Source organism: Gopherus evgoodei, chromosome 4 (assembly GCF_007399415.2).
Source record: "Gopherus evgoodei ecotype Sinaloan lineage chromosome 4, rGopEvg1_v1.p, whole genome shotgun sequence".
Classification (NCBI taxonomy): Eukaryota; Metazoa; Chordata; order Testudines; family Testudinidae; genus Gopherus; species Gopherus evgoodei.
The window spans coordinates 82,318,698-82,390,786 of record NC_044325.1 but is presented as its reverse complement, the minus strand read 5'-3'; the positions used below and the strand labels follow the sequence as shown (position 1 = coordinate 82,390,786).

The window sequence follows — 72,089 nt, the reverse complement described above, 5'->3', positions numbered from 1 at the left end:
GGGGGTTTATTTGCTTTTTAAAAAGCATTCTCAGACAGTTCATGTGCTAACCATTATAGTATCACTTATATTTAGACCGTAAGCTCTTGGAGCAAAAACCATTTTTTTGTTCAGTGTTTGTACAGCACCTAGCTAATGGGATGTTGGTCCATGAGTGGGGGTACTAGGTACTACTGAAATGGTGACAGACCCAGCTGTCAGCGGGCGGGATCGAAACCGGACCTCTGAAGCTTAGTGCATAAGACTCTACTGCATGAACTAAAAGCCACATGGCTTTTAGCTAATGCTGTAGCAGACTCTTAATTCTTAGGTGGTCTAGGGGCCATGAGAGGGGACAAAGGACCACATCCAGCAGGACCTGGGTTGTCTTACATTATATACATGAATATTTTTGTTCTTTGTGGGAGTTGTAGCCTCATCCATAAATGACAGCAGACAGTTTATTCATGATGAAGAGTTGCAAATCTGAAAATTTAACAAATTTTAGCAAAGATGATTATTCAATAGGAAAATTTGTATGAGAAACACATTATTTGCTATTCTTTCATTCTTGTTTTCAATTTTTAAATTACAGTAAATAATCTATGTGCCAGAATAATGAGGTAAAACAACAATAATGTAAAACATAGACTATATGATCTGGAAAACTAAATATTTGGGTTTAGGGAAACATATCAGAATAATTGATGAAATCACTTTAGTAACTAGTCTAGGAAAGAACAAATTTAATCAGAGATTTTTTTGAGAGAGAGGGTTTTTTTTTAATTAAATGTGTATCTAGTAGGTACAATTATAGGAATTGAGCTGTAGCTGGAAAAAACCAGATACTTGGTTTTCCCTGAATCAAATGTTAATTCACACCAACGACATGGTGAATAATATACCCATTACCTGTTACCCTCAGGGACAAAGTCTCTTTCAGCCTTCTGACATGACGCTCTTTTACTCCTCCATTTTCCATCTATGAGTCAGTATCAGACACTTAATCTCTGCTTTTCCTCACAACTGTGTGGGAGTTTGTTTTGATGGGAATTAGACAAGCATCAATACTGTAATGCTCCATGCTTCCAGGCAGAACTTCTAATGCAAGTTTTTTAGTTGTAATTATCTCTCAGACAGTTGTCCTCTTCATGGAAAAGTTTGTTAAGATTCCAAGTTCGTAATGACATTCACAGTGCATGCAGACTTTAATATGACAGGTATATTCTTTTTTGAAAAAGTGAAAAAAAAACCCTAGCTTCTCCATCTTCTGTCTGGGAATACCAGAGTCCATGTTCCCACATATTTCCCTTCATTTCCCCCTACAAGAAACTGAGGAAACCATAAGCACTTTAAACTAGAAATGTACTGTATAAAGGGACAATACTTATCTTAGTTCCAACTTTATCTACTTTCCACATAAATTTGGCCATAATTCTATTTTACCTGAGTGGTTGTGTAACATCAATCTACTCTGTTAAACAACTGCCACATTCCCCTTCAGAGGTGGTTGCAATTCAGTAATGGGTGAAAAGATTGCTAAATATCTACAATAACAGGTACGAGAATAATGGGACTGGTGCTTGCAGAATACTTGTAAACATCTGGTGCTGAGTTTAAATAGCTTGCCCAAAGTCACACATCAGAGTTTGTATTAGAACCCAGAACCTCTGACTCCCATTCTCTTTTTGAAAAGATTTCCTCTTTATAATGACAGAGAAAAGTTCCTCCTACCACACATAAACAATTCATCATGCTACAATAAATATAAGGTATTGTTATTACCCTTATAAAATATATCTTAAGCACAAGCTATTTTACATTATTGGCTCTTTGAAATATGATATATCTATATTTCACCAATGTAACTTCATGGTAGTTCTAGATGCAATGCAAAAAAATATTAGCTATGTCTGTCCTGAGACTCCTGACACAGGTGAGCTGCTGTTGCCTACTTCACCATTCTGGCTGACTCAAGTTCTTTGGAGTATTAATCAGTTTCAGAATATACAATTTTATACAACACCACCACCACCAACAGACACACTGTGGTTTTCAGGAGGAAGATTTTAATAAAATAAATAACAGAAAACAAAACCTGATTCATCTCCCACATTACACAAATCTATTTATGCAGCTCCTTAGAGAGACAGGCAACTGGCTGATAAAACACTCCACAGATTTTTTCTGTCTACCCTTTTCATCACTACTGATTTTCAGCTAGAACATAGCTTTTAGTTTTCTCTGAAGCATAACTCTGCCTATGAAATTAACCCCATCAGTGCTGTACTGGCACCTAATCACCTCTTGTTTAGTTAGAGAAGAATTCAGGATGCAAAGTTCAGATCCAAGCTTCTCCAGTTCAGATCAGGCATTTGAGTTCAGCCCATTACAAGGACATTGACTGTACATGCACAGACTAAGGGCAAGTCTATACTACAGAATTAAGTTGACAAGTTATCTTGATGTATAGCCCACATTAGCTCCTTTTATCGGCAGTGCTCTGCCAGGGGTTGACAGCTGGAACAGCCTGATATAAGCAACGCAAGTGTCTACACTGACACTGTGTTGAGTGAACTACGTCACAATAAGTGCTACACCTCTTGCAGGGGTGGAATAAGTCAGTGTAGTGAGTGACTTACATCAGCAGGAGCAACACTATAGTGTAGACACTTACAGAATAAGGTAAACATAAGTTGGCTTGGATCCAGGTTCAAACTCCAGCCACGGCTGAAGTCATACAGACCCAGCAGTCTAGTTCTGGCATTTACTTAATTCTAGTTAAAATCCCAGTGTAAATGAATATAAGTTCAAGCAAAAATTGCATCCAGTCACACCAGTTGTGACTACTTTGTATATCCTGACTAAGGAATGTGGCAAGTTCTGGAAAGATTGGCGGGAGAGAAAGGAGGTGATTTGCATAACCATTGATTTAAAGAAATTGGACAGTTGTCAAATTCTGTCTGGTAATGACCATATTGCTGAAGAGCTAGACATCATAAGAGAAACTTCCAAAACTGTTTCAATACAGAGTTACTATTATGAGAAAACTTTTGTTTCTATATCAGTGATACACCAAATGATGTCACTAGTTAACAAGATAACAGCTACTAGCAGCAGGATCTGAAATGCCAAGTTCTAGATGCAGGAGCAGATTTACCATGAAACAAACCATGCGGTGGCACGGGGCCCTCAACAACAGGGGGTCCCCAAAATGCAGGACAACTATCTGACATCTGTCCGGTGGCACAGCAGGGCTCAGGCAGGCAGGCAGGGCTGCCTACATGCCGTGGCCAGTGGCCCCACACCACTCCAGAAGTGGCTGGCTGCTGGCTTGTCTCTGCATGCCCCTGGTGTGTGTGTGTGGAGGAAGTGGATCCATGCACTGCCTCACCCTAGGCAGAGCACGGAGACCCGCTTGCCCCGCTCCCCACAAGGGGTGCACAGAGATGTGCCAGCAGCAGGGCTGGGTGACTCCCTGCCCACACTGCCTCCTTTTCTCTGCACCACTTTACTTCCTGAAGTAGACAGTATGTCTCTGTAGCTCCCAGGGGTGGAAGGGGTGTCTCTGTGTGCTGCCCCTACCCCAAGCACCGATTCTGCATCTCCCACTAGCCTGGAACTGTGGCCAGTGAGAGCTGCCGGGATGGTGCCTGCGGGCAGCAGCACACAGAGACTCCCTGTTCCCCCCTCCACCGCCTAAGAGCTGCTGCCAGAGTTGTGTGTGTGTGCTGGTCACTTTGGGAGCCGCGCTGTCTGAGGTAAGCTCCACCTCCCTGACCCCTTCCACACCCCAACCCTCAGTCCAAAGCCTGCACCGTGCACCCAAACTTCCTCCCAGAGCCTGCACCCCTCACCCCCTCCCACACCCTAACCCCTTGCCTAGACTAGAACCCGAACCCAGCACCCAAAGTTCCTCCAGAGCCTGCCCCCACACCCACTCTTGCAATCCAAACCCCTGCCCCAGTCAAGGTACCTCACTTTATTTTCATTTACTTCCCATTACTTTTAATATAGGAGGAGGATGAAGAAATAAATAATGAAAGGAGCAGGGGAGAGATAAAAGAGAATGTTATTTTTCTTGGCTGGGTCCCAAGGGGGGGGCAAAAATGAAACTGTGCACAGGACCCCACTAACTCTAAATCCATCACTGCCTAAATGAATGTGATGATGAAGTGATTGCTAGTAGGAAATGGTTTCTCTTCCCTATACGTCATCAGCTGAAACAAGGCTTACGTGGTTAACAATAGAAATGGCCATTTGTATGATCACTCTGTAGGATGCAAGATACATTGTATGTCGTAGTGAGTTCTTATATGCCATTGTCCTATACTGCACAGATAGCATCCCAGTTGACATTAATAGGCATCTTTTGCTGACAGTCCACAGAAGCCACATGTGGATGGGTATGGATGCTGAAAAGCCTGTGTTGAAGAAAGAGTTCCACTGAACAAGATGGTATCTATTAGTAGGAGTTCATGGTGAGTAGACTTATTCTGCTGCTAAAGGTTCTGTAATGATAACATGAGCAGGCCTTGAGAATTAACCCATGGGTGTTGGGTAATCATTAAAGTCCAGAGATGCTCAGTAGAGTTTATTGTACATATCTCATATCTATGGATCAATGCCTTGACTTAACCATAACATTCCCCAGAGTGTGGCATGTGCCCCATTGGAGGATTAAATGGGATAGAGGACAGTGTAAATTTCCCTACTCCTCAAACTGCCATAAAACAAGGTGGGACCAAAGAGAGGGGCAGAAGATATTGGTTTCCATCATGTTCCTATATGGGGACTGAGCTTACAAAGTATGTCAGATACTCCTAGAAACTAGGAACACACTCCATATTTGTTCTAGGCATGGAGAACTCCACTACTCAGCTTTGTCAATCCATTTTAGCAGCACTAAATTCACTTAATCTCAGGCAGAGCTAAAAAAAAAGAGTCAATTGTATAAAAATGTCATTTGCAAATATGTTTTCCAGTTTGCACTTGATGAAAAATGCTTCTAGTGTGGCAAGTTTCAGAACACAGCACTGAGCAAAGAAGAGGCCCATTTCCTTTTAATATGTGTGTATAACCATATTAGTTTCAGATGGCTAAGCAGATAGTACAATATTTCAGAAAGTCATCTGTGCATTCATTCATATGTTAAATACTGTGTCCAGCATAACATACAGTAGCAGAGACATCCTTGAGCTGTCAGACATCTTGCTTCCTGGTGTTTGCCAATATTCATCTAACAAGAACCGCTGATTAAGGAGGAAAATATTGCTTGCTTATTCATGCTTTTCTGAGGGAATTAGAACATATTCAAGCAGTGGCATTTGCTATTAGCAAGAGGAGACCAGTGTAAATCACAGAAACGTGACAAATATCACAGCTTGTTCATAGTAAAAATATCAAATGTCCTGCTTAGTGATGGACTGAATAGAGATTTTTTTTCCCCCTGTGCTGTGTAATTATTTTTTCAGGAAATTTCAGAGTTTTACAAAGATTATTCATTTGGACATAAGAACATACAAGAAATGTGTGTTGATAGTCATTATGCACACAAATTTTCAAATATTCTGCAATTGGTGCACCTATATTGTATCCATAAAATATTCACATTCAAGAGAGCTACAGCTGGGGCAAATAAGTACTTGTCTGTGCAAACATGCATGTTTTAAAGTGATTAATTCAGGCAACTACAACTGAAAATTTGGCTCTGTGAGTTGATATACTGAGTTTTGCCAATGAAACATGCTTGTCGATGTGTTAGATCTACTTTGTTCAGTGATTGTAATGAACTGTGTAGTTTTCTGGAAACCTGCTGCTGAACACATTTGTTTTGCAATGGTGGTCAGTGCAGTAGGAATTTTTCACCTTCTCACAAAAGCACTGGAAATCACTCAACTCTAGAAAGACTTTTGTTGTGGTGTGGCATTAAGCCCCTGACTTCAATTCTCCCCTTTGCTAGAGGCAAAGCGCAACCCTCACTTAACAAGCTAGAAGAAGAAAATGCTAACATTAGTCATCACCTGCCAGAGTTTTAATGTCACACACAATTAGGGATTTCCCACTATACTTTCAAGGAAGCATAAAGTTGTTGGGCTCCATTACAAGTGGGAGCAGAGGTTGTGCACGCGTATAAGCGCGGGTAAGGGCTGAGTGAAAACCTCTGCACTTAACAGTAGTAAGTCTCCAGCCCTCCATGCAAACTTCCCTGATTCACACATGCAAGGCAAAAAAGTGGGGCATCGAAATGTCTGCTTGTAAAGGAAGTCCTCTTCACCGTCAGTTAGTGGTTGGCTTATTCCCTAAAGCGTGTGAGTTACATATATATTGTATCTTCTCAGCTAATTGTGGACTGTTCTTACTATCCATATAAAGTGACTAATGCCTTGCTGAACTCTGCCAATCTCTTGGACTCAATGATAGCTTGCATCAGAGAGTTCCACAGATTAGTTTTGTGCAGTTTAAAATCATTGTTTAAACTATTCTGGGGACAACCAACACACACAGTACAGAGTCTACATGCTTATAAACAACGTAATATATCAGGTCCTCGACCCTATGTGTGATGTTGATAAGCCAAGGCCAGAGGTGTTAGCTAAGAATTGGCACACTCGTAGCTGGAAACTAAATCATTTCACCTGTATGTTAGTTTTGTTCAAAAGAGGTATTAGTCTCATAAGAATGTATTTAGTGTTTAAAATCTGTGAAATGCTTGTACATTGCTACATGCCTTAATCTCACTTGTAATGTCTGTATTCCATGCTAAAAGGAAATATGTAAGTTTTGCTTTATAATTTTGAAAATGTTTGATCTGAATTTGTGAAGCCAGGCATGGGAATTGTCCCTCCTCCTCTCACCCCACCCAGTAAGGAGGCATACCAAGATTAAACAAGACACTTAAGAACATCACAATACAAAGGATTGCTGAATGGCCCTATCACCCACCTTGGAATTAGTACATGCAAGGGAGCTCCTGGTGGGCTGGAAGAATAAATGTAAAAGATAAAACATGAAACATTTTCTTCTGACCCCCTCTTTGCTGTTTGAACTCTCACAGGGCTAGGGACACTAAACTAAGGGCTTGTCTACATCACAAAGGGCTTGTCTACATCAGAAAGTTGCAGCGCTGGTGAGGGAGTTACAGCGCTGCAACTTTGAAGGTGTACACATCTGCAGGGCATCACCAGCGCTGCAACTCCCTGTTTGCAGCGCTGGCCGTACTCCCGTTTTGTCTCCGGTGTAGAGGATCCAGCGCTGGTGATCCAGCGCTGGTAATCCAATGTAGACACTTACCAGCGCTTTTCTTGACCTCCGTGGAAGGAGGAAGCCTCTGGTAATCAAGCTGGTCTCCTTTCCCGGTTTGCTCTCTCGTTCCCGGAACCCCGAGCAAGCAGGTCTCCTTCCCTGCGGTTTGCTGGGTGGCTCCGGGAACGCGAGAGCAAACCGCGGCGAAGCGGGTCTCCTTTCCCGGTTTGCTCTCTCGTTCCCAGAACCCCGAGCAAGCAGGTCTCCTTCCCTGCGGTTTGTTGGGTGGCTCCGGGAACGCGAGAGCAAACCGCGGCGAAGCGGGTCTCCTTTCCCGGTTTGATCTCTCGTTCCCGGAACCCCGAGCAAGCAGGTCTCCTTCCCTGCGGTTTGCTGGGTGGCTCCGGGAACGCGAGAGCAAACCGCGGCGAAGCGGGTCTCCTTTCCCGGTTTGCTCTCTCGTTCCCGGAACCCCGAGCAAGCAGGTCTCCTTCCCTGCGGTTTGCTGGGTGGTTCCGGGAACGCGAGAGCAAACCGCGGCGAAGCGGGTCTCCTTTCCCGATTTGCTCTCTCGTTCCCGGAACCCCGAGCAAGCAGGTCTCCTTCCCTGCGGTTTGCTGGGTGGCTCCGGGAACGCGAGAGCAAACCGCGGCGAAGCGGGTCTCCTTTCCCGGTTTGCTCTCTCGTTCCCGGAACCCCGAGCAAGCAGGTCTCCTTCCCTGCGGTTTGCTGGGTGGCTCCGGGAACGCGAGAGCAAACCGCGGCGAAGCGGGTCTCCTTTCCCGGTTTGATCTCTCGTTCCCGGAACCCCGAGCAAGCAGGTCTCCTTCCCTGCGGTTTGCTGGGTGGCTCCGGGAACGCGAGAGCAAACCGCGGCGAAGCGGGTCTCCTTTCCCGGTTTGCTCTCTCGTTCCCGGAACCCCGAGCAAGCAGGTCTCCTTCCCTGCGGTTTGCTGGGTGGCTCCGGGAACGCGAGAGCAAACCGCGGCGAAGCGGGTCTCCTTTCCCGGTTTGCTCTCTCGTTCCCGGAACCCCGAGCAAGCAGGTCTCCTTCCCTGCGGTTTGCTGGGTGGCTCCGGGAACGCGAGAGCAAACCGCGGTGAAGCTGGTCTCCTTTCCCGGTTTGCTCTCGCGTTCCCGGAACCCCCCTTGAAGCCGCCCTACAGCGCTGAAGTGTGGCCACATCTAACACCACTTGCAGCGCTGGTTGCTGTAAGTGTGGCCACTCTGCAGCGCTGGCCCTATACAGCTGTACTAATACAGCTGTAACAACCAGCGCTGCAAAATTTTAGATGTAGACATGGCCAAAGTTGCAGCGCTGGTGAGGGGGTTACAGCGCTGCAACTTAGGAGGTGTACACATCTGCAGGGCATCACCAGCGCTGCAACTCCCTGTTTGCAGCACTGGCCGTACTCCCGTTTTGTCTCGGGTGTAGAGGATCCAGCGCTGGTGATCCAGCGCTGGTAATCAAGTGTAGACACTTACCAGCGCTTTTCTTGACCTCCGTGGAATAAGCAGGTATCCCAGCACACCTGAGGAAGCCTCTGGTAATCAAGCTGGTCTCCTTCCTCGGTTTGCTCTCGCGTTCCCCGAACCCCGAGCAAGCAGGTCTCCTTCCCTGCGGTTTGCAGGGGGGTTCGGGGAACGCGAGAGCAAATCGCGGCAAAGCTGGTCTCCTTCCCTGGTTTGCTCTCGCGTTCCCCGAACAAGCAGGTCTCCTTCCCTGCAGTTTGCAGAGTGGTTCGGGGAACGCGAGAGCAAACCGCGGCGAAGCTGGTCTCCTTCCCCGGTTTGCTCTCGCGTTCCCCGAACCCCTGTGCAAGCAGGTCTCCTTTCCTGCGGTTTGCAGGGTGGTTCGGGGAACGCGAGAGCAAACCGCGGCAAAGCTGGTCTCCTTCCCCGGTTTGCTCTCGCGTTCCCCGAACCCCCGAGCAAGCAGGTCTCCTTCCCTGCGGTTTGCAGGGGGGTTCGGGGAACGCGAGAGCAAACCGCAGCGAAGCTGGTCTCCTACCCCGGTTTGCTCTCGCGTTCCCCGAACCCCTGTGCAAGCAGGTCTCCTTCCCTGCGGTTTGCAGGGGGGTTCGGGGAACGCGAGAGCAAACCGCAGCAAAGCTGGTCTCCTTCCCCGGTTTGCTCTCGCGTTCCCCGAACCCCCGAGCAAGCAGGTCTCCTTCCCTGCGGTTTGCAGGGGGGTTCGGGGAACGCGAGAGCAAACCGCGGCGAAGCTGGTCTCCTTCCCCGGTTTGCTCTCGCGTTCCCCAAACCCCCGTTGAAGCCGCCCAACAGCGCTGCAGTATGGCCACATCTAACACCACTTGCAGCGCTGGTTGCTGTAAGTGTGGCCACTCTGCAGCACTGGCCCTATACAGCTGTACTAATACAGCTGTAACAACCAGCGCTGCAAAATTTTAGATGTAGACATACCCTAAGGCAGAGATACGCAGGGGTTAACTCTAAGTCGGCCCTGAAAGACATTTTGAAACCACAGTTTACTGCATCTCTAGCATTTTTAGGAACCAAAGATGGTGACTCAATCCCTCAGACAGAGACAAACAGCTGCAAGATTTCTATCAAGCATTCTTAAAACTACAATACCCACCTGTTGAAGTGAAAAAACAGATTGACAAAGCCAGAAGAATACCCAGAAGTCACTTACTACAGGACAGGTCCAACAAAGAAAGTAACAGAACACCATTAGCCATCACCTTCAGCCCTCAACTAAAAGCTCTCCAGAGCAACATCAAGGATCTATACCCTATCCTGAAGGATGATCTCTCACTCTCACAGATCTTGGGAGACAGGGCAGTCCTTGCTTACAGACAGCCCCCCAACCTTAAGCAAATACCACAACCACACCTTAAGCAAATACCACAACCACACACCACACAACAAAAACACTCATCCAGGAACCTATCCTTGCAACAAGGCCTGTTGCCCACTCTGTCCACATATCTATTCAAGGGACACCATCATAGGACCTAATCACATCAGCCACACCGTCAGAGGCTCGCTCACATGCACATCTACCAATGTGATATTTACCATCATGCGCCAGCAATGCCCCTGCCATGTACACTGGCCAAACTGGACGGTCTCCACGCAAAAGAATAAATGGACACAGATCAGACATCAAGAATTATAACAGTCAAAAACCAGTGGGAGAACACTTCAACCTCGCTGGTCACTTGATTACAGACCTAAAAGTAGCAATTCTTCAACAAAAACACTTCAGACTCCAACGAAAAACTGCAGAACTGGAATTAATTTGCATTTGGATACCATTAAATTGGGCTTGAAAAAAGACTGGGAGTGGATGGGTCATTACACAAACTAAAAACTATCTCCCCTTGCTAATTTTCCCCCTAATGTTACTCACACCTTCTTGCTAACTGTTTGAAATGGGCCATCCTGATTATCTCTACAAAAGTTTTTTTTCTCCTGCTGATAATAGCCCACCTTAATTGATTAGTCTTGTTAGAATTGGTATGACAGTACCCATTTTTTCATGTTCTCTGTGTATATTCATCTTCCTACTGTATTTTCCACTGCATGCATCTGATGAAGTGGATTTTAGCCCATGAAAGCTTATGTCCAAATAAATTTGTTAGTCTCTAAGATTCCACAAGTACTCTTCATTCATTTGTGTGTATGCACTTTTTTGCTTTAACTTGTAAATAACTTTCTTATTTCTTTATCCTAGTTAATAAGCCTTTACTTAATTGAATGGCTACATGCATTGTCTCTGGTGTGAGATCTAATGTACAAATTGATCGGGGGTAAAGAGACTGAGAGACTGGGAGCAACCTGAATATTTTGTGCTGTTTGGTGTAAATGACCATTTATCACTAAATCCAGCCTAGACTGGTGGGGACTGCCAGTGATTCCATGATAAGAGTTCTATAGTCATCTAGGAGTTCACATTTGTTACTGAGTTGGTTAAATCTAATTACAGAACATATCACCACTAGTTTAGAGTGTCTGCCTTGGGTATTTGCAGCAACCATCTAGCCTGTTTATACAGTGGCTATTTTGTTCAACATGCCTGTCTGTTAGGCAGTCTCTTACAATAAGAAACACTGAGACAGACTCAGACTATAATTTATTTCACTACTTCCATTAAACAATGATTAAAGAGCAGATTAAGAGCATTTTAATTATTTTAAATCATGTTATACAAAATGTCACAGGATAGATCTGCAGCCTGTATGAGGCAGCCTACCTCCTTTGGCTGGAATGGAGCTATACTGATTTATGGCAGCTGAGGATTTAATGCAAAGTTTTTTTTATTATTTTCTTCTTTGCAGCGGAATTATGCCTGTCGTCACTCATGCTGTTAGGCACATTGTTATGCAAATGATCCATTGCTTTCATTGGAACTATTGAATGCAGAGATTAAAGATATTGGTAAGAGTAAGAAACTGGATTAACTTTGTTTCCTGATAACCTACCACTGCCTTTTCCAGAAGAACTTCTAGTGGCCTGTCTAAGCATAGGTAGGCACAACAAACACTACCAGTACAACTCATCGTAATGTAATACTTAATATCAGTAAGGGTTCTTTGTCTGATTCATACCAGGCATCTAGTTATGGTCACATTCTACCTTTCAGCAAATAACCTTAATGTATAGGAAAACAGGTTTCAAAATTGTAGAAGACCTAAAAGTCAAAGGGCCCAGTTTTGTCAACCTTACTCCTTTTTTACTTATTACTCCATCAGGTAAATTCCCGCTGAGTCAAGTGGCAGTTTGCACTCATCTCACTTACAAATTAAGCCCCACATGTTTCAGATCTAAGAGCAGCTCAGAACCAACCCACTACTGTCTTGGCTTCATAGATTTTATGATCTGGCTGAAATACTCACCAATGATATTTGGATATGGTGCTGCATCTCCCTCTGGCCTCTTCAGGGTTTGAACCATTGGAAATTCACCCCTGTTCAGAAAACCATCATAAAGGCCTGTGCATCATTCATTCATTTAAGATCTATTGTGAGGATTAACTTCAGTGACACATAGGTCTTGTACTGGTCTCTCCTCAAAGCGGTGATTTTTAGTGTGAGAAATCCCTTCCTACTCTGTTTTTAGGATCATATTTATTTTTCTGTGCTTCATTCTCCCCAACTCCCTTTTCTTTCTACTTCCAACACTCCACTTTTTCTTCCTCTTCACACTGCACCTCTCCCATTTCTATATTTCAAGCCCTTACTCCTATCCTCAGTCCTCCAACTCCACCACGTTATCATTGTTGTTCTTTATCTTTATTTAAAAAAATCAACCTTTAAAACAAGTTGTGTCCCCCCCAATTTTATGACCACTTAAATATGTAGTGAAACACCTAGAGCTTTTCATTTTGTATTCCACCAACCTGGATTCCTTTCTGGAAGTATGTACTTTTAAAGAAAAGCTTCAGGTTCATCATGTCAATAGGTTTTTGACATATGAGATATTGATATTATTTTTAACAACATGCAATGCCATTTAGCTTCAATGAAGTGGGGATGGCAAAGTGACTGAGAATAGTTCTGATAAGAAATTCTTTACAGAGGCTTTAGTGTGCAAGATTACTTGCTCTTAGGGTCACCACCTGTCAAATAAAATTCTGCAAGTACTTTTTATTATTAGTTTTCCCGAAAACTGGGTTTTTACACATCAGTTCCTCAGGCAGTATGATCAATAAAATAAATACAGGGGTTTAGCTATTTCCATCATAAACCTAGGCTTGGTTTCTTTCAGAGAAAGACAACTCCAACTAAGCACTTCATTGTAAACTAATTTATCACGGTGGTGTGTGAGGGGAGAGATTTATCCTTAGAATCAGATTTATTTTTTTTTAAATGGGGAAGTTTAGTGGTTAAATCATAGAACTGGGAGTTAGGACACATGGCTTTTATTGCTGACTGATGCAGAGTAGTGAAACTTGGGTATGAGTTAGTTTCCCGTTTATAAGATGGAGGGTTGCACAGCTTGCTTAACTATTTATGAAGTATTTTGAAATCTTTGGTTGGAAGGCCTTATAGAGATGGAAAAATACTCTAATCTTGACCCCATTTACTGAGCATCTATGATCTGTAGCCAAATGACTGATGACCCTTTTCATTCTTAGTAAAACTACAAAAGCTATTCTCGCTGATGTAGGTTCCTTATGCTTTACAGGGGCTGTTGGTTTTTCTGGTGTAAACTAATTGTTAACACAGCCACTTTTGGGCTGGTATACTGAGAATAAAATGTCTGTCCATATTTGGCCCCATATGGACAATAATACTGGTTCACACTTATTTTGTAAAATGATTGTTAGGTTCCATGATTGTCTGTAATCTGTAACAACCAATAACAAGTATTAGTGTCGTATTGGTTGACCAGAAATAAGAATTTGTGTTTGAGGAGGGAAGAAGGCTCAGTCCCTTCGGTGACATCTGACAGGAAGGTGAAGACAGCTGCTGGCAGAACAAGTTCTGAGAACAGAATTAAAGTATCAAGAAAAATCAGACAATTTGAAGAACATATCTTTACATTCCAAACATAAGCTCCCGAAAAGACAAAGGACCTGATTTTTTTCTAGCAAACTCACTCCAGATTTACAACAGAATACCAGAGAGCAGGATCTAACCTGCTATCTCTACAGATAATAAACAGTTAGCAGAATTAGACTAGAACTGATCTCAGTTACTTTGCTGTAAATATGAAGAAACTCATGTATACGTATGAAATCAGTGGTGTTATTCCAGATTTGCAACAGACCAGAGTTTAACTCTGTGTGTGGAACTGCCTTCAGTTCTCAGCTTTTTCCATGAGTCATCATCTCAAGAACTAGATGTTCACTGTATTTAGAGAAATATAAGCACTCTACTACAAGTAAGCAATAAAATCCACTATACGATGTAGTATTGGGAAATTCGCAAAGTCATTTTAAACTAAGGAAGTATAGGAGTACAATAATCAGGATGCCCTTTACTTTAGTCCCAAATTTCTCTGTCCCAAAAAGAAGCGTGCTTAATTTCTTTAATTATTGTAAATGAGTTCAATCAGGAGTTCTGCACTCTGAAATGTTATGTGAGTTACAGAACTAGATCCCTGCATCATCCAAAGCTTCCATTCTTGTATCATTCATTTGGGGGTTTTGTCTTACATTTTGCCACTCTTTGGTTGAGGGATATCATCCTTCTTGGCAAGCTTGATTATGGTCTAATTTGTACTGGGTGGCATCTTTGCAATTTCTAGTCCAAGTTCTAATGGACTTACTTCTGCTTTATATTTGTATGTGATAAGAATCAGTCCGATCACGTGCATTTTAATGAGGCCAAGAGACTCTTACTAGCTGTGAAGTGCAGTAACAGGAGTTTTAAAATATATTGACATTTGCTTGTGAGAAGTACCTCGTGGGTCACGTGCTTAGCCAAAGCTTCTTTGAACTGCTGGAACTGCTGGTTACAGGAGATTGATGTTTAGATCACACATGCCTAAACTCCTTTGAGATTTCTGGCACTTCCTTTCCTAGCTGGAACGGAACTATCAGAATGGCAGCCTTTCTAATTTTGAATCAATATTTCCGTATCCACAAATAGAATGTACAGAAGTTAAGGGAGGGGGGGAAGCTTGGGAAGCAGTCACCCAAGCATTTTTCCAATCTCCAAAAATGATTGGTTTGGATTTGCTTTTCATTTCAGGAAAAGTTTCAGGCTGGCTATTATTTTATCCAAACCAGTTTGCCCATATGTCCTTTGTAGAACAATTCAACAGGAATTAACCAGTATTGTTTATTAAGCAAAATGTAGAAGCCATTATCATTCTATTGAACTAAGTAAGATTCTATTAAAAAATACTAAGTATTGTGATTACAGAGAATGAGACATTTCTATTACACCAGGCCATGGAATATTGTTCCCCAATTCCAGAATTAAATTAACTTTTTAAAAAAACTAAAACTATATGTAGGATACAATCCTCTACTATGTTTTATGGATTTTTTCCTACATATTATATCTACTCCCTTGATATCTGCAGTAGCTGCAATGGGATGATTAATTGACTATTTATTAAAATATACAGAGAATGGTAATATTCAGAAGTACTCTGGGTATAATATTACTGGCTCTGGCCATTGCCATATGCCAAATCAGAAAGCTCAATTTGGCTTTTTTTAATTTCCAATACTTCATTTAAAACAGTTAATTTTCACGAATAACAAGTTAGAACAGCCATTTCATTTTGGAGATGAAGTATAATTATTTTTCCAGAACAAGACAGACATCTTGTAGGAAGTTTTCAGTTATCCTTAAATAATTCACAGTTTGTTTTGTATGGGGTGAAGAATGATATTTGAAATAAGGCAATGTGTACATGGCTCATGGATACTTTCAGTGCAGTTTGATTTAGGTCGACTTAGTGGTAAAGTACATGTAGAACACACAGCTTCAGCAAAATCAGTGAAATGGAGATTTCCAAAAATAACAATAGAATAATTCACTTGTGCAATTCCTACAAGAAAAAAGTCTGTCTCTCACAGACCATGTAATTTTCTTGCAGTGTTACGGCCTTGTGCACTGGTGGCATCATCTCATAAGTAAGCAGCATCAGACTTGGGTTCAGCATATGAGTTGAGAAGGAGAATCTGGCCCTAAAGTATAAGGCACAGGTGCTGCAGACACTTCTGCATATTAGTAACTTCACGCATGTGAATAGTCCTAAAGTTACTGATGTGCAGGAATGTTGCAGGATTAAAACCCAAGTGTATGTAATCTATGATAAAGTCAGTTTGTAACATTTATGGTAACTAACAAATATGGCTGCAAATTACATAAATATCACATCAACTATATGTGGAAAGTGATCACTTTGCAGCTAAATTACACACAGGAAAATTCCATTTTTCACACAGTAGAAATACAGCACTTTGTACTGCACAAGTTACTGGCAGCAGCAACATTGTTCAACATACCAATTCTTCAAAGAAACTTTTAATAAAACTTGAGTGTCCTGTTAGATAAGCAGAAATCGTTACCTGATTTGTAGGTTTCCTTGCAGCTTTAAAAGTCCATCTATCTGGCAACATCTACAGAAGCTCTTCAAATCAGTGTCAAGGACATCAGTGAGCAGTGAAATAAGGGAAAGAATGATATATGTCCTCTAAAATGATCTTTTTGTCAGAAGAAATACAACACTTGAGCATTAAATAAATAAAATACATTTTACTGACAGCAAATTAAGATACAGCTATCAAACGGATAACAGAACTGAAAGTTTGCTAAGTTCATCAGTCATAGCTGGACTCAGATGGAAGTTCTCTCTCCCGCCAAGCCAGCTTATTCAGCAAAGAGTGCAGGGAGTTCACCTGGTAGAATTTCAAAGTATTATTTTCTTCTGAATGGAGAACCACAAGACATTTGGAGTTTGGGTTCTGTTCAGATGAACACTTGGATGTTTATCGACATCACTATTTAAACTTCCGTTATTCACAAATTTAGTGCGAGATTCTTGGTTGTGATATAGTCACTTTGAGCTGGTCTAGTGGATCAATGGGACAGCCTTAAACGGGAAGTCCCTAGGCCTGGCTGCTGAAAAGCCAGTGTAGCTCTCTCTATGCTACCCATCTTCATCAGAAGAGGCAGAATGAGAATGGCTGAAGGGCAAGAGTTGGCAACAGCACTGCTTGATTCCACCAGTCCCTAGAAAGCAGAACAGCCCATGCCTAGGGAATATTACCAGCAGTATGAAAGAGACAGCTGCCTTTGGTCCTCTGCATACCGCCTCATCTGTGCTGGTCTTGTGCTGACCAGAGCCAGGCCCAAGAATTTAGGATACGGTAAAGGATAAATTTTCAAGAGTGCCAAAGTCCTATTTTCAAACATGATTTAGGCATTTAAGAAATGGAGTCCCACTGACTTTCAGTGAAACTTACTTTCCTAAGGCCCAGATCCTCAGAAGCATTGGGAGTTAGGCACCTAATACAGTGCTTTGTAAGAGCTAGGTGATATTATTATAAATGCTTTGGGGATTTGGACCTACTTCTCTTTTGAAAATGGAACTGAGTAAAATTTTCAAAAATAAAACCCAATAACTCTCTTTCAAATGCAAGCTCTCACTTGAAATTTCATTAAGATCCCCTTTCTGAATGGACCAGAACGTCCTTTTGCTTGGCAGTTCTGATAAGATATAGAAAGTGAAGAGGCAAACAAATTAATAAAATGTTAATCATGTGACTTCTCATGACATTTATACTTGGTTTGCAGAACTTTAATCACCAAAAAGTTGTCGTCATTTCCCAAGTTTCTACTCATAGAAAATCTCTGAAATTTTAAGGTTCCCCGTGTCTAAATTTCTACCAGTACATCAGTTTATGTACATTAACAAAAAGCCCTATACTAACCTTATCAGTAGGACACCTGGGACAGTGTATTATAACTTTAAAGGGAGATCAACTTTGTGACCCACAAATCTTCACAGTGTGCCTTGATAACAATGTCACTCATGCTCAAGCAGTCTTATCTTTCATTTTCTTTCCTGAATGCCAAAGATCAGTGAGTTCAGTATAGCCTTAAAAAAAAAAAAAGGCAAGCAACCATTTAGCACATATGTCTTCACAATTTCCCAGGTACAAGTATCAATCAGGTTAATTTTAAAGAGATTCCACAACCAGATTTGCAAGTTATTATTATGTACGTTTCATCTGTGTTCTGCCCACACAACTTCCACGCAAATTTGTATCTTGTTAGTGGCATGGTCACACATAACCATGATTTGTCTTTACACCTAAATATAGTTAATACTCAGCTGATAACCATGACATTTAGCAGTGTATAGGCTATTTGGAGGGCCAAACACATGGTTGCCTTCCTGTTTATTAATTCTGAATGCTGCTTTCATGCCATGTGATTAGAACTCCATAACATTACTTGTGTGATTGATTTTGCTAATTCTTCCATGAGCCCACTGCTTCAGGCGTTCCTGGTGCCATTCCAGGCATATCGTCTAGGTCCTCTGTCCCCTGAAGCACCATGGGATAGCTGCCCAGGTTTTTCTTGATACCCTAGTGCTTGTGTTTGAAAGTGGGGAAAAACAAGCACAGTTGTGGTGATGGTAGACTTCCTGCTGTGTGGACAGAAGTTGAACTATGTTACTTGTATCTGGTGTGTGTGGGAAAATCTGCAGCTTAAGCCATACTGTATTAATTTGAATAATGTGTGTGACTGATTTTCAGTGTAACAGGAGATTTTAACAGATTGTGAACAATCACAGATTGACCTCAGTAGTTAATGCTACTGTTTCCTTCACTATTAAGGGAAAAAAAGATCTATTGCACTTACGAAGGTGGCACACATCTGTTATAACATGACACAATTAAAGGTCTGTCAGCAAAATGGGAAACTCTTTTCTGTCTATCAAGAGGTAGCTGAGTCCCTGATGCTTTCAAAGATGGAGATAATGGACATGAGGGATTTATTTTATTCAGTGCAAGTGGCTCCTCTGCACATAAGATGGAGAAAATCCCCGAAGCCTGATTACCACTTGACAAGCAGTTACATTTGAAGAATACTAATTGTATAGTTAAAGCCAACAGACACTGCATATAAACAATAGCAGTCGGGAACTGCTCAGATTTCCATTCTGGGGAATACAAATGCTAATACATACTGGAAACAATAATACAAGTTTCTGAACAAGATAGTCCTGTAAGAATAAAGAAATAGCTTTATGGTTCTTTAACAAAGAGATGGGCTTTCTCAAGCCAATTCAGGAAGTGGCTGAGAAGGTGATATGTGTTTATTACAATTTCCACTGTGTGGTTTGCCTGCCTTGTATTGACCTGGATAATTTTCCTGTTTCATTTTTATGAACATGCAAATGCTAGCTATGGGTAAAAGTCTTAAATCACCATCTACAATTCCATTCAGTCATCTGCTGATTTCTTTCTTTGCAAAGCTAGTTGCAGTGATAGGATTTCAGATCTTCTCCAAAGTGATTAAAATTAGCCATAGTGACTTTGTTGTTTCTAAACAAGGGCTACTTTCAGGTTGAAGGCCGTATGCTGGCTGACCCATTATGTGCAGCTGAGTCCCAAACAGTGACAAAACCTCAAGGAATGGTTTAAAACAAGAAGAACTTGTTACTTCCTGGAATGTCCATGGAAATTAAAGGGAACAATCTGATGTGTTACTTCTGCAAAAAGAAACAAGCCATTTTAGTTTCACAGGTGAGAGAGTAGACCTGATCAATTTCTTTTAATCTTTGTAACTATAGTAGAATACCTGTGAAATCCTCTTTTCATCTGTGGTGAAACTCACTCCTGTAAGGAGGTCTAAGACAAGGCCTATGCATCACTGAAATCTCATTGAAGTTTTATTTTATGTTTTACGTTCATGACTCTCTGCACAGGAATGAATTTCACCCACTGTCTATGAAACCAGAGAGTATGGAACAATCCAGGCCTATCATGTCCTTTTCCATCACTAACTTTATGATTCTTCTGCCTCATCTCAGGATCAGGAGAGCTTGAAATATGGCTTAGAATAAACCTTTGCTTCTCCCACCAAGGCTGCATGAGCATGACAACTGATGACTGAGCCCTTTAGCTGATTGTTCCTCCTAGGAAAATCCTTGCTATGTTCTTTTTTCTCCATTGCCTTACAGATCCTATGTTTTATGAGGTGATGAAAGTTGAACAGGGTAACCAAGGTGAGGGTGTAGCTATAATTTAGATAATCACATTTTAAACACTGTTCTTTACACCAATGCACCCTTTAGTAGGGAGAACTCACCCTTAGAGCATCCCCTTAAACCAAGACGTGTTGTATTGCAAAAGTTCTTCCACTTGAACACCCTACCTCCCTATCTGGTTTTGCTGCCATCTGAATCTTTTGTAGCCCACCTCTCCAGTCAGATCACCCTTCACTTTTGGGCCCTTTCAAGGGAAAGAGAAAAGGACAAACAGAAAAAAACACCCAATCCTAATAGCATTATTACTAGGTTTTCAGCATCCCTTCCACCCTCTTTGAAACTTGCCTCTCTCTTTGCCTCTTTTAATCTCAAGGTTTCTATTTCCTCTCTTGCTGAGGAAGGAGAGAACCTAATCCCTCCTCTCCTCTAGGTTTCCAGCTCAGGGACCCTGTATTATGCAGCTCAGGCCCACTCCCTTACAATTCCTTGCCACTTCCCTGGACTGTTCCTACCTTTCCCCTATCTATCTTTGTCTTTTGCATAGCTACAGACATTCTACTGTCTCCTTATACAGCTTCCTATCAGCCTACTACTAAGTAACTTCCTCAGGTTCTCTAGCAGACCCCAGATCTTTCTCTAGTTTGCTTCAATTCTGTCTTTATTGGTCCCCCTCCTCCATCTCAGCTAGGCCTGATACTAAGTTGGGCCTGCCCCCAGGTATAAACTGGTAGGCTAATTTGACCCTCTGACTCTTGTTAATCCTTTATTTAACAACATGAGGTATATAGTCCATCTCACACCCTAACATCTTACTTATCTTTTTAGTTGCTAGTGACCTTAAGCTGAAGTCCTTTCTGGGCTATCCACAATGATGCCTGGATCTTAATTCAGAATCAGCATTATATTTAAGTACAGTATGCGTTATTAAAAAAAATACTGATCTGCATCATTGGACTTTACCATAGAATTTCCTATTTAGTTTAAAGAGAACTACCAAGTTTAGTCTGAATTGTTCTATCTGACTGATGTTATGCCACATCTGTCCACAATTTATTTTATTTGCTAGCTAGCAAAAATGTTGCACAGTTTTATTAGATGATTCTGAAGTTCTTTACAGTTCTCTTTAAACTAAATAATCCTAAATAATGGTGTGTCATAAAAACATAAACTGTGGCACTCACTGAAATATATAAATATATCAGTAGTCTTGGATATATATTGGATATGTATGTGTGGTCAAACCCAGTGTTTGCATTATTCAAGGTACACAGTAAAACAGGAGAATATAATGGAAGACTGACGATAGGGATATAACTGTTGTTACAGGTTGGTTTAAAGCTCATGGAAAGTAGTGGGCATAAACTAAACATCATGCTTCATTTAAAATAGTAGAGAAAGTTAAGCTAGTTTTATGAAATAATAGCAGTCTTTGCCCAAAACAAAGGCACATCGAAGACCATCCAGGAAAGCTGACCTATTTAAGGAAGTGGTTTTGTCAGGTATTGATTGAATAGATAGGTGTCTGTGTGTGAGTGAGAGAGAGAGAGGAAAAAAAAGCAGAGAAGGAGGCTTTAGACAAACACAGTGTGTATAGTCCATCTCAGAACCCTATAGATTGGACTTTGGGGTCTGGTGCTAACTCAGAGGCTTGGGTTTGTGAGTAGAAGCACCATCTCCTGTTTGGGTCTTCCTATGTTCAGGAAATTGGACTTTCTACATTCTTTTGAAACAAAGAAGACTGCATCAAAGGTATAGCTGTAGCCTGTGTATTAATTTAGATGGAATGAAGGGTTCAAAGAGTTAAAGGTGTTAACATGACCTTGTCAGTACCCAACATGAAACTGTGTTAATCAGTGTTTGGGGTTTGGAATACAGAGACTTCAGCCTGCTTATTACCATGGTACATAGAGAAGGAGGGAGTCAAAGCATTTGAAATGCAAAGTTCTAAATATGACTTCCGTTTTAACATCTCTTGTTCCTTTTCTCATTTGCTATAGAGAGTTTTTAGAAGGGGAGGAAAAAAAAAACCCTTTGCTTGACAATCTGTCAGGATAACTATGTTTCTTCTTCTCTAGGCTTTTCTTTGGCACCCAAGAAGTAGTGTATTGACCATATAATAGTCCTAAAATCTTAACATGATTTTTTTCATCACAGATGCCAGGACTGCCAGTGAAAAGTCACTAATGATTATAAAACAATGGTACTAGCTATAGAAAAGTTGCTGAACATTGCAGAAAATGTTGGAAAGTCTTGTATGAATTGACCAGGGAATCTTACCTTCATAGACAGGAAACAGATGCATGCACTTTTTCTTATCTCTGTTTCTAATTAATGTCAATGGGAAGTTTACCAGTGACTTCAGTAGAAACAGAGTTAGACTAATGCTGATGCTTTATTGATCTTCACTGTCACAATCTATACAATATCTTGGTTATACCATTTGTTGTTACACATTATGCATAGTATTGATATAGTAAATGTGCGTGGGCCCTTCATAGACTGGCCCTGTGTAAATCAGTTAATTAGCAACAGTGCTCATTACATGCCAAACACAGGAGTTGAGGTCTCTTTAAATATGACGAGCTGAGGGTGGCTGGGCCAATTTGTATGGGGAAACTCTGATGGAAACCCAGCTCCTTTAGGAAACAGTGCTAATACTTCTGTAGATGGCACGAGAGAGGCAACTGCCCAGCTTGGTACTTGGAGAGGCATTTAATTACATAGAATACTTTTCACTTGCTTTCCTAAGATGCTTGGTGGTATTTGTGCATGCTGCTAAACAAACATGCTCCATATCAAAGGTTCCTGTATTTCAGTGTTAGTGAAATGGTCCTGTTTATAAAAGGCTTTTGGATCCTTCAACTTGAAAGCCATAATTATAAAATTGTGATATTGTTATTTCATGTCTACTGTGGAGCCCTAGTCGTAAACTAAAGCTGTACTGCCATTTGCAGCAGAAGCTGCCAGGGAGGAAAACAGTACCACTCTCTACCTGGCAGCAGCGGCTGCAGGATGCTGGGGAGAAATGAAATCTACACCTCTCTGAGCCAACTCTCAGTGAATCTTGACCTATATATTTCTGATGCTCCTGCTGTCAATTTCCCATTCTAAGTCATCTCAATATAGGAACAATCCTGTAATGACTTAGGCTATGTCAGCACTACAAATTTATATTGGCCTAAGTTATGTTAGGTTCAGCGCAGGGTCTTTTGGGATGATTTTGCAATGGGGCTGAAACAAGTTGTGTAACCCCTACACCTTCTTGGTGTGGTGCTCGGTCTCATCTAGTGTCACTGAGACTTCTTAGAGACCAAGGTTAATGAGTCTGCCCTACAGTCTTAGCTAACAGGAATATGGCTTTTAGCTCAGGCAGTAGAGGCACATGCATTTAGCTCTAGAGGTCCCAGGTTCCATCCTACTTGTCCAACAACTGGGAGCTGTCAGTGTTACAATTGCACAGAGGTGACTGGGAGCATGAGAACAATGTCTCATAATTCCATTTGCATCTCATAATTTTTGTCCCTTCTTGTCAAAATCCCATAAATCTGCATGTCGCTCCTCAATACTCATTATCTCTGACAGAAGCACAGCTCTGTACTATTGTCATGAACATTGCAGTATTTTCAGAGCTGCAAATATGATTCCCTGGAGTTTAGATTGCTGTCACAGAAAGAAACAATTCAAGGTTGTTGGTGGAAATCACAGAGTAGCTGGAAGTGGTGAAATACCAGTTCTGGGCCTGAGAAACAAGCACAGACTAGTGGGACTATGTTGTCAAGCAGGTTTGGGATGACAGACAATGGCTGCAGAACTTTCTGAGGCACAAAGCCACATTCCTGGGTCTGTGTGCCGAAGTCACCCCAGCTCTCCAGTGCAGAGACACCAAAATGAGAACGTCACTGACCATTGAGAAGAGTGGCAATGGCACTCTGGAAACTTGCAGCACTAAATTTTTATCGGACAGTCAGGAATCAATTTGAAGTCAAGAAATCTACCCTAAAGGCCGTTTGTCATGCAAGTGTGCAGGGCCATTAATCACCTGCTATGCAGGACTGTGATTCTCAGGACAATTTTTAGAACATACCGGATGGTTTTGCAGCACTAGGGTTCCCAAACTGCAGTGGGGTGGTAGATGGCTTGCATATCCCTATTTTGGCACCAGACCACCTTGCCAGAGTACATGAGCAGAAAGGGCTACCTTTCTATGGATATGCAAATGCTGATTGATCACTGGGATGCTTTACTGACATCGGTGTCGGCTGGTCAGGGAAGGCACATGACATGCACATCTTTAAAAACACAGGACTGTTCACAAAATTCCAGCAGGGGTTTTCTTTCCAGACCTGTGGATTACCATTAGGAATATTGAAATACCAATAATGATCCTGGGCTCCCCAGATTACCCTTTTCTCCCATGGCTTATGAAGCTTTACACCGGTCACCTCAACAGCACCAAGGAGCTCTTCAACGACAGGCTCAGCAGGTGCAGAATGACAGTTGAATGAGCCTTTGGTTGTTTGAAGAGTTGCTGGCATTGCCTACTTACAAGATTGGACCTCAGTGAGAACAATATCCCAAAGGTGATAGCTGCCTGCTGTATCCTGTATAATATCTGTTAAACAAAGGGGGAAGTTTCCTTTGGGTGGAGGGTGGACATGGAGTAGCTGTCTGCTGAATTTGAGCAGCTAGATTGTGGACTATTAAAAGGGCTCAACATGGAGCACTACAGGGTCAGGGTAGCTTTGAGAGACCATTTTATAGTGAGCCAGAGTAGTGTGTGTGGCTGCAGTATGCTCCACTTGGCCTTGCTCTTTTACAGCTTGGTATGAATCTTGTAGTGATGGCTGTGCATGTGGGAATGTAACATGGTCAATGCTCTTATTAGTGTTTGTGGATGATGCTATGGATTGTGTGAAACAGTGCAGTAACAGGAAATTGGTCACTTCTGATTTATTCAGCACCAGTCAGTACATGCTATGAACTAATATAGATGAATTTTGTTCGAAAAATATAATTTTATTCTCTAAAACAATCCAGACAATTAAATAGATTAAGAGACCAGAACTTACAAAGAGGAAAGAACAGTCATTTGCATATCAGGTACACATACCTGTGGGTTTCACAGGTCAGTTTATGTGAAGCTGTGAGATTGTGTTTAATGTCCTGCCCGGTGAAGTGGTATCAAATGGTATGGGTAGTGCAGTTACAACTGATGCCACATGAAATATTGAGGGGTGGTATAGCACAGTCCTGATGTTGAATTCTTTATGGGCTGCAGAGAAAAGCAAGCCTGGGAATATTGAACTTGCAGGTCCACCAGAGTCTGCAGCATTTTTTTGCTGTCTGAGATATGCAAGTGTCTTCTGCTACATGTCCATCTCTCTTTCCTGTGCCTTTCTCCTCTCCACTCTATCCTCATCTATGCTGTCTACAAGGATATGCCAGGCCTTCTGCTTGTTCTCTGATGCAGCACTGGCTTGCAGGACCTTCCGGAACATGTGATCCCGAGTTCTCTTCTCTCTCCTTTTTATCTGGCTCAGGTGTTTCCCAGGTGTGGAAGGGAAGTCTTCAAAGGCTTCAGTGGAAGTAACTGTAGATAAAACACAGACACTATTGCCAGTGTATTCACAACGGAAATAGAAACTTAAGATGCTGAAATCACTCCCCTTGCTCCTGCAAGTTGTAAGCACTTTATTCTCACTTCTGCTTGGGACTGATTGAGCATGGTGTCAGTCATAGCACCAGCCATGATGAGTATGGCCCTCTGGGATTGGGGAAATGAGGAGGGAATAGCTTGGTTGCATGATTCTAGTTGCACAGGGCAATGGAACTGAATACTAGCACTATTTTCCACATGAAGTAATGATTTTAGCTGATATCTCACTCCTGAGGGTAACAGAGAGAGCACAGCTGCTGGTGGTGGTATCCTAATGCAACCTGGGCCTGTATTCTGATAGCCTGTGTTTGCAATGGTATCTGCTGAAGTAATCACGGAGTGACATGGGAAAATGTCCTACTAAGGTGGAATAGATAAAGCAGCCCTTCCCGGAAACCTTCAGCAGAGGATTACAGAGTACCTCCAGGAAAGTTTCATAGAGATCTCTATGGAGGATTCCCAGGACATCCCAGTGCACATAAACTACTCTTTGTGAACCTCACTGCCTAACTTTAGAGGGGAACAAAAAACAGGTGACATCACTATCTCTCTTGGTTGTTCTACTATCTCTTCTAGCACAAGTAAAAATAAGTAATCAAAAGATGTGTCCTATTACTGTTGGGTTGCCATCCCTGTAACTTCAAAGCAAACTGCATATTTATCAGAGATTGCTTGCTTGTGCTTGACTGGCAGGACTTTGATGAAGTCAAAAACATGTCCTGGCTCACTTTGCAGCTGCATTCCCCCAGTTACCTTCCCCCCATACTCCTTCTCCTTTTCACCCACCGCCTCCTCTTCACTGTTTATGGTAGGGGTATGTGACTAGGGCTCCTTGGAAGGATCCATGGTGCTGAGGATGGCATGCTGATCTTTTTAAAAGTGACAGGTCTGTGGCTCAGCTTTGGATCAATTGTTGGCCTTCCGGTATGTCTGCTGCAGCTTGCTGGCTTTCATGCAACACTGATGTTGGTCGCTGTCATAGCTCTTCTCCTGTATCTCCTGAGCAATCTGCTCATAGATGTCCATGTTTGTACAGCTGGATCAGAGCTGTGCCTGCACAGCCTCTTTTCCCCATAAGTGCAGGAGATCCAACATCTCCTGTGCACTCCAAACAGGAGCACGTCTGCAGCATGGTCAGCTGTGCAGTTACACTCAAGAATGACCTGTTAGGGGTGCTCACCAAGCCAGACAACCAGGAAAAGAAATTTCAAATATTTGCAGAGGTTTAAAAGGGAGGGGAAACTTCTTGTCTACCTGACCCCTAGGCAGCAGAATTCACAATGGTGGCCAGAGTGGTCAGTGTGGTGCATTGTGGGACAGCTTCTGGAGGCCAGGAACAGTCAACTTAAGTAACAGGTAACACTGTGAGTGTGTAGACACCAACTGAACTGATCATTACTCTACATTGCTTGGGGAGATGGTATTATTAAATCGACATAGCAAGGTACTTAAGTCAGCGAGAGCCAAATTTAAGTGAAGACACATCCTAACAATATAGTGTAGACCAAGTCTTACACACGGTTTTAACTTCAGGCACATGTGTAGTCCTATTAACTTCAATAGGACTATTCACACTTTTCAAGTGTGTGTAAGTCTTTGCAAGGTTCTAGCCTATTAGAAGAATAAAGGTGGCTGATTAGGCAGAAAAAATTCAGAACGGGACCTAGTGATGTCAGCAACAAGTTAAATTTAAATATTAACTTTCTTCTCTTCCTGATGCCCTCTGTGCAATTTCACACAGTGGAAAGGAGACAGAAGCTACCTTTGGCCATAAGTAAAGTCACACATGGCAGTGAGAGAGATGTGAGATTTTTCTCCCCTCTGCAAAACTGTACCTTTCATTTGCTTGTGACAATCTTCACACATCTGAAGAGCTCTGACCCTAATTAGTGTGTTGCTATTTGTGTATGATAGTCTCATTCCAGTGCAACAGATCACCTGGATTGTTATGGATGTCAGGAAATACAAATTGCTAGTTTACATTAGAAAAATAATAAGGGGTTTTGTGAGCACTCCTCTCCTTTTCTGACTACTTGTCTACTTTTTAAAGTCACAGGGTCAATGACATCAAACTTGAACACCTTGGGTTTAGGATGCAAAGCTGTGAAAGCAGCATCTGTTCTCTGGCAAGCTCTGTAGGCTAGTGAGCTCAAAAGTTGCCTCTAGATCTCTCACATTGTTAAACTATTGACCCTTCCAGAAACATTTCCCCTTACTTATCTTTGCTTCAAAGGAGTTTGTACTCCTTCTGCCTGTTGGAGATTAAGCTCCTGTGCAAAATTGTTAATGTAAATCCCTTTTTCATTTAAAAACAAACAAACCTGTTCCCTAATAGCCACATTCATGTTTGTATGAATAAATGTTGCATATACTGAAATCTAAATTCACTTTATATAATCTATATTTCTATAGTGCCTCTCATCCAAGAATCTTGAATTGTTTTACAAAAACCAATGCCAACACTTTGAGACAGGTAATTTATCATACCCAATATATAGGGGAGTGATAGTTTCATCCAAATATAATCTTTCCCTCACTCCAGGGCATTCAGATCTTGGTTTACAAATAGAAGTAAGTTTTCCAGTTTGGGCCAATCTCTAATTTATAGATGGGTAAACCATGGCACAGAGAATTAAGTTATTTGCCCAAGATCATTCACTGTTTCAGCAGCAGAAACAGGAATAAAATCCAGGAATCCTGGTTATTACTAGTGTGTTCGCTTCACTAGACCATAATGCTGCATCATTCGTAGCACAAGTTATTCCACAGATGGTTTGTGGATATTTCTTTGTGAATTGGGCTGTTTTAACTTGAGTCAGAGACCAATCTGGCCCCATGAATTGGGGAGAGCAAAGGTAGCATTAAACCACTTTGTACCTCGCCATCATCCCTGGGATCCTGTGCCAAGTACAGCTCAGCTGGAACCAAAGAGTAGTCGGGCTTTCTCTTTTAAAGGCCTCACTTTTCTCCTGAATTTCTGTCTAGAACATTTTGCCATATTGAACCAAATTTTGCCCTCAAATCTATGAATACAGCTCCTATACCCCACATTTACCTCCAGTGGCAACACTTAGTCCGCTGTATACTAAGGCTGCTATTCTGTATAATGTATCATCATGTTTGTTAGAGACAGAGTGGTGTTGTCAAATGACCTGAGCACAGGACTCATAATCTCAGCTGCTTCTGTAAGAAGTAGAAATCACATGAAAATGCCAGGAGACCTATAATACCCACAAGCGATCAGGGCTTCTCACTTTAAAACTCTCCTGTAGAATATATCCAGCAGCACAGTGACCCCTACCATAGTGTATTGGACTCAAAGTGAGGACTGTCACCTACTGAATCACCACTACTATTTCCTGCAGCACCTACATAGTTCATGACCTGTACAACCTGATTTCCCTGAGCGCCAAAGAGTTTGCTTCATCCCTACTCTGAGGCATTATAGATCTTGGGATTTATTAAGCAATGCTAGACATGCACTTCAGAAGAGACAGTGGAAATGCATGAACATTTGGTCCTTCCATCTATACCTTTATTCTACGGTTGCTATTGTTTTCAAATAATCCTAGGGAATAATATAAAATATATATTTTACAATATCATAAAGATTGAAAAAAGGAGGAAGCTGTTCAAATGCATAAGAACGCCAACCAGATTACAGAAAAGGCTGCATGGGGGAAAAAAACCCTTAAAAAACTTCTAAGGTACATCATACTTGCTATGTTGCTGAATGTACAAGGCATAATCTAATGCTGGGGTTGGCAACCTTTCAGAAGTGGTGCGCCAAGTCTTCATTTATTCATTCTAATTTAAGGTTTTCGTCCCTGTAAAACATTTTAATGTTTTTATAAGGTCTCTTTTTATGTCTATATTATATAACTAAATTATTGTTGTATGTAAAGTAAATAAGATATTCAGTATGTTTAAGAAGTTTCATTTAAAATTAAATTAAAATGCAGAACCCCCGGACCAGTGGCCAGGACCCAGGCAGTGTGAGTCCCACTGCAAATCAGCTCACGTGCTGCCTTTGGCACACGTGCCATAGGTTGTCTACCCCTGATCTAATGTTTTTCAATTATTATTTACTCTGGAATAAGTGCCTGAAGTCCTCTATTTATATTTAGACCAGATAGAGCACAGTCACTCGCAGTGCATTTTTACCCACGGAAGTGTCTCGCTTGAACTTGAAAGGACCATCACTAGAAGAGTAACAGTGATTCAACCTTTTAATCTATTTAGTCCTTCAGTCTTTGCTCCCTCTCCATTGCAACGACCTATGAAAAGGCAAATTTGTGCCATCACGTTGGTAGTGGTGGTTTATGGTACAAACATGTATCCAAACTCAGTTCATCATTTGTGTCACCTAGGCATTGAGTAGGTATCAAATTGTAATAATATTAAGCCTATACTAAACTGATGCTATACTGAAATCATCAACAAAAAGGGTTGTGGATTACAGGGACCAGAAATAGTCCAAAAGCCACAGTGAGAGTATTATCCCTAGTATAGTAATAAGTTGGGGAGGGCATATACCGCTCCCCCTCACCAGTCTTCCCCAATGGCTGGAACTATACCACATGAATTGGAAAAATGTGAGGTGGAAGGCTCCATATCCATTATCAATCCCCTGAACTATACAGTTCCTTACCCCTTAATTTCAATTTCAATTTAATTTCAATTATCCCCATGTTGACTGGATACATGTCCCCTCAGGATTAAATGCAGAGACAAAATTTCTCAATATTTTAAATGACTGGTTCTTGGAGCAGCTGGTACAGGAACTCACAAGAAGAGAGACAATTCTTAATTTAGTCCTGAGTGGAGCACAGGATCTGGTCCAAGAGGTAACTATAACAGGACTGCTTGGAAATATTGACCATAATATAATAACATTTAACATTCCTGTGGTGGGAAGAACACCTCAACAGCCCAACACAGTGGCATTTAATTTCAGAAAGGGGAACTATGCAAAAATGAGGAGGTTAGTTAAACAGAAATTAAAAGGTATAATGACTAGAGTGAAATCCCTGCAAGCTGCATGGACACTTTTCAAAGACACCATAATAGAGGCCCAACTTAAATGTATACCTCAAATTAAAAAACACAGTAAAATAACTAGAAATAGAGCCACTATGGCTTAACAACCATGTAAAAGAAGCAGTGAGAGATAAAAAGACATCTTTTAAAAAGTGGAAGTCAAATCCTAGTGAGATAAATAGATGGGAGCATAAACACTGCCAAATTAAGTGTAAAAATATAATAAGAAAAGCCAAAAAGGAGTTTGAAGAGCAGCTGGCCAAAAACTCAAAAGGTAATAAACATTTTATTAAGTACATCAGAAGCAGTAAGCCTGCTAAACAACCAGTGGGGCCCCTGGATGATCAAGATACAAAAGGAGCACTTAAAGACGATAAAGTAATTGCAGAGCAACTAAATGAATTCTTTGCTTCAGTCTTCATGGCTGAGGATCTTAGGGAGATTCCCAAACCCAAGCTGTCATTTGTAGGTGACAAATCTGAGAAATTGTCACAGATTGAAGTGTCCCTAGAGGAGGTTTTGAAATTTAATGGACAAACTTAACAGTAACAAGTCACCGGGACCAGACGGCATTCACCCAAGAGTTCTGAAAGAACTCAAATGTGAAATTGCGGAACTATTAACTATGGTTTGTAACCTGTCCTTTAAATAAGCTTCTGTACCCAATGACTGGAAGATAGCTATGTAACACCAATTTTTAAAAAGGGCTCTAGAGGTGATCCCGGAAATTACAGACGAATAAGTCTGTCAGTACTGGGTAAATTAGTTGAAACAATAGTAAAGAATAAAATTGTCAGAGACATAGAAGAACTTTAATTGTTGGGAAAAAGTCAACATGGTTTCTATAAAGGGAAATCATGTCTTACTAATCTATTAGAGTTCTTTGAAGGGGTCAACAAACATGTGGACAAGAGGGATTCAGTGGACATAGTGTGCTTAGATTTCCAGAAAGCCTTTGACAAGGTCCCTTACCAAAGGCTCTTACGTAAATTAAGTTGTCATGGGATAAGAGGGAAGATCCTTTCATGGTCTGGGAACTGGTTAAAACACAGGGAACAAAAGGTAGGAATAAATGGTAAATTTTCAAAATGAAGAGGGGTAACTAGTGGTGTTTCTCAAGGGTCAGTCCTAGGACCAATTTTATTCAATTTATTCATAAATGATCTGGAGAAAGGGGTAAACAGTGAGAGGGCAAAGTTTGCAGACAATACTAAACTGCTCAAGATAGTTAAGATCAAAGCAGACTGTGAATAACTTCAAAAAGATCTCACAAAAATTAGTGATTGAGCAACAAAATGGCAAATGAAATTGAATGTGGATAAGTGTAAAGTAATTCACATTGGAAAAAATAACCCCAACTATACATACAATATGACGGGGGCTAATTTAGCTACAACTAATCAGGAAAGAGATCTTGGAGTCATTGTGGATAGTTTTTTGAAGATGTCCACGCAGTGTGCAGCGGCAGTCAAAAAAGCAAACAGGATGTCAGGAATAGGATGGAGAATATCATATTGCTTCTATATAAATCCATGGTATGCCCACATCTTGAATACTGTGTACAGACGCGGTATCATCATCTCAAAAAAGATATACTGGCATTAGAAAAGATTCAGAGAAGGGCAACTAAAATAACTAAGGGTTTGGAACAGGTCCCATATGAGGAGAGATTAAAGAGGCTAGGACTTTTCAGCTTGGAAAAGAGGAGACTAAGGGGGGATATGATAAAGGTATATAAAATCATGAGTGGTATGGAGAAAGTGAATAAGGAAAAGTTATTTACTTGTTCCCATAATATAAGAACTAGGGACAACCAAATGAAACTAATGGACAGCATGTTTAAAACAAATAAAAGGAAACTCTTGTTCATACAGTGCACGTCAACCTGTGGAACTCCTTGCCTGAGGAGATTGTGAAGGCTAGGACTATAACAGAGTTTAAAAGAGAAATTAGATAAATTCATGGAGGTTAAGTCCATTTGTCAGTGGATGGAGATGGATGGCAGGAGAGAGATCACTTCATCAATACCTGTTAGGTTCACTCTCTCTGGGACACCTGGCATTGGTCACAGTTGATAGACAGGATACTGGGCTGGATGGACCTTTGGTCTGACCCAGTATGGCCATTTTTATATTCTTATGTTCAACGGAACATTAGTAGTTGAGGGTAGCATAGCAGGCACAGTGGAGAGATGCCAGCAAATCTAATGGCATTAATATAGAATTCCCTAATGAATGTATGGCTTACAAAGATAATGGCAAATCTGTGCCATACCCTTTTTACTGAAAGAAGAATACAGAAGAAAAATACATAAATTACAGTCCTTATTCCCCAAGTCCCTCATCTACTTTTTGTGTGTATTTTGAGCTTTCTGTGACAGCTAAAAAGTGCTATTTTCTATGCATGATGGTTGCAGGCCCTTGGCAAGGGATGAAGGTGTTGACAAGTTCCTCCTCTACAACAGAGAAGGAGATTAACATCAAATACATCACACACTCTTCCTCCTTGCCAACAAATGAGAGGGAAAGTGTTTTTGGTTTCTTTTTGTGGTTTCTTATGTCATATTTAGAACAGCAGGATTTAATTTTAAGTTAAATATTATCAATTCAGTTATTGTGCAGGCAGTTAGCTCATCTGTACTCAGAAATAGCCTGTGTCTCTTGCACTAGATCATGTGACAAATCTAAAAAAAAATGGCAAGACCCTATGCAGCAGAAAATGCACCGTCACCTCTAGCCTGCTTTGAATGTCACAAAAAAAAAAACAAATGGTGATACAGCAACTTTTCAAAGGGAGAATGATAACATTTGCACAGCTGGGTAATCAAATAGTGCATATGGACTTAGTGGTGGTTATCTGAGTTATCAATTCAGTCAAACCCCAGGAAGTTAGAACAGTTTACAGTGGATGTGAGTCTCTGTTCACACACAACAGCCTGAAACTAGTGAAATTTGACTGACTTCAATAGTTATTCCTCATTTATACTGCTGTAATCGAGCAGAAGCAGGCACTGTGTGTGTCTATTTAGTTCAGAGAAATATGACAATTCTTCTGATGACATTAAGGTTCAGAAATAGCAACTGGAGGGAGAAAGAGAGAGAAACAGGCTTTTAGAACTTCTGAATCCATGAACGGCACTCTCTGAGCATAGCTGATTCCCCTCCTTGGAGAGAGAGAAAACAGGCTCAGCAATGTTAGAAACCGAGGATCTTAAAACTTTCAGCAATGTCAAAGCCAGCTGTGGCAAGGACGAAGGAGCTGAGCAACTTTGTGCCTAGCATCAGCAGTATGACTCAATGTAAAGTAAACTGGAAAAAGGAAGGACCTATGCTGGAGGAGACAGAGATCAGCAGGAAGATGTAAATTAAGAACTACCCAGCAGGAATAGTGATCGCCTATGCATTGAAAGAGATGAATACTGTACATTTCTCTTTCTTTCTCTCTCACACACACAGGGCTAGATTAGTAGCTGGTGCAAATAACATAACTTGGAGTTTTGTTTGAAGCCAGGAAAGCTATGACCATTTACACTAGTTGAGGATCTGCTACAGAGAGAGAGAGAGATTCTGGGCTTTGAAAACCTGAATTAGGCCATGTCTACATCTAAAATTTGGCAGCGCTGGTTGTTACAGCTGTATTAGTACAGCTGTATAGGGCCAGCGCTGCAGAGTGGCCACACTTACAGCAACCAGCGCTGCAAGTGGTGTTAGATGTGGCCACACTGCAGCGCTGTTGGGCGGCTTCAAGGGGGGTTCCGGGAACGCGAGAGCAAACCGGGAAAGGAGACCAGCTTCGCCGCGGTTTGCTCTCGCGTTCCCGGAGCCACCCTGCAAACCGCAGGGAAGGAGAACCGCTTGCTCGGCGGTTCGGGGAACGAGAGAGCAAACCGGGAAAGGAGACCAGCTTCGCCGCGGTTTGCTCTCGCGTTCCCGGAGCCACCCTGCAAACCGCAGGCAAGGAGACCTGCTTGCTCGGGGTTCCGGGAACGAGAGAGCAAGCCGGGGAAGGAGACCAGCTTCGCCGCGGTTTGCTCTCGCGTTCCCGGAGCCACCCTGCAAACCGCAGGGAAGGAGAACCGCTTGCTCGGCGGTTCGGGGAACGAGAGAGCAAACCGGGAAAGGAGACCAGCTTCGCCGCGGTTTGCTCTCGCGTTCCCGGAGCCACCCTGCAAACCGCAGGGAAGGAGAACCGCTTGCTCGGCGGTTCGGGGAACGAGAGAGCAAACCGGGAAAGGAGACCAGCTTCACCGCGGTTTGCTCTCGCGTTCCCGGAGCCACCCTGCAAACCGCAGGGAAGGAGACCTGCTTGCTCGGGGTTCCGGGAACGAGAGAGCAAACCGGGAAAGGAGACCAGCTTCGCCGCGGTTTGCTCTCGCGTTCCCGGAGCCACCCTGCAAACCGCAGGGAAGGAGAACTGCTTGCTCGGCAGTTCGGGGAACGAGAGAGCAAACTGGGAAAGGAGACCAGCTTCGCCGCGGTTTGCTCTCGCGTTCCCGGAGCCACCCTGCAAACCGCAGGGAAGGAGAACCGCTTGCTCGGCGGTTCCGGGAACGAGAGAGCAAACCGGGAAAGTGAGACCAGCTTGATTACCAGAGGCTTCCTCCTTCCACGGAGGTCAAGAAAAGCGCTGGTAAGTGTCTACATTGGATTACCAGCGCTGGATCACCAGCGCTGGATCCTCTACACCCGAGACAAAACGGGAGTACGGCCAGCGCTGCAAACAGGGAGTTGCAGCGCTGGTGATGCCCTGCAGATGTGTACACCTTCAAAGTTGCAGCGCTGTAACTCCCTCACCAGCGCTGCAACTTTCTGATGTAGACAAGCCCTTACACAGATAGCATTCTATCCTCCTTTTCTAAATACCACAACAGCAAAGGTGCTTCCAGATTAAAACTGACAAACTGTGCTTTACATTTAATCCTACATAACACTAGCAATGCTACAGCCAAAGGTGTCACAAGATACCTCTTTCCACTTCAAAAAGAAAAAAAAACTTCCTGAGAAGCTTAGAAAGCAAAGTTTTTAAAAGCCATTAGATCACAGAATCCTAGAAATGTAGGGCTGGAAGGGACCTGGAGGAGTCATCTTGTCCAATCCCTGTACTGAGACAGGACCAAGCATACTTAGGCCATCCCTGACAGGTGTTTGTCCAACCTGTTCTTAAAAAACTGTCTGTTATAGCTATCTCCCTATTCCATTTTGTTTCTTACAGCTGTCCCCATACTCCATTTTGTTTTTGTTCTCCTCCTGTGGCCGCCCTTCCCTAGCTGTTAAGTTGTTTACTGTAGATTGCCACGTACTTTTAGGGGCGAAAGAAAAATGCAGACCTATTATTTACCAGGCTGCACATGGCAATAGACTGTATAGTTAAGGGATGCAAGGAGAGTATGGGTCACGATGCAAACTGCAGGCACGCACACAACTACAATTAATTAATTTTAAGTTTTATTGGGGATAGTTACAAGGGGTAGGGGAGCAGCGTATGATTAGCTAATAGGGTTAAAGGAACTTAAAACATACAATGGCTAAAGTATTTACTATCAAACAATATTTATAAACAAAGATGCAGTAAACAATATTTATAAACACAGATGCAGCATTTAGTAATAACCAATACTTACGAATACAAACCAACTCATAACGACCGGCAAACGTAGAAACTCTGCTTAAAACACGTGAGCTGAGAGAGGCTTTGAGGTGATCAGGCTCGGTTACGGGTGTGCACAAGGTACACAGGATTCGTTTTTCTTTCTCCTCTTCTGCCTGCACATGGCAGTCCAGCCTAAAGTACCCACTATGACATCATAGAAGTGTCATAGGGGACGGGGCCCAAAAACTGTGTGTGTTAGTTTCTGATTGGTACAAGCAAAGTTTACACCAAGTAGGGGAGCAGGTGCCTAAAAGTCTGGCTTCGCCCCCAAAAGGTAAGGAAATGCATATAGTTTAGAATGCGTTTAACACTGAATGACAAAAGAAGAGACCAGGGCAATACCGGTATGGGCAAGTTTTTAGGATGCAGACAGGAACTTATCTTAACATTTACCAGGGCCACTGCCCTTCTCAAAGGGAGGGCCCCTTAAGTTGTTTACCAAGAGCCATTGCCCTTCTCAAAGGGATGGCCACTTGTGCTGCGTGCTAAGTGGGACCACTGCCCTGTTCAAAGGGTTAGTCCTGTTATCACTTTGTTGAACCTGGGCTTGGTTTAGGGCAGGTGGGCTTGGTGTAGGGCAGGCAATGTCCAGAGCTGCAAGAACTATTGTGTTTTTAAGATCCTGGGCATGAGTCATAGGCCTCATGTGCTTTTGAGTCACCTATTGCACAGGACTCTGCCCAGGCATGTCTCTGTGCTCACCTGCAGTTTTTCCCTGTGCCTCCTCCCCTGTGACACAGGGAGCCTAGCAGGATCACTGGCGGGAAACTGCCTAAGTTTGCCTTTAAAAACAGACATTTTTGAAACAAACATCAGAAAGGTTCCTGCATTGCTGCCTGGTCTGATCAGCCAGGGGTTTTGGGGGGTCCTTTCTTCGCTCTCGTTTTATTTTTGAGCATACCCCCGGTTTAAAAAAAAAAACCCACAAAGAAGGAATTGCTGCCTGAGATATCTCCTGATTATCAAGACCTTACCGAGCCCTCCTTGCTTCTTCTAATGTTACTGCTGCTTCTGCCTTTGCTGCTGCCTTGGGGACTGGTAAGAATCCCTCTGTAAAACTTTCCCTACTTTTATTTTATTACTTTAGCTGCTGGCTCTGTTTCGCCAGCACACAGACTCAAGCTAAGCCTTGGTCTGTGTCTTAAAACCTCTCAAACTCCGCTGCGCTTTGCTGCTAAAAATAAGCTTGTGCCAGCTGCTAAACTCTGCTCCCTGCTTTCAGCTGTATCCACTGCTGCAGCCACCATCCCTTGGCTTCCTTGGGGGCTGCCTTGGGAGTTGTATCCTGGGCACATACCACTCTGCCCTCTGTGACTTCCCCATAGCATAAGGTGCACCGTAGGTTTTGCTTTTTAGATTAATAAATCATAGTTTGCTAAGATTGCAGAGCTTGTAAGTTTCACCTGCCTTGTTATAATTTACTGTTTTGTTGCTCCGTATAGTTGCTTGTTACCATTTGCTTAGAATTGTGATATTTGTTGTTTTGCCTAGTCGTTGATTAAGATAGATTTTAAAAAACCATTGCCTGGTTGTATTCTGTACCTGTTTTATTACTTTGTATAAGCTGCTTGTAATTTATATAAGTTTAATAAAGTTAGAGGATAAAGAAGGTTTTTACTGCTTGAATTCGTCTTCCCGCTGTCCCAATCTCTCCCTGAACTTTCTCCTGTCTGGAGCGGAGGAAAAACAATCTCCCCTTCTGTGTACTTCTCTGTGTCTCCCTGTGGTGACCCCTTGCTGCTCCTGTATACCCCTCTACCCCCTGTATAACTTCCCAAACCCTTTGCCGCTTCTTTCCTTTTTTTTGGAGGGGGTGTCCCTCTAGCCCTTCTTTACACCTCTCTGCATCCTCTCCCTGTATCCCCTGTGTTCGTGCCCCCTCTCCTCCGCTGCCCCTCCCCTACCGAAGATCACCATCACACTGCTCTGTTTGTCTTCACCCCGCTGCTCCGCAACTTCCCTGAAGTGCTCTCCGCTGCTGCAACCTGCTTCTTCTCTCAGCCGTCTCCCCCATTCTCCACGTGCCTTCCCATCGCTTACACGTTCAGCGCCCTCCCTTCTTGCTGCTCCCAGACTCCCCTTAAGTGCACTCCAGCTGCTCTTGTCTCCCGTACCTCCAGCCCACAGGCTCCTGAAGACTGCTGCTCTGGGCTTCACCCCACAGGGCTTCAGAGTCTCTCGCTGCTTGCAGCTGCACTCTCCTCTAGTTAGTTACCACTAATCACTCACTCCCCTCCTCCCTCCCGACCCAGATTTTAGGTACACTCTTGCTATCACAGCCTCACAAATTAAGTCAGTAATTTTCTACATTGCATAATTTTACTTATCACCCATATTGTATTATTGCACTGTGACTCACATTTTACTTGTGGTTATAACACCCCATTAGTTGCCTCCAATTTTTCTAATATACTTTGTATACCATTTTTATATAGAAGCTACCATTTTATTTTGCATTCCACACTGTATCTAGAGTTGTTCCTTTATAAAGTTGAGTTGCTTATTGACTGTACTATATCCCATTGTGCTGAACCCCACTTACTGTACCCCACTGTTAAAACTCCCTACACTGTTCAATAAGAACCCCCCCTTATCATTGTCTATTGTAAATACCTTATACACCCCATCCCATCGCATTTCATTGTTAAATTCCCACCACTTCCTTTTTCCTTTAATAAAGAAATTAATTGGCACCCCACCTGTGTGGTAATTGCTCCCCAAAATCCCATATACCTGCAGGCAGGGACAAAAACCTCCAGTAACAGAGATTCCACAATTTGCCTTGGAAGCTTTTTCTAAAGCTTAACTATCTTTGAAAATGTCACATTTTGAAGTGTGACCCTTTAGCTCTCTAAAGGGTCAATAATGGAAAGAAATGAAAATGACCATTTTTGCAAAATGGAACTTTGAAATTTTAAGGAAAAATGTCATCTAAGGTGTGAACTTCAAAACAAATCTTTGGCCAGCTTTAAGAGTGTCAGGGGAAGCAATGTGTTCTAATATAGCCCTGTCATAAACAGATAGTTAAGGGTTAATGTCTTTTATCTATAAAGGGTTAACAAACAGGGAACCAAACACCTGACCAGGGGATCAATCAGGAGACAGCATACTTTCAAATCTCGGTGGCGGGAAGCCTTTGTGTTTTTTGGGTTTGGCTTTGTTCTCTCTTGGTTCTGAAAGTAACCACACGTACCTACAGGCTCTCTAATCTTCTTTTCAAATTTAGTAAGTACAAAAGGTAGAAAGGCGGTTTAGTCTTTTTGATTGTTTTTTCTTTATTTGCAAATGTGTATCTGGCTGGTAAAGTTCTAATGTGTATTTGGCTGAAAGTATTTTAAATTATATTTCTGCTGGAGGAGGTTTTTTCTCCAGTTTCTATAAGCTGACAGACCCTGTAACTTTTACCATCTAAATTGCAGAGATAACTTTTACCTTTTTTCTTTCTTTTTATTAAAAGTTTTGCTTTTAAGACTTGTCTGACTTTTCCCCTTGTTGAGGCTCAAGGGAACTGAGTCTGTACTCACCAGGGAATTGGTGGGGAGAAGGGAAAGGTGAATTTCCTCTTTGTTTTAGATTCACGGAGTTTGAATCTGTATTGCCTCTGGGTGAAGGGAAAAGAGGAGGGCTGGGGAGGTAACATTCCTCTATGTGTGATGATTCAAGGAGTTTGAATCATGGTGATCTCCTGGTGTACCCAGGGCAGGAAATAACTGGGAGGGAGGAAGGAGGGGGAAGGGAAATGGTTTATTCCCCTTTGTTGTGAGACTCAAGGAATTTGGGTCTTGGGTCCCCAGGGAAGGTTTTTGGGGGGACCAGAGTGTATCAGGCACTGGAATTCCTGATTGGTGGCAGCTTATAAGATCTAAGCAGGTAATTAAGCTTAGAGGAATTCATGCTAGTACCCCAACTTTTGGACTCTAAGGTTCAGATTGGGGAAAGATACTATGACAGGCCCTCTGACATGACTGGGCTTGATAGTATACTTGATAACTCTATATGCCTATCTGACTCTACTTTTATTGAGGTAGGAACAGAGCAGGTTGAGTACTGTAAGATGGAGATTGTCTTTGCACAGCTGAGTGGTTGTTGGATTCAACCAAGTTCATATCTGTACTGTAACCAGCAGGAGATTCCATAGCCTAGTGCATGGAACACCAGATTAGGCTTTATGAGGTGTGGGTTCTATGTCCAGCTCTGCTACTGGTTTGCTGAGTCATTTTCCCAAGCCTGTGCCTCAGTTTACCCATCAATCAAACAGGGATAATGATGCTCATAGACTCACAGACTCATAGGTCAGAAGGGACCAATCTGATCATCTAGTCCAACCCCCTGCACAAGGCAGGCCACAGAACCCCACCCATCCAATTTTATAACAACCCCTATCCCAGGACCGAGTTATTGAAATCCTCAAAATTGGTTTGAAGACCTCAAGCTGCAGAGAAACCACCAGCAAGCGACCCATGCCCCACGCTGCAGGGGAAGGCGAAAAACCTCCAGGGCCCCTGCCAATCCGCCCTGGAGGAAAATTCCTTCCCGACCCCAAATATGGCGATCAGCTAAACCCTGAGCATGTGGGCAAGAGTCACCAGCCAGCACCCAAGAAGGAATTCTCTGCAATAACTCAGTTCCCATTCCATCCAACATCTCCCCGCAGACCATTGAGCAGACCTATCTGGTGGTAATCCAAGATCAATTGCCCAAATTAACGATCCTATCATAACATTCCCTCCATATACTTATCAAGCTTTGTCTTAAAGCCAGGAAAGTCTTTTGCCCCCACTACTTCCCTCGGAAGGCTGTTCCAGAACTTCACTCCCCTAATGGTTAGAAACTTTCGTCTAATTTCAAGTCTAAACTTCCTAATATCCAGTTTATACCCATTCGTCCTCGTGCCTACATTAGTACTAAACTTGAATAATTCCTCTCCCTCCCTAACGTTAACCCCCCTGATATATTTATATAGAGCAAGCATATCCCCCTGCAGCCTTCTTTTGGCCAGGCTAAACAAGCCAAGTTCTTTGAGTCTCCTTTCATAAGGCAGTTTTTCCATTCCTCGGATCATCCTTGTAGCCCGTCTCTGAACCTGTTCCAGTTTGAATTCATCGTTCTTGAACATGGGACACCAGAACTGCACACAGTATTCCAGATGGGGTCTCACCAACGCCTTGTATAACGGTACTAACACCTCCTTATCCTTGCAGGAAATATCCTGCCTGATGCATCCCAAAATCGCATTTGCTTTTTTAACAGCCGTATCACATTGGCGACTCATAGTCATCCTGCTATCAACCAGTACCCCAAGGTCCGTCTCCTCCTCCGTCGCTTCCAACTGATGCGCCCCCAACGTATATCCAAAATTCTTATTATTAATTCCTAAATGCATAACCTTGCACTTTTCACTATTGTATTTCATCCTATTTCTATTACTCCAGTTTACAAGGTGGTTCAGATCTTCCTGAATAGTATCCCTGTCCTTCTCCGTGTTAGCAATACCCCCCAGCTTCGTGTCATCAGCAAACTTTATTAGCACATTCCCGCTCTTTGTGCCAAGGTCAGTAATAAAAAGGTTAAATAAGATCGGTCCCAAAACCGATCCTTGAGGGACTCCACTAGTGACCTCCTTCCAGCCTGACAGTTCACCTTTCAATACGACCCTCTGGAGTCTCCCCTTTAACCAGTTCCTTATCCACCTTACAACTTTCATATTCATTCCCATCTTTTCCAGTTTGACTAACAGTTCCCCGTGCGGAACCGTGTCGAACGCCTTACTGAAATCTAGGTAAATTATATCTACCGCATTTCCTTTATCTAAGTAATCCGTCATCTTCTCAAAGAAGGAGATCAGATTGGTTTGACACGATCTACTTTTACTAAATCCGTGTTGCAATTTGTCCCAATTACCATTGACCTCTATGTCCTTAACTACTTTCTCCCTTAAAATTTTTTCCAAGACCTTGCATACTACAGACGTCAAGCTAACAGGCCTATAATTACCCGGATCACTTTTATTCCCTTTCTTAAAAATAGGAACTACATTAGCAATCCTCCAGTCATACGGCACAACCCCCGAGTTTATCTATTGCTTAAAAATTCTCGCTAACGGGCTCACAATTTCACGCGCCAGTTCCTTTAATATCCTCGGATGGAGATTGTCCGGGCCCTCCGACTTTGTCCCATCGAGATGTTCAAGTACGGCCTCTACCTCAGTTGCTGTAATGTCCACTTCCATATCCACATTCTCGTTTATCATCCCTCCATCATCGCAAGGTTCCTCACTAGCCTTTCTGAAGTGTTCTGAGATTTCTGGATGAAATCTGCTATATAAGAGCAAAGTATTCTGATTAAACTATTTGTTGGTGTCATGCTATCTGGAGTGGCTCCTAAGCATTAGTGCCAGCATCAGGGCAGACTGACCAGGAACAGGGCACAGAGCCCAAACTGGTTGTATGTTCTAGAATTATATTTCACCAACCAAGTAACAAGTGTGAAGTTCTAAAGGAGTATAGCAGCCTTAATATGGAGTCAGTCAGTCCCTTTGGATACTTCAGTCTATTTTGCTACTCAAGAAAGCTTGCCTTTGTGATAGATGTTCCCTTAGACTAAAAATCACAATATTCAGTTTACTCCCAGTCCCAAAGGACCAGTCACTTACTCCATGTTAATTGTACCCCAGATCTCTCAAAGGCAATGCTTGTAGACAATCTTGTAATAAATCAGCTAAGAAAGGAAATAAGAGTTATTTTACTTTTAAAATAAGAAAATTTTATATGTCCTTTAGGGCTAATCCAAAAAAACCAGCAAGGGAGCTTTTGCTTATGCTTAGTGATTCTTGTGCCTTTAGTATCCAAGCAGCAAAAAGAACCAAGCTTCTCCTTGTCAGGTATTTTTATCCCTTTATTCCCAGAGCCAAAACTGATAGGATCAGTTCAGGCACAATTCTCCTTTTCCTGGTAGGAGTGAGGAGTGTAATTAACAATTTTTTTTCTCTGTTTCACAGTAGCTCATTTGGTTTCAAAGGCCTTCTCCTGGGGCTGGACCCCAGACTCTGTCAGCAGACCTTTTAACTCAGATATTTCATATTTCTACTTGAGGTTCAAAATAACTTATTTTTCCAATTTTTATCTCTAGCTTAATTATAACTGAATAATCACTGTAAAGGTGTAATATGCTAATAACTAGTGGATGAAGCAACGGCTACAAGTCTGCTGAGATCTCATACTGGAGATGCATTAAATGAAGTGAAAAGGGAAATGAATGAATGTCTCCAATTGTTTTCCACTTCAGGCAGTAATGTACAGAAGTTAACTAATCAAGCAAATTTCACATATAGCTTGAAAGACAGCTATGACTTTTAAAACTCCCCAAACTATCCTACTATATTAAGGGTTCAGATAATTTCTGAAGAACAAAGATATTGTATATAGACTTCTATTAACAATATTGCACTCTGACATCTAATGAACCTTTGACACATGAGGTACATAAACACTTTTATAGTTAAAGACAAGTAAAATTAAATTGTTATTAGTTTTATTAGGCCAATTCTAAATGCTTGTGTATTTAAATAAAAGTTTCATGCATTGCAGCTCAAGTTAAATATTCTGCTACCATCTTCTGGCTGATCACTCTATGTTGTTTTGGTCATTTCATGATAGCAACATAGTTCCCAAATTTTATCACTTAAATTCATAGCTAATTCGGTGCATTACAGCAATAGATTCCTGATAATTTGCCTAATCCCATAAAATTATAGTATGTGTTGTATGTGACTCTGTTGTATTGATTGCATGTAGGGTGACCAGATAGCAAGTGTGAAAAATCAGGACAGGATTTGGGGGGTAATAGGTGCCTATATAGGACAAAGCCCCAAATATAGGGATAGTCACAATCAAAAATAGGGCATCTGGTCATTCTAATTGGATGACCAAATAGGACATAAAAGATTGTTTACTTAAAAGTTCTTCAAGTTCTCAGCAAATAATGGTGGCATGCAATCCACAACTTGAGAGAAAGTGAATGTTCAAATATAAACAATCATATTTATGACCAATGAAACATGCTATAAATTAAATACATTCCATATATGAAATAGCCATTATCTGTACAGTCTCTTCTGAAGAGTCTATTTCCTCCATAATGCACCATACAACAGAGCATAAATTTGTTCTGTTTCCGTTATGTTCTACAAGTTGCACAGTATTCTTAGAGTAGTAAAAAATTGGAATTACTTCCCCATTCCCGATGATTTTCTATCTTTTGGCTGGGAACAATAAAGCCTAATGTTTATAAATGTATTTCAACTATAATGAAGTTTCTCCTTCTCTAGATTGATTGATTGATTTGTGGCCCTCCAATTTTTTTTTTATTCTGTTGTGAGGTAATGGTATCAGATTGAAGCCACTAGAACTTTGTCTCGTGACAGACGAGAATTGAATAATTTGCTGTTTCCAAAAAGCCTGCATATTCTGACCCTAAAGTCTAATAAATATTAATTAGCATACTTTGTCCTAAAATTCCAACAGAGGAAGTTCCTGCACTGTATTTGAGAAAGCAGTTCTAGTCTGAGGCCACCAGAATTTAAAGATCAAATTCTAAATAATCACCAAGTAAAAGGAAGGCACGGGAGAGAAATGAAAGTGCATATAAAAGCGTCATCACCAGCTCAGATGTCTGCCAAGGGTAGAATCAGACAAACTATGTAGGGAAGTACCAAAGATTAAAGAAGAGAGATCAGTGGGTTCTATCACCAGTTTTCTATCATATACTTTGTTGTCCAGCATTTCAAACTCTTCACCTCATTGGTCTCCCCTGTGCCCTAATCTCCAGTGGGACACTCAGCTGCAATGAATGATCCTCAGTAGGGAGTGAGGGGTTAAAGTTTAAAAGTGGATGTGACAGTAGGCCTCATGGACCTGTGTCACCGCACCCCAGAACAGAGTGTTTAGTACTCTAGGCATTCTAGAGTGGCTGCAGAGAAACAACCAATCAGAAGGGCTGATGGCGTTACCAATCAGGGGCCAGAAGAGCCATATAAAAGGCAAGCAGCAGAGCAGGCAACTCAGTTCTGGTCTGGAGCTCTAAGGCCTCTGAGAAGAAGCCTTAGAGCTACAGCCCCATACCAGGACTGGGAAAAGAACCCAAGGCTGTTTACCTCAGAATGTGGGGACAGTGAATGAGGCTCAGCTGAAGGGCTGAGTTGCTGAAGACCCACTCAAAAGAACTGTAATTGCAGGCACTATCAGTCAGGGAAGGGGGCACTCACAAGAGGCAGGTGCCGACCCCATTAAGGTGGTAAAATGAGCCAACCTGATGATCTGAGCTGATGTGAGAAGCATATTTCTTGTCTGTCTTTAGCTTCTTTTATACCACATCCATCTCTGTGGAATCTGAGCGTGTGGCACCTATACACTCCAAGTCATACCTGTCCTGAGGTCCTGGAAAGTCCCAAGAAAATGTTTTGCTTTACATCTGAAGTGGCAAAAATATCATGACATGACCCATCTTTGTATTCCTAGCCATGGCAAAAAGTAAGATACCTCTGCAGGTGAAGCAAGGTTCCTTGGGGAGATATATTGCCACAGAATATGTGGGGCCTGATGAGCAATGTTGAGTCCTAGTCATTTGAGCAAATACCTCTGCTCTCTATCGACCTCTTTAGATGTAGGGATTACACTGCACTTCTCAAACTGTTCACTGATTGGATTGCATTTCTTCCCCTTCTAATTATGACCCAAAGGAGGGCTGTTTTTCTGTCCCTTCTACATGCTTTCTGCAAATAAGGGTTGACATGGTTCTACAGTAGAGGTTGGTCTCACAAAAAATTATTTTTCTTTTGCCAGGTTTTTATTTTATTTTGCTTGCCCCACTCCCAATTGGGAATTTTCATGACCTTTGACTGAATTTCTCAGATTTTAACTTTTAGTATAAAAATGTGACTAAGAAAAACTGAATAATTTGATCTAGCATTGCTCAGTTCACTATTACAGTCTAATAGGTACAGCATATAGGTATCCCAGTATGAGCACATTCTCTTGGATACTCAATTTTTAGAATTGTAATATGATTGACAGAGATTTGAAAAAAGTGCTGTAAAGTTAGTGAAAGATTTTTCTGCTGTAGACTCTGAATATAGCTTGTGGGAGGAGGGGAAGAAGATTGGGTAAATTATAGTGGAATGATTTGGCTTATGAATACTTACACAAAAAAAAGGTGCCTGGGAATGACAGATGTTTCTGACTGCATTTGGGAAATAAAATGTTTCTATTTCTACTTCTACAGTAGAAAAATATTTCATACAAGGAGCAATGGTGTTCTCACCCTCAAACTAAGCATATCTAAGCAAGGGATTTTTTTATTTTTAAATCACTGAGGTATGGTTTGATCTAATGGTCAGAGAAGGTGGACTGGGAGCAAAACTGTGGCCCTTTGAAATCAATTGTAGTGTGGCCACAATTTTACCTTGGGAATCAGAATTGCTAGGTACTACTATTTTCTGTCTCTGACTCACTGTGTGACCTTGGGCAAGTAACTTAACCTCTTGTGGTTAGGCTTAAAAAATTAAATGTTTGTAAAATGCTTTGAGATCCTCCCAAGACACAAAGTGTAAATGCAGTGTCTGTGGAAATATACTGCCTCCAAAACTTAGCTCAGAATCCCAGTGTTAGCATTAGAAAAAAAAATGCTAAAACTGGCACAAAATAAAAAAATGAAACACCGAATAGCAGAGGTAGAAAATTAAAATAAAGTAGGATAATTGCATAATTTAGTTCCTTTACAAGATATAAACATTTTCTATAATTTTAATGATAGCACATTTCTGAGGTTGGGAATATATAGAAATGAAGGAAATTACAGCAGGTTTATGTAAAACGAAGGTAAATTTGGGACTCTCTCTAGCACGCTGGAGTTATAATGATGGGTTGCTGGGAGATATTCACATAATTCCAGGACTAATAAATTCCCTTGTCATGCTTCCTGTGCCATCTCTGAAAGAGCAAACAGAAACAGTTGTTGTCCAACAGTGACGGAAATCAGTATCTTTCTGCACCATATGAGGCCACTTTCCAAGGCTAAGATGTTCTTTGGCATATGTTAAGACACCTATTTGGCATTTTTATCTGCACATGAAGCCCGTCATACAAACTAAACAGACAAAAATCCACACAATCCAGCTCTGTCCTAAACAACATACTACTGGAATTTCCACTACGCTTTAAATGTGTGGGGTAACTGGCAAAAATGCCAGTTCCATGATAAAGGATAACACGCATGGCTCTAAGGAAAATAATGCTACTAGCATATTGAAGTTTAAATGTGGGAAAAGAACAATTTGCACATATTTTCCTTGTGTAAACACAGTCTGTCATTGGAGCCTTGGCCCAGCTAACCCTCTGGCAAGGCATGGCCCCTTTCAGAACAGATGATCTGGATTAGCAGATGGATTTTAATTTACATTTTACCACATGTGAGTTTACCTATCCTGGGTAGGAAGGTTACTCTGTGCACCCCTTGGGGTTCCTGGTTGGGGGCCAATCTCTAGCCTGGTCTATAGATTATGAATAAAAATTCCCAGTTATCACTTTGAGGGTTGACATGTTCTTGTCCCAAGATCATGCCCAGTATTATTAATTATTATATAGTTGGGAATCCCGATGTGCACAGGTCCAACATGCACACTATAGGAACTCTTTTATATTTACAAATAAATTATTTATTAATACAGTTAGCAAAGTCATGCACAGTCTAACTCAGTAAGGTAGATAACAATAATACAGAAAGTACATCTGAACATCCATACTCACACCATCCCTTGCAGAACAACCTGAAATGTTAACCGTTATCTTCCTCATCATGATCACCTTCTTCATCCTGACCAGTGGCAATCCTTCTGACCTCTCCAAAGGGCTATATCTCTCTCTCTTTTCTACTGCCCAGACTTGGGATGCCACTTTTATAAGAAGATACGCTGATGTTACTGTGTCTAATACATATTCCCTAGGAGTTTCTCCCCTCTCCCTTATTTGTATTTCCTCCCCTTACCTGTGTTAAGGTGTCCTTCTATAGGTTAGTGTATTTATGATTTCACCCCATTATCATATATATGAATTCATTGCCATGGCACTCTTGCAATCTGATGTTCCATCCAAAACCTTCCAGAAGCTGGTGTCAGTTCATGTTCTGTGGTTGGCTGATGCCATTATGGACAAAATCCCCCTCTACACTGTACTTGCAGTTCCTCAAAACTTATGAGTTACCTAAGTTTTTTATCTATGCCAAAATTCATAGGTCTCAAGCCTCATGCTAACTGCTGAAGCCAATGTCTTACAGGATATAAGCCTGTAGGTTCCTTTCATTACTGCTAAATATAAAAAGCAAAATATAATGCAAAGCAGTGAATATGTTACCGAAATGTCTGGTCCACCTAGCTGAGAGCCAATGACAGCCAGATAGGGATAAGAAAAGGTTGCTTTATTCTGCAGAAGAAAGGAGAGTTTTGTACCTTGGTACAAAGACTCTACTCCATACAAAAACCAAGAATCTTTTATATACACTCACACAAAGGCTTTGGTCGTGTTAGCATTTGATTGGTGGTTAGCAAATCCTGCACTTCTGCAATCTGCTCAGCAAAAAACAGCTTAGGACCAGCTTCAACTGCCTCAAGACCGATAAGGAAAGACAGTTCAAAAGTTTGGGCTACTGTGTCCGTGAGGTGTCCAATTTCCCCTAATAGTTGCCAGCTATTATAAGGCTACTAACTGTTCGGGGGTCACTGCTGACTGTCACAGTCCCCCCTTCGGGCCTGATAATCCATACTGTCAGGCCCGATAAGCAATTTGCGATCAAGCTGGAGGGAGAGATATTGTGTTTTCCTACAGAGCCCTTAGTAACAGCACTACACAAACAGTTTGCACATTGCAACATTACCCAAACAACACATATAAAGAAAAGAGAGAAAATAATCCATTTGACAATTTTATGGAAAAGGCCAGTAAACCATGACCCAAGGTCTGGGAGGAGGTCCTCAGAATTAAAGGTATGATCAAGAGATACAGTGTGGAAAACAACAGCTGCATCCTTAATGGCCTGCAAATCCTCCTCAATTAAACCAGAGCGATTAATATAAAAACAGCATCTTTCCCCAATGTTAGCACAGGCCCCCCCTACTTCAGCATTCATGGCATCTAGCACACACCTATTTTGCAGTGTTACTTCTGCTATGTCATCGATTTCTCATTGTAACTTTTGGAAAGCATCCAAGGAGGCATTAGCTGCTTTTTCAAGTTCTGCAGAAATGTTTACCACTGCCCTTTCCAGCTCTGCTACCTCCAGTCCAGGAATAAGTCCACATATAAAGGAATGAAATCCCGTTTGTCTGATTACTAAGGGTTTTTTGGCACGTTTAACTCGAGCCCCTTTCAAGGGTGTGAAGAGCTTATGAGAAGAAGTCCTCAGTTTGAGGATTTGGCTTGAGTCCAGTGTGGTGTTTACTTGAACGTCTGGTAATACTCTGTCCACACCACACCAGCCATGCCAACCCGGCGGGAGAGCTTTATAAGCATTATGGCCACAAATAAAATACAGACCGGGGCTCTGTAAATAAAGGGTGAGGGAGCTTCCTGCTACTCAGTGGCGCCAATCTACCCTAACATCTCGATGTTTGGAGTTGCCAAATACCCGGCCCTAGCACCGCCAATGGGATGCATTCAAATGTCCCATGGCATGGGTGTTCTTTAAGATACCCCCACAGTATGTAACACCAAACAAGTGTGATGTAAAGCTTAGCGCCTCCTGGCATTCAGAAATTTTTACAAGGGATGAGTAAGGTGGTAAAATACCAGAGGAGATGTCCATATAACATGCATGGGTCTCATTTATGGGACCCAAGGGAGGGAGTGAAGGAAACCACTCCCCTTGATAACGTTCGCCTGTCAATTTCACAATATAGGCCTTTTGAAACTGGCAGGGAGGTCTCTGGGTGTCTACACCAATTTTTAAGGGGTAAAAGGTTCCATTTCTAACACTAAACCTAAGGGTTTGATCGCAGGCTTCTAAGGGGATGTAACCCAGTTCCTTCTCGGTCCCGTCAACAACCTCAAAACATAGGGCCAGCTTATACCCAAATCCAAGGATATCGAAGAGAGGGACCCCTTGGGCCTCCCAACTATGATGCCAAACCTCGGACGTTTTTCCATACTTATTGGACTGGTATTCTCCTTTCCACCACCACTCAGCTTTCCGCACCACTTGTAGGGAGAGAGTTTCTGAGAGGTTTAAAGGTACAGCCCACAGTCCTATTCCTTCCACAAAACGAGTTTGGTGACACAACCAACAGTCAGACAAGTGTCCCAACGTGGTCAGTTGCTGAAGAGGTTTTGCTGCTGGGTGCGGGTTAGCTTGTACAAGGGGCAGGCTCAGAAATAATAGCCACCGCAGCACTGTCTGAGAACCCATAGTCACAAAGTCTCAGGATTTTGTTCGTCGGAACAAAAGCTTTAGTCCCTCGAGAGGTTCAGTTTTCCAGGTATCATCTGCTTCTGGCTCTTCCAGGTCATGGTGGGAAGAGCTGGCGGTGCTCTCTCGAAGTCCGATGTCGTCTGCCTCTGGCCCCAGCCTAGGGGCTAGCTTGATTCAGGTGTGGTGGATCCAGGTATCCCGTTCCCTTACTCGAATTGCAATGTGGGAGATAAGAAGGACTTGAAAAGGGCCAGCCCACCGGGGTTGGAGAGGCTCGATTTTCCACTCTTTTACATAGACCCAATCCCCTGGCTGGATCTGGTGAGCAGGTACATCAGCGGGTAAGGACTGAAATTGGGCTGCATACTTGCTGCCAGCTCACACACTCGGGTGAGAGCTACCAATTCTGCCGCCTGGGCTGAGGTGGAGAGTCCCAGGGGTGCAGACCGTAACCTCAAACTGGGTAGATACTGCAAATCCAGATATTCGTTGGCCCTCCACGACCCGTGCCGAGCCATCTGTATACAGTTCCAGGTCAGCATTTGGAATGAGCACATCTGAAAGATCTGGTTGAGGGTTTTCCTGATAATGCACTACTTGAAGACAATCATGTGAAGGCTTATGATCGTTGTCCGGAAAAGGTAAAAGAGTCACAGGGTTCAAGGTATGCAATTGCTCATTCTTTAAGTTGATTCTGGACAATAAAGAAACTTCCAAATGGGTTAGTCTCTGAGAGGTTAAATGCTGAGTGCCCTTTTGGACTAGCAGTAGTTGGACCGCATGTGGGGTCTGTAGGACCATCAGATGGCCTAAAGTAACCTTCTCTGCTTGGGGTACCAGAAGGCCAGCAGCAACCACCGCCCGAAGGCAACCAGGAAAGCCTTGTGCCATTGGATCCAGTTTTTGGGACTAGTGGGCCACAGGTCGTTCCTTGGGCCCAAAAGTCTGGGTCAGGATACCCGAGGCCACCTCTAGTTGCTCATGCACATAGAGAATGAAGGGCTTCCAATAATCTGAGAGCCTAAGGGCTGGGGTTGAGGCCAAGGCTGTTTTAACCTCCAGAAAGGCTTTGACAGCTCCAGAATTCCAATGCAGGGGCTCCTCAGCATCATGGGTTATCCGCTCATAAAGGGGCTTTGCCATTTCTCCAAAACCTGGAATCCAAGAACGACAAAATCCTGCAAGGCCTAAAAATCCCCGCATTTCACGTTCAGTCTCTGGCCATGGGATGTTAAGGATGGACTGGATACGAGCACTAGATAGAGCTCGATGTCCCGGAGTCAGTACATGACCGAGGTAGGTTGCCTGGTCCTTGGCAAACTGAAGCTTATAAGGGGACACTTTATGTTCCTTATCTGCCAAGCAATTTAGCAAGTAAATAGTGTCTGTTTCGCATGTTACCTGATCAGGAGAACAAACCAGGATGTCATCCACATACAAGAGATAAGTGGACCCACCAGGTAGCTTAATATCAGCTAAATCTCGTGTCAGGATAGAGGAGAAAATGGTTGGCAATTCAACATATCCTTGTGGTAGCCGAGTCCAGGTCAGCTGTTCTGCCCTCCCTGTCTCTGGATCCATCCATGTAAATGCAAAGATATCCCAGCTGTCTTGATCTAGGAGAATACTGAAAAAGGCATTACACAAGTCTGTTACCGAATTGCAAGCAGTACCTGCTGGAATGGCAGTCAGGATAGTGTGAGGGTACCAGGTACCACATTGTGTCTAGCCTGAACGACTTTATTCACTGCACGCAAGTCCTGGACAAATCGATATACTGGTTTTCCCTCTGGATCTGTGTCAGGTTTTCTGACTGGCAGAATGGGGGTGTTCAAAGGAGCCTTGGTGCGAACTAGCATTCCCAGCCGCAGGAACATGGTGATAAGGTTCCGGAGGCCTAGCAGAGATTCTTGGGGGATGGGATACTGATGAATTTGAGGAATTACAATGCCTGGCTTCAAGGTTATACACACTGGTTCTGTCTGGAGAGTGCCCTAGTCTGTTTTTAAAGGCTTTTACCTTCTGTCTGAGTCGCTCGGGTAGGATCGGGTCCACAGACAGGATTGAGTCCTCTGAAGCCTGGGTCAGAACAGCACACAGCTGGGGAAGTTGGTATTGAGGTAACCGGAGGACGATCCTGTGAAAAAAAGATCTGAGCATGCAATTTACACAACAGGTCTCTGCCCAAGAGGTTAACTAGGGAATCCGGAGCTAGCAAAAAGGTGTGGGAGGCGGAGACGCCAGAAATTTCCACAGTGGCCTCCTACAACACAGAACAGTCAAATGGCTTTCCGCCTATACCCATTTCCGGAATACTTTTATTCATGAGGTTTCCCTTCTTCGGCTTGACAGTAACAGTGGAGAGGGCAGACCCAGAGTCCAGAAGACAAGAATAAACTGTTCTTTCTAAAGTTAGAAGAATCTGGGGGTCATTGGAGGAACAAACATAAGTGGTAAAATCATTTGAATAGGTGACAGAAGAACCCCCTGGTCACCGTCATTCCTCAGTGTCGTTAATGTCTGTTCTCCCAACAGTCGTCTGGTGTTGCAGTGGGTCTGGGCCACCCAGTGGGTCAGTATGGGCACTCCCTCTACCAATGACCAAGCTGCTTACAATAGTTACACATATCTTTGGCTTGTCCTGGCCCTCCCCCTTTCTGTTTTAGGTTGCCTCTTTGACATTCCTTTCTGAACATCGGGTAAAGGCCATTTATTTAACATGTAATACAAAGGACTATCCTTAGAGGGTTTCCGCTGAGACTCACCCATCCCCTTTTCTGGCACTCAAATAAAGAATTAAACAGAAAGAAGGAGGGAATAATGGTCTAATCCAAAAAAAATCCAAGCCAGCAATCTCTGCTTACACTGACTGCTACAGGGGACGGAACAGAAGGATCTTAATATGACCTCAGGGCTTCCTGGCATGCTATGGCTTCCACCCTGAGGAATTACGAACAAGAAGCTCAGTTCTGCCCACACACCTAACACCCAAAGGTATAAGACAGAAATACAGTAACCAGGTAACAGATTATAACCAGAACACGGAAAGTGTTTCCTTACCCTATTAGGGCTCAGCTTATCGGAGCACGAACCCCAAGGGCCGTGGTGAAGTGAGGAAGAGGGGCTAAGCACCCCGGTGGTGCCACTTGTAGTTCACCGCAACCATCCAGAATCCGATGACCGAGCTACGAGGGTCCCATCTGGGGTCATCAGAAACTATTACTGAAATGTTGGGTCCGCCTAGCTGAGAGCCAATGACAGCCAGACAGGGGTAAGGAAAGGTTGCTTTATTCTGCAGAAGAAAGGAGAGTTTTGTACCTTGGTACAAAGACTCTACTCTATACAAAAACCAAGAATCTTTTATACACACTCACACACAGGCTTTGGTCATGTTAGCATTTGATTGGTGGTTAGCAAATCCTGCACTTCTTCAATCTGCTCAGCAAAAAACGGCTTAGGACCAGCTTCAACTGCCTCAAGACCGATAAGGAAAGACGGTTCAAAAGTTCAGGCTACTGTGTCCGTGAGGTGTCCAATTTCCCCTAATAGTTGCCAGCTATTATAAAGCTACTAGCTTCTTCGGGGTCACTGCTGACTGTCACAAATATAATAGAGATATGCTGGCCCAGTGGGCTACACAGAACTAATCTGAGATTGTGAGTCAGGTACCAGTAAGGTACCTTCTGAGCCTGATAAAGCCCTGCCCTGAGCTCAGTGAAGGAGGACCCTAGAATTAGGAGATATTTTGTCATGGCTGCTATGAGCAAGCTAAGCCGAAAGGTTTGAGATCAAGGTTAAGGCTGGGTGGTCAGTGGATATTCTTGATGCACACAGTTGAGCAGCAGCCATGCCTCTCTCAGAGATCAGGGAGAGGTAGCTGTGTGAAAGGCAAAGCTGGTTTCAGAGCCCAGGGCGTAAGCAAGCTCAGCAGCTGGGATATCCATCCATGGGAAGATAGCAAGTAATGAACAGAGAAAGTGCAAGGCCAGACTGGTCAGTGCAGGTAGCAGGCAGATCTAGGGATGGGCCCAGAAGGACAAGGTATGGCAGGTAATATCTTGAGGTTTAGTCTTATATAAGTTTGATCTTGGGGGCCTGGGCAGCAGCACACTTAGAGCCTAATTGCTCAGACAAGGGGTGGAGCAGGAACAGGAAGCTTTATACTAAGTGGTGTCCAATCAATAGTCTGCTGCTAGTCACTTGATCCGCCTGAGTTATGGATGTAGCCTCTGATTGTGGGGCATTAGCTGAAGTTCCCCTGTCTACCCTTGCAACATGGTAGCTTAAAGGGTAAGGATCTCACTTGACAACCATAGGGACCTCACTTTAAGATCTGCAGAGCCTGGTGGGCTGAGGAAGATACCAGAAGTGAATCCTATTTCCAGGAGGGAGGAATGTAGGTATCCTGCTCCAAGGGAAACAGGAGTTTGGGTCCAGGATTAAGGGCAAGGATTCTTAGAGTGGCCCAGGGTCTACAATGAGTGGAAGCTGGAGGCTGGAAAAAGCCTACTAGATTCAAAATATAGCCCCAGGAAGGAGACCTGTGGTTATCTGGCCCAAGGGAGAAATTTAAGATTGGTGGGGGCTAGGAAATAACTTTCCAGAAAGGCCAAGCTGGTACGTTGGAAGAAGCCCCAATAAGGAAAGAGTTTGAGTTATGGAACAGATAGCCCAGTTATTTAGAAATGTCCAGCACTGTGAACCAATGGCAAAGGGTGTATGTGGGTTCTCAGTGCTACTGCTCAGGGAGGCGGTGCAGTTACCCTCTGTAAACAAGAAGAAGAAGATATCAGTTAGAGCCTTGAAGGGCTGAAAATGAGATGAAAGAGGACACACTCTGAGGGGTGATAGACTGTACCAAATGAGATGTGGTGGGGGGAGATTTTTTTTGTGCTTATGGTTGGGCATTGATTATGCCAGAAAGAATGGACTTATCTGACTTGATCAGAAGGCTATGCTAACGCAGCAAGTCAACCATGCTGGCTGTACTCACCCAGAAACTAAACTAGGCTGAAAGCCAAGAGAACCATCATAGATTAGGAGAAACTGAGACAGATTAACTGCATTGCCATATTATACTATAAGGTGGAACTGGACTATGCAACATTTTCTATTAATAATAGTTATTTTATTATTAGAGATGAGCAAACTATTGTAAAGGGGAGAAAAACTCCCTTTGTGTTTGTGAAGTATCTCTGTAGAATTTTAAATCTTTTATAAATTTGTGTATTTGATATTACAGACCCTGAGTCACTTGTAAATTATGCACCACAGCTAGTACTCTGAACATTTATTATTTGTGATTTGCTCTTTATATTCTGTGACAAGTTCCCCCAAGTCACAGGGTACTGTTTTCACTTCTCAACTCAACTCCCAAGCCCACAGCAATCTTTCAAGGTGGCCAGCTAGGCAGTTCCATCATGAATAATAATGAAAACATATTTTTGCACAAGTATTCATATGTAAATACGTATTCCCTGGTGTTAGCATGATGTTTACCCTTTCTGCCAACATTCTTGCCATGGAAAGTGTGCAGAAAGAAAATTCATGTTTTATAAGAATTTGTTTGTGAATGCCTTTTATGGAATCCATCCAGCTCTAATCATAACAATGTTAATATATTTTGCACTGCAATAGTGCCTTTCACAAAAAAATTCTCAACACACTTTATCTATAATGAATTAAGCTTCCTGTGCGTCTATAAATTAGGCATTATTATTTTACTTTCACAGATGGGTAAAATGAGATAGAGAAGAGTTTGCTTAGTCGCTTAAGGTGATACTGCGAGACAGCTGTGGAGCTGGGCATAGAACATGGGTTTCATGATTCCCAAAACAATGCACCTAGCTGTAGACCAAAGCAAAAAAATGAATGTTGAGCTAGTACATGATTCAGTGGACATCTCTCATTAACATGAAGCAATATCCCTCTGACTTCCCACATTCAGGTGTGTGTGTATGAACAGCATAGTAACATGAGGTAAGCAAATCTCAGAATTACTCAGTCTGAACTCACGTTCCACCTACCAAGTTATCTCAACCAGATTCCAAACCTGAACTGCACTACAGTGTGCCTATACTCATAATGGATAAATAGCACTGTCTTGCTATACTATCACTTAAAGATTGAACTGTATGGAAAATCAGTAAGCCTCCCAGCCTTCTTGTGCTCCAGTTTTGGGTTTCTGTAACATCGGCTCTTCTCAGTTGATGCTGGGAAGGTAACATGATGGTGCTGTGCCATATCTGTCATACCCAGACCTGCAATGTTCAAGGTCAGTTTAGTACAACTGAAAAGGGTTTTCTCCAACTGGCTCATATTTTGTAGCTACTCTTCCTGCTATCATACGAAGAGGTAAAACATTTGAACTTCACTTTGAATGTCACTTATTAACAATAACTTGCATAATAATATTGCTATTATATATTTATTCAGCAGAATTTGTGTATGTGATTCTTTGCAAACATTAAGAGCCAAGTTTTTAAATATTGTTTAAAACTTCAGGACCAATTAATCAGTTAGCTATCTAAATTCTATTATTTGCACCTACTAGTTGTTGAGGTAGCAAATAATTGTGAGTGCAAGTTTTAGATATTTGTTTCTGATCATTTGACCAATGCACAAAAGAATACCTATGCCCATAGGGCATTTACAGTCTAAAGCCTAAAATTTGCAAAGATTTAAGCATGGGCATAACTCTACAGCTGAAATACTCTCATGTGCAGTCTATGGGATGATTCATATGTACAAAGTTTTGTACAGGTTTAGATCTTTTCAGGATCAGAGCCTCAGACCCTGAACTTACAAAGTGATGCACCTAAATAGAGCATTATATGACAACCACCATCTTTGTCAACTCATAAAACATAGAATCAGGGACCTCCAGAGCCAAAAGCAAGAGCTGCTATACGTTGAGCTAAAGAGCAAAGGAATACTGGGTGTGTATATAACAGACCTTCATCCTCTGTGAATTAGTCGCAGAGAGGGATCAGTAACATATGCTAACCAGTAAGTTACACTTACACCAACGAGAAGGACCACTGAAGGGACTCTTGGTGCCTAATAGTAGATTAGTTTTCTGAGGTGTTTACTAACAATGGTCAAATTCTACACCATGCTTGAAGTCAATGGACGTTGCATGCGGGACAGCAAAAGACCATGTGTTACAAAAGTAGCAAAAGGAATAATCAACAGGGACTGACATAGAGGAGTATAGGAAAGTTGAAGAATGATGGTAAACAATGGGAGGGGAATATAGAATTGCTCCTGAGAGAGAAATGTTTTGGATCATATATATGATTATGTAATGTATAAACGATTATAATGTAACTATTAGGGACTAACTTTTAAAATAATCTCTTATTTAAATAGTCAAGTGAAAGAGCAGAAGTAGATAACACAAGTGTGGAGCTCAGTAGTGAAAGAACATTTTTATGAACGATTTCAATGAGGTCACTTATTGCTGTTCTAGGCTCATGAGGTGTAGGGGCATTTGAAAAGTAATTATTTTTTCAAGGGCAAGATGTTATTTATTTTATCTACAAAGTTCTAAGCCATAATTATTTGTAACTTGATATGAGAGAGGGAAGTCTATTTCTCCAGTTATAGAACAGGTGGGAAACATTTCATTTTTCACCTACAATAAAAAAAGAAAAATATCCTGTTACACATATTGCCACAAAACACATTTTTAAAATGTTATTAATAAGTTTTTGTATAATGTCTCTGCTTGGCACCATTGCAATGCTGAGAGCTTATTCAGTGTTTCTTGCATTAAAAAATTGATATATGAACATTGAAAGGAAGACTGAGCCAATTGTTAGCACACCTGGTATGGGACTTGGGAGGTGAGTTCAGTACCCACGGGTGGCAGAGCAGGGAAAGTCACCTAGTCTTTTTGTGCCTCAATTTCTCACTTGTCAAAGGGGGATATAATAATTCCCTACTTCCAGGTGTGTTAGAGAATACATTAAAGATTGTGAATCACTCGGATACTATGTTAGTGAGGGCCATACAAATATTTTTATATAGAATAATGCTGTGAATTTATTTCTGTAAACTCTCTCAACTAAGACCCTCAGAAAATTTTAAAGACGTACAAAGTCTCATAACCTATAAAGTAGATACTTTTTTTTTATTATTATTCCCTTCTGGAAAAGACCGGAAGCATTTCATAATAACCTCTCTTCTGGGCTTTTTCACAAACTCCACATAATTGCAAAGAATTATAACTCTACTATAAAATTCCATAGGTCCAAAAAAAAATCAATAAGAAATCCAATCTTTATTAAATTATTTACAATGTAGGTTTCCGTACAACCCTGTTTAATTTGTATAGACTCCTATGGATTTTGTCCCTCTTAGACCCAATAGAATTTTTCTAAAAGGACAGTTTTACTGATGTAATGGAGTATTTGAACCACAGGTAGGTTTTAGTTTATCCTAGGTCATATAGTGAATCAGTGGCAGACGGGAATAGAAAACAGGAATCCTGATTCTCAATGACCTGCTCTAGACAATAGCATTCATTTCCTCCTTCAAAAAGTGTAACTTTCTTTGGACCATGTGTTCATGTAGTCTAGGAAACACTGGTGCTTCCCCTCTCAGGAGACCATATGGAGTTGGAGGATAAGGCTGCCCAGCTCCAATAGAGCTCCATGTACAATCACCCCCCTGACCACCAACACTTCAGCTTTGTGGAATTTTTTTCCCACTGCAACTCTGTTTTTTCCATCTGACTAGTTTTCTAACAGTGATTCTTTCCTAGTCTTGCCCACTGTCTTTCTCCTAATGAACAGCAGACAGTTACACATAGTCTCTATCTGTTTTTATGGTTAAAACAGATACAGACTAACATGGCTACCTCCTCATACTTGACACATAACCATAGATACTTTCAGTGTAAATACAACCTGGTAAACAGACAGCTGCCTTGGCAACTGCCTGATGTCGCAAAAGAAGAAATAAGACCTTTTAGTGAAATACTTTGAATTGAAATTCTTTCTTGGGCATTGTATTGGTGGGGTTTCCTTGGTGCTCAGAATTTTGTTACTTTCCCGTGGCCACTGACTTGTGTTGGTTATTATCGGAATTGGATATCTCACCACATTTTTTTTCACTTTGGAACACAACACACTTCTCTATCTTTCACTGTGCATGAGTGTCAAGGTTCCTTCCCCGCTCTGAACTTTAGGGTACAGATGTGGGGACCTGCATGGACACTTCTAAGCTTAATTATCAGTTTAGATCTGGTATCGCTGCCAGCACCCCCAAGCACTACTTTTCTTCCCTGGGTAGTCTTGAGAGACTTCACCAATTTCCTGGTGAACACAGATCCAAACCCCTTGGATCTTAAAACAAGGAAAAAATCAATCAGGTATTAAGAAAAAGGCTTTTAATTAAAGAAAAGAAAGGTAAAAGAAAACCCTCTGGGAGAGATTAGCATACCAGGTACTCTCACAGACAACAGATTCAAAACACAGAGGATGTTCCCTTTGGCAAAAATCTTAATACACACAAGAATACCCAAATTTGATAATTCCCTTAATGGTACCAAGACAAGTTACAAAGAAATAAGCATAAGCCTATTTATCCCTTTCTAAAACTTACTACTCTGATAAGAGGCTGGTTCCTTGATCTTTTTCACTCCGGCTGAAACTGAAACTATAAACAAAGGAAAACTTCCCTCCTTCCTTTTGAAACATCTTGTTCCCCCATTGGTTCCTCTGGTCAGGTGTCAGCTAGGCTAGGTGAACTTCTCAACCCTTTACAGGTAAAAGAGGCATTAACCCTTAACTATCTGTTTATGACAATGGGTAAGAGTGAATTTTGGTTAAATAGATAAATTTGGAAACACTATTCTGCTCAGTGTCTATTCTTATTTGTATTACAATAGGACCTGGAGGCTGCAAATGAGATATAGGGCCTACTGTGCTAGGTACAGTAAACCTAGTGATAGTCCCTGCCTGAAGAACTTGCAGTCTGAATAGACAAGGCAGAGAGAGAGGAAACTGAGGCAAAAAAGCTAAATAATTTTCCCATAGTCACACAGCACTTCAGTTCTAAAGCTTTGAATAGAACCCATGTTCCCTGACTCCACATCCAACTGCCTAACCACTGTACCACACTGCTTACCACAAAATTTAGGTATGAAAAAGCCCTATTATGAGATGTGGCCTGTCCTTCTGATAAAATATTCTTCAGTATTTTTTCTATGGAGAACCAGGACTGCAAATGCAGCTTTTACATGCTGAGGGTGAAGAGGAGTCTGAAGATTCTCCCTCCTCGCACCTGCACTGGGCTGCTCACAATCTAGCCCTAACACTGTGCAGGTCAGTTTTGGGTAATTCCAAATCTGACGAATCGTCCCAGATTGAAAAGTCATTAGAGGAGGTTTGGGAACAAATTGATAAACTAAACAGTAGTAAGTCATGAGGTCCAGATGATATTCACCCAAATGTTCTAAAGGAACTCAACTGTAAAATTGCAGAACTACTAACAGCTTCTGTACCTAATGACTGGAGGACAGCCAATGTGATGCCAATTTTTAAAAAGCCCTCCTGAGATGATCCTAGATAAACAACAAACTGGCTGAAACTCTAGTAAAGAACAAAATTTGTCAGACACATAAATGAACATAATTTGTTGGGGAAGGATCAACATGGCTTTTGTAAATGGAAATGATGCCTCACCAATCTATTAGAACTCTTTGAGGGGGTCAACAAGCATGTAGACAAGGGGGATCCTGTGGATATAGTATACTTAGATTTTCAGAAAGCCTTTAACAAAGTTCCTCACCAAAGCCTCTTAAGCAAAGTAAGCTGTCGTGGGATAAGAAGGAAGGTCCTCTGATGGATTGGTAACTGGTTAAAAGATAGGAAACAAAGGGTAGGAATAAATGGTCAGTTTTCAGAATGGAGAGAGGGAAATAGTGGCGTCCTCCATGGGTCAGTACTAAGACCAGTACTGTTCAACATATTCATAAACGATCTGGAAAAAGAGGTAGACAGTGAGGTAGCAAAATTTGCAAACGATTTAAAACTGCATGTCTGGGCAATAAAATGGCAGATGAAATTCAGTGTTGATAAATGCAAAGTAATGCAAATTGGAAAACATAATCCCCACTATACATATAAAATGATAGGGTCTAAATTAGCTATTACCACTTGAGAAAAAGATCGTGGAGTCATTGTGGATAGTCAAAAAAGTGAACAAAATGTTGAGAATCATTAAGAAAGGAATAGATAATAGGACGGAAAATATCATATTGCCTCTATATAAATCCATAGTATGCCCACATCTTGAATACTGTGTACAGATGTGGTCGCCCCATCTGAAAAAAGATATATTGGAATTGGAAAAGGTTCAGAAAAAGTAAAAGAACAATGATTAGGGATATGGAACAACTGCCATATGAGGAGAAATTAATAAAACTGGGACTTTTCAGCTTGGAGAAGAGACTACTAAGGAGGAATATGATTGAGGTCTATAAAATCATGACTGATGTGGAGAAAGTAAGTAAGGAAATGTTTACCCCTTCTCATAACACAAGAACTAGGGATCACCAAATGAAATTAATAGGCAGCAGGTTTAAAACAAACAAAAAGAAGTATTCCTTCACACAGTGTACAGTCAACCTGTGGAACTCTTTGCCAGATGATATTGTGAAGCCCAAGACTATAACAGGGTTCAAAAAAGAACTAGATAATTTCATGGAGGATAGGTCCATCAATGGCTATTAGCCAGGATGGGCAGGGATGGTGTCCATAGCCTCTGTTTGCCAGAGGCTGGGAATGGGTGACAGTGAATGTATCATTTGATGATTACCTGTTCTGTTCATTCCCTCTCAGCACCTGGCATTGGTCACTGTCAGAAGACAGGATACTGGGCTAGATGGACCTCTGGTCTGATCCAGTATGGCCGTTCTTATTTCTTAAATGAAGAATAGATACTTCGCTTTGGAATCTCCACCAGTGTTATTTCCCAGTACTAAACACAACAAATTGCTTTAGCTAATGGCATGTGACAGGATTGTCATGTTACTAATGTTTTCAAAAGTGGCCACTAATTTTCGGTGCCTCAGTTTCTGAATGCCCAACCTGAAATACCCTAGAGCCTTGTGTTTAGATGCACAAAGTGCCTGCAGCTCAGTGTGAGCTGTAGGTACAAGGTAGGCTTTCATGCAGGTCTCTCATTTAGATGCCTAATCCTTGCCCAAAGTAGTTTTGCTCAAATTGTTTCAGAGGGACTTTAAACGGCTAAACTTCCCCTTTTACATTTAGTTTGAATAAACACAAACTTTAAAAAGTCCAAGGGGGCAAAAAACCTGCCAATCATTGGATAAACATTTAAAGTTCCTTTTATTGTTTTGCAGCTGGTGCCCTTTGCTGAAGGATAATTCCTGTGCTGCAGACTCTGAATAAAAACATTTCATTTTAAGAATGCAATTAGAAATACATCTGTTGTTCCAGGATCTTTATATGAAAAGTGAGTCCACACAAACCAGCCATTGAGATTTAAAAATCAATTTTCTTTCAGCTTCCAGATAAAAGCTATGTATACGGGACTATTTTATTCAAAAATATCCTCTTTCCTACAGAAGATGACTGCCATGAGAAAAAGGCTTGTGCCAAAGCCTATTGAATCCAATGGAAAAACTATCATTAATCTCAGTGGGCTTTAGATCAGATCCATTTCAAGCACATATTTGTTATATCCTTGGGAGCAGCCGGTTTAGGAAGATATCACTTGAGGTCAGACAGGAGACAGCTAACAAAACTACCATTTATTTACAGACACAGAGCTCGCCTAACCGGCCAAAGCTGGCTGGGCTATCCCCTAATAATCTAACTCAGTTGCCATAGGAACAAAAACCATGACAACCAAATACACAACATATTCCTCTCCCCCAATAAGAACACCTCCCTTAAATAAAACACACACTAGACTAGAGAAGGAGGGTAGACTGCCTCCATTCTCGGCTAAACCCTGGGGATTATTTTGCCTCATAACCATGGGTTCGCCCTGACTAAAGATCCAGCCAATGAGGATGCCTTCTGTCTCTAGGTGGATTACGGCGAACTTCTGGTGTTGTTGCACCCAAAAGTACCATGGGCTCAGGGTCCGCAGCACGAACAGGTGAGGAGGTGGTATCAGCTCGTGCTGGGCAAAGGGGTATCTCAGCCACCGGCAGTAATGGAGGAGAACAGTCAGGAACAGGTGATTCGTGATTCGGTGTCTCACCAGAAGAGGTGAAGTCAGACCACACAACTGCAGATGTGTCCTGAGGACTGGCATGACCTGCAACAGCTGATCTACATGTCTCCGCCAGGTAAGATTCTCTTCAGTCCAGACTGTGTAGGAAACAGGTCCTGTTTGAGTGATGATCGTGGCAGGGACCCATTTAGCTCTGGAAGTATAATTCTGAACCAAAACCGGCTGTCCCGGGCTAAAGGTTCGGTCTTTTGCTCTGGGTGCCCATCTGATGACTTGATATTGCTGCTGATATTGCACAATTTGTCGGGGTTCAGAAGATTTCAGCAGATCAAAGCAGGTGCGCAGCTGTCGTCCCATCATTAGAAAGGCCGGGGATGCCTGGCTCGTAGCACAAGGTGTGTTTCTGTAGGAAAGTAAGAAGGTGTCCAGACGCTTTTGAATGGAGTGTTGTCCTCTTGCTGATTTCAAAGCGTGTTTCATTGTCTGCACAAATCTTTCAGCTAATCCATTGGTGGATGGATGATATGGTGCTGACGTGATGTGGTGTATCCCATTTGTCTTCATAAAATTTTGAAACTCCTGAGAGACGAACTGCGGTCCGTTGTCGCTCACAAGTTGTTCTGGCAGACCAAAATGACTAAAGAGTCCCTGTAGTTTTTGGATAGTACTCTCTGCAGTAGTGGACTGCATTATAGAGACTTCTGGCCATTTAGAATGGGCATCTACTGCCACCAAGAACATGCTTCCTTCAAGAGGGCCAGGGAAGTCAATGTGAATACATTGCCATGGGTTTTCAGGCCAGTCCCATGGGTGTAGGGGTGCCAATTGGGGTGCATTCCTCACACCCTGACATGACATACAAGCTTCTGCCTTCTCTTCAATAGCACTGTCCAATCCAGGCCACCAAAAATAGCTTCGTGCAATTTCCTTCATGCGCACTATTCCACAGTGACTGGAATAGTCTTGATCTCAGTGGTGGTGGAATAATGACACATCTCCCCCACAACAAACAACCAGATTGGACCGATAACTCCGTCCTCATGGACATGTAGGTAACAAGGTCGGGTGATAACGGAGAGATTTGTCAAGATTTTCCATGCATCACCAGGTCCATAACTTGGGACAATACTGGGTCAACGCGAGTTGCCTTCTTTATCTGAGTAGCAGTGATGGGTGTATTCTCTACCTGTTCAAAGTAGAAGATTTCCTTTTGGGCACTATCTTGATGTTTGACCAGCAAAGGCAACCTTGAGAGGCCATCTGCATTGCTGTGCAGAGTGGATTTCCGATATTTGATTTCATATGTGTGTGCTCAAAGTAACAATGCCCAATGTTGCATAGGACTAGCAGTTAATGGGGGAATGCCTGTGTAGGGTCCAAAAATTGACGTCAGAGGTCGATGGTCTGTGAGAAGAGTAAACTTCTGCCCAAACAGGTACTGATGAAATGTCTGAATTCCAAAAACAATTCCTAATGCCTCACGTTCGATTTGGGCGTAGTTAGTTTCTGCTTTGCTTAGAGTGTGTGAAGCAAAAGCAATAGGTCTCTCTTCTCCTGAATGCATAATGTGTAACACGACTGCTCCCACTCCATAAGGGGAGGCATTGCAGGCCAATTGTACGGATAAGGATGGATCAAAGTGTGTTAGAACTTCAGAATTTAGCAATGCATCCTTAGCTTTGTTAAATGCAACATCACAGGCTTCAGTCCACTTCCAGGCCTTGTTCTGCCCAAGGAGCTCAAGAAGTGGTTTTAGCAGTGTGGCTAACTGTGAGATGAACTTTCCATAATAGTTCAGTAGTCCTAGAAACGAGCGCAGCTGGCTTACATTTCGAGGTGGGGGAGCCTCCACAATAGCTTTAATTTTTGCAGGGGCCTTATGAAGACCTGCAGAATCAATGATGTGTCCCAAATATTCAACAGAGGGCTTGAAGAATTCACACTTGTCTTTGCGAACTCGTAGGCCATACTCTTCCAGTCTTTGTAGAGTAGCCTCTAAATTCTTTAAGTGATCCTCTTCATTCTTTCCAGTGACCAGGATATCATCCAGATAGCACTGAACTCCTGACTAGCCACACAAGATCTGGTCCATAGCCCTCTGGAACAGGGCGGGAGCAGATGTTATTCCGAAGGATAGGCAACAGTATCGATAAAGCCCCTTATGAGTCACAATAGTTAACAGCTCTTGAGACTTTTCATCAATATGCATCTGTAAATATGCTTGACTCAGATCAATCTTACTGAACTTTTGTCCCCCAGCCAGGCCTGCGAAGAGGTCATCGATGCGGGGAAGCGGGTATTGCTCTGCGCACAACACTGGGTTGACAGTGACTTTAAAATCACCGCAAATCTGAGAGAGCCATCTTTCTTCACTATTGGAATGATAGAAGTGGCCCATGGGCTATGGGTAACTGGTATTAGGACTCCATTGATGACCATGCGCTCCAGGTCTGCTTCAACTTTTGGCCTGATGGCATATGGCACAGTTCAGGCTTTCAGATATTCTGGTGGACTGTCAGGTTTAATATTCAATGTCACAGTGATTCCCTTCATACTTCCCAAATCATCTCCAAAAACAGCAGCATGTTTCCTTAGTATAGGGATTAGACTGGTTTCTTCTTTAGTCATCCGGTGCACTTCTGCCCAGTTAAGCTGAATCTTCCCAAGCCAAGACCTACCCATTAAGGCTGGGTAGTTACCTCTCACCACAAACAGTAGCAATTTAGCAGCCTGTCCATTGAGCTCCACCTTAACATCAATAGTGCCCAACATGGGCACAGCTTCTCCCTTATACGTCTTCAGAACAGTTTTTGTTGCCTTAAGCAGAAGATGCTGTAGCTTTCCTTTACATACAGTCTCAGAGACCAGCGAGATGGCTGCACCGGTGTCCAGTTCAATGCGCATAGGTTTGCCATCCAACAATGGGGTTACCCAGTATTCATGTGAGCCCACCGCCAAAGACAAAAGGTGCAGTGGCACTTCCTCTTGTGATGAAGTGTCACCTTGATCATCCTGGGTCTGCTCTAGGGTATGCAGGGTTCCTCTTTTTCTTTTGTTTACAGCCACACTCGATGTGTCCCTTTTTGCCACAGTGTCGACACACAAGGTCCTTACACCAGCATTCTGGTGCCTGGTGACCCGGCTTACCACAGCGGTAACATTCTTGACTCTGCACAGTTTTGTGGGTAGATTCTTGTGACACTTTTTGCACTCTAGAGGATGCACCGATGCATTGCGCCTCCCTTGCAGACAGTTCCATGGAGACAGCAATATGAACAACCTTCTGTAATGTAAGCTGAGCCTCTGTCAGTAGGCGCTTCCGTATAGCTTCACTGTACAGGCCGCACACTAACCTGTCACGCAGGGCATCATTTAACATCTCTTTAAATTCACTGTGTTCTGCTAGCTTTTTTTAAATTGCTACAAATTGTACAACTGTTTCATCTTCTTTTTGGTCTCTTTTGTGGAACCGATATCTTTCAGCAATTACCAGTGGTTTGGGGGAAAAATGGGATCCCAGGACTTCCACAATGTCACTGTAAGATTTAGTCTTAGGCTTAACAGGGTGTAGTAAGCTGCGTAGCAAGGAGTAGGTTTTAGCCCCTACAACACTTAAGAATATTGGCACCTTCTTCTCTTCTATAATGTCGTTTGCAATAACAAAAAGCTCAAAACGCTCAGTATACACATGCCATTACACTATATTCTCATCAAAAGGTTCCAGTGGCCTGGTCAGAGTAGCCATGATTTTTAATTTCACTTTCACAGTCAGTGCAAACAAGCAGTTTGTTTGTTTGTTTATTCTTTACCTTGACTTCTACTTCCTTCTGTTACTGGAGCAGCACCGGAATCCCATCCTCCGTCGCCACTTGTTATATCCTTGGGGGCAGCCAGTTTAGGAAGAAATCACTTGAGAGCAGACAGCAGACAGCTAACAAAACTACCATTTATTTACAGACACAGAGCTCTCCTAACTGGCCGAAGTTGGTGGGCCATCCCCTAATAATCTAACTCAGTTGCCACAGGAACAAAAACAGTGACAACCAAATACACAACAGTATTCTGCAGAGGATTCATTCCTTTGGACTTTGAAGAAACATAATCAAGTGAGAACACAGTGGTGGTGGTTCTAGATTCTCATACTTTCCTATTCTCTTTGAGTTGTCAAATACATTAATGAGAAATCTCAATTTAGTGTCCATATGCTGTAGTGCATAATACTTTGATCCATACTCACTATAAGTATAGTGAGTGCAGACACCTGTTCCATTCATGACATACCACTTAGCCAGTGGTCTGCAGCATTCTGTTGTGTCTTCAGCTTCTGAGTGGTATAGAGGTACAGGTCCATGTAGAGCACAATATAGTGCATTAGTCTTGAGTTGATAAAAGTATATAGCAGTTGCAAGGTCCTCATCCAAAAGAAATATTTATACTCTTCTTACCAAGTGCAGAAAAACAGAAAACACCCATTGGCTCCAGCTGCTCCCTGAATGACCAAGACCAATTCCTGATATGAGAACTCACTCCCCTTAACTGCAAACCTGCATGTCATATGACAGGTACACTCTTGTCATCAGGATACTGATATCAGCCTGTACCATTTTTCAGGCTGCTTTGCCCATTCTGCCAATGGAGCCTGAGTATTCCATAGAATGATCCTCTGCTATCAAGTCTTACGGAGACAATGGCTCATGCCTTCCACTGCACCAGCCACATCAGGTGTGCTCTATATTTGTGTAAGGAGTACATGTGTAAGCACTGTTTGTGTAAAACCATATGTGAAAACAATCTAAACCATAGAAGACTCTAATTCATTCCAATATCCCATTATCTACAAAGAACAGAGTGATTAGCAGTATAAAAAGCAAAATAATGGTGCAGAACAAATGTAGTCCTCCTATCCCCTGGAGTTGGGTAAGATAATTTTCATTTCACAATGGAAGGAAGAGTGGAGGAAAGGATAGTTTGGATCTGGTTCCAGAAGAACTGTCATTCTTTGTCATTCTTTCCATTTCAGGGACTATATTGCATATAATGAGTCCATTTCTGCTCTCCTTATTCCTGGTGCAAGCCAGGCGTAGCTTCACTGGAACCAGTAGAGTTCCACAAGAGTAAAACTGATGTGAGTAAGAGTCAGATCCACTGTGTTAATTCTCTAAAGTCCTAGTTCATGGCTGTTCCAGTGTCTATCCATGTGATCAAATTGAAACATAGATTATATATTTAAAATGCCATTGATCAACAGGAAAGTGTGATATTTTCACAATATAATTATCTATATAAAGAGAGTTTGAATCCGGTTGCAAAATCCAAGCTGTGGGCCCTTGCTGCCAGAAGTCATCTTGGAAAGGATGGTTTGTCAGCATAACCTGACCACAGTCCCTGCTTTGGAGGGCTGACTGGAGGGCGGGTAGGGACAAAGCACTTGGGAGGCATACTGAATCTCCCAACTTTATCTTTGATATAACCCCTCAACCCATCCAAGACAAAGCTGAGGCAATTTGATGGAAAGTTCACTGTACTGTTGATGCTTGGCCTCTTCCACATACCATGGAGAAAAGTTCTCTGTAGGACTAAGGAAGGATGGCCTTATGTTTAAGACAACAGACTGATTAGGAGCAAGGACTTCAACTTGGGTTTCCCAAACCCTAAGTGGGTACCCTAACCACTGGATTATTGTCTATGTATTCTGAGGAGAGGTGGTGATTACAGGTTGGAGAGGAAGGAGTGTGTGTCTGAAAAAAAATCTAAATCTCTCTGTTTCATGTCAATGCAAAATGAAAACAAATTCTGAAAGCTTCCCTACCCCAACTTGAAATGGAATTATTGTGTTCCAGCCAGCCCTAGTTCAGATACTGTTGTGATGGGTGTGCAAAAAGAACTTTTTTAAAAAACAGAAGATAATAGATGTGAGTGGTGGAGGATTCCGTTTCTGTCCTCATAGTAACATTGAATGCTGGTGAAACTATCTGAAGGCATTGGCTAATTAAATTAGGCACTAAAATAGCAATGTGTTCTTTTATGGAGCACCACGCAGGATCAGTTACATGATTATCCATTGGCACTTGGGCAAATTAAGCAGTATGGCCCCAGTCCATGCCCACCATCCAATCTGATGAAACAGGTGGATTATAAAACACCTTATCACTTCTAATTACACTTCAGTGAAGTTCTGTTGGTATGAAACACACTGAGTTGAAAAGAGCTTTCTTTCCTTTCCTTGAAGCAGGTCACTTCTCTTTATGACATCATAAACTTTTCTCTCCTAGGCTTGTTGCTGTAGAATTCAGAGGAAAGAGTTTTTTATTACAACAAAGTAAGCCACATAGTGCAAGGTACAGAGGCTGTATTTTATTATTTCCAAAGCTGATATTTTACCGGAAAGTTAAAATCCAATTTAGTTAGATATATTTTAGACGTGCAAACAGAGTAGCATGAGCCAGTTAATAACACTTAACCCTATGATATTTCCATATGAAGAGCTTAATTTTCCTCCGCAGATGTGTAAGTAATGTTTGCTCTCCCATGTGTCCATAAAGGCAGATATATCCATGAGATGATTCACGCTATGGGAGAGAAGGTGTCCCTGTCACTGTTACCCTTAACCAGGAGGGTCTGCCAAGGAGGAGAGCTTTAAGCCAGAGATCCAAAGGAGCTTGTTCTGCAGAGGCTGTGCTGGAGATATGCTTGTTCTGTATATTTACAAGGTGCTAGACCCTCCTTCTCCCCACCTCCCCAGCTTGTCCAACCCACTTAGGGTTTGTCTATACAGAAATTAAATGTCTGAACCTGGCCTGTGCCAGCTGTCTCTGGCTGCAAGATGTTTGGGCTCATGCTAGATCCCAAACTCTGGAACCCCCATCTGAACACAGCAATGTTTAGCCCCGAAGACCACAAGCCTAAGTCAGCTGACATGAGCCAGTCATGGCCATGCCATGGGTCTCTTATTCCAATGCAGATGTACCATTAGTGACAGCTCTGCTACCGGAGGACTGCAGACCATGTTCTCTTGGGAGAATTAGGTCTGACACTAGCTCAAAATGGCAGCGCTTTCTGCTAGATTTATTTGAGCAGGAGACCAAATTTCAAATGCACCAATCCAAATTTCCTTAAGTTTCCTTCAATATTCCCTGGCTGACTGAAAATAAAACGTCATAAAAAAATTGTGATGTAGTTAAGTAATATTAACTCTATTTTACTGACAGGGAAACTGAGGCATGGAGCTATGAAGTGACATATGCAGAGTACTCACTCCTCTTCAAAATTATTGCTATTATTACAACAACGTGCCTCTGGGGATCTCAAAGTACTTTTCAAATGTTAATAAATCCTTGTCAGGTAGGTACATATTATTCAGCAGTGCTGCCAGAAATACGACGACGCATAACTCTGTCAACTTTTTATGCACCAGAGACAATGTTGTTTCACAGATATCTCTGTGTACAAAGAGTTTGCAATTTACATGAACAGAGTGACTGGCTCAAGTTTAAACCTGCTCAGATGCTATAGTCAAAGGCACCTTTCAATATATAGAAAGAAAAAAAGTTATTCAACAAAGGTCATCCAAGAAATATGTGGCATACCAGAAAATAGGAGCTAGATCTCCTGCCTTAAAGTCATCATTACACACAGCACTTGATCAAATGTTTCTTTCAACCCAGGAACAATTTAGGGCTTAATTCTGCTCCCATATGATGTAAATCAGAAGTAACACTATTAAGTTCCATGGAGTTACAGTAGCGTAAATCCATTGAGAAACAAGAATCAGGTCCTTATTGACTATACACACTGAAAACAGGAATGTACAATTATGAAATCCACAGCTGTGCTCTCTGTAAATTATTGTTTTCTTTTTTATATATTTATCAATCTGTGGGATATAATACATAACTGAAAAGTGAACATAATTCCAATTGGAACTTCACTGAATCACAATCCTCTTAAAGCTCATTGAATTACTGGCTAATTAGTTTTTTTGCAGTTTCAGGTTATGACATTTTGTTGTTGTTTTAGCTAATCAGAGATTTTAAGCACAAGGCAATCCCATAGTAACCTATTCTAACAAATACAACCAATGACAAGTGACTGTCAGATACAATGATGAGCACCACAGAAATGTCTAACTGAACCCAATCCTACAAGAAGATCCATACAGATTGACCCTCACCCCAGCATGGATCCCATAGCAGGACTGGGG

The 72,089-nt window shown here is 42.1% G+C and overlaps 1 long non-coding RNA gene across 1 annotated transcript; it reads right to left on the bottom strand.

Annotated features, from left to right (window-relative positions):
* Positions 1-25,945: 25,945 nt before the first annotated feature.
* On the bottom strand, positions 25,946-40,724 carry LOC115649879. Its single transcript, XR_003999955.1, has 3 exons — positions 40,712-40,724; positions 38,141-38,146; positions 25,946-26,017 (listed from the first exon to the last, which is right to left on the bottom strand). It is a non-coding gene; the product is annotated as an uncharacterized LOC115649879 (long non-coding RNA).
* Between the last annotated feature and the right edge of the window lie 31,365 nt (positions 40,725-72,089).